The 72,089-nt window shown below is 35.9% G+C and overlaps 4 protein-coding genes across 6 annotated transcripts in view; 3 read left to right on the forward strand and 1 right to left on the reverse strand.

Moving 5' to 3' along the window:
* The first annotated feature begins 23,291 nt into the window (after window positions 1–23,291).
* Window positions 23,292–29,732, forward strand: LOC137739790 (ABC transporter C family member 8-like). The gene is made up of 11 exons (XM_068479500.1): window positions 23,292–23,807; window positions 24,102–26,065; window positions 26,147–26,467; window positions 26,568–26,654; window positions 26,740–27,360; window positions 27,450–27,909; window positions 27,995–28,209; window positions 28,298–28,603; window positions 28,727–28,790; window positions 28,911–29,150; window positions 29,347–29,732. The coding sequence occupies exons 1-11, from the start codon at window positions 23,783–23,785 to the stop codon at window positions 29,445–29,447; spliced, it is 4,404 nt and encodes a 1,467-aa protein (XP_068335601.1). The 5' UTR covers window positions 23,292–23,782; the 3' UTR covers window positions 29,448–29,732.
* A 15,883-nt stretch (window positions 29,733–45,615) lies between these two features.
* LOC137739873 (inorganic pyrophosphatase 1-like) lies at window positions 45,616–47,451 on the reverse strand. The gene is made up of 4 exons (XM_068479603.1): window positions 47,212–47,451; window positions 46,933–47,054; window positions 46,611–46,812; window positions 45,616–46,202 (listed from the first exon to the last, which is right to left on the reverse strand). Exons 1-4 carry the CDS (start codon window positions 47,347–47,349, stop codon window positions 45,855–45,857), a joined length of 810 nt encoding a protein of 269 aa, XP_068335704.1. The 5' UTR covers window positions 47,350–47,451; the 3' UTR covers window positions 45,616–45,854.
* A 15,111-nt stretch (window positions 47,452–62,562) lies between these two features.
* On the forward strand, window positions 62,563–70,545 carry LOC137739750 (serine/threonine protein phosphatase 2A 55 kDa regulatory subunit B beta isoform). 3 transcript variants are annotated; one of them, XM_068479445.1, is made up of 14 exons: window positions 62,563–62,980; window positions 64,527–64,630; window positions 64,738–64,836; window positions 64,949–65,068; window positions 65,711–65,920; window positions 66,290–66,381; window positions 66,761–66,879; window positions 67,233–67,356; window positions 68,345–68,468; window positions 69,038–69,106; window positions 69,199–69,290; window positions 69,378–69,455; window positions 69,550–69,620; window positions 69,759–70,545. In XM_068479445.1, exons 1-14 carry the CDS (start codon window positions 62,866–62,868, stop codon window positions 69,887–69,889), a joined length of 1,548 nt encoding a protein of 515 aa, XP_068335546.1. In that variant the 5' UTR covers window positions 62,563–62,865; the 3' UTR covers window positions 69,890–70,545. The 3 variants fall into 3 exon arrangements, with proteins under 3 accessions (XP_068335546.1, XP_068335544.1, XP_068335545.1); XM_068479443.1 differs by having other exon boundaries at window positions 62,566–62,980; window positions 69,753–70,544; XM_068479444.1 differs by having other exon boundaries at window positions 62,566–62,980; window positions 65,711–65,917; window positions 69,753–70,544.
* A 1,356-nt stretch (window positions 70,546–71,901) lies between these two features.
* The window catches only part of LOC137739751 (uncharacterized), a 1,036-nt gene continuing 848 nt past the window's right edge, over window positions 71,902–72,089 (forward strand). Inside the window, exon 1 of the mRNA XM_068479446.1 lies at window positions 71,902–72,080. Coding sequence (XP_068335547.1) covers window positions 71,908–72,080 — 173 coding nt within the window. The 5' untranslated portion in view covers window positions 71,902–71,907. The remainder of the gene's footprint in view (window positions 72,081–72,089) is intronic.

Raw genomic sequence — 72,089 nt, forward strand, 5'->3', positions numbered from 1 at the left:
AGATTTGTAGAGTGCCAATAACAATTCCCAAGTAAAAATACACATTAAATAACAAAAATAGAATATGAATTTTAATAAAACTTGAAAGTATAATTCAAAGAATTAAAATCAATATGTAATCTAACTTCAGGTTTTCTTTAAAATTTCAATATTTTTGAAAGACTAACGTTATATAATTACAAGAGTGACAATTTGGACCCTTTTTTTTTTTTTTTTTTTTTTGTTGGTAAAAGTGACAATTTGGACTTAGCGAAGTACTTGCACATTGTGGTATTGGCAACCAGAATTGCACAAAATGCAATGAATTTAACAAATGATCAATAAAAATTCCAGAAAGAGATCTTCAAATCCCTTCCTCCTAATCCACTAAATCAAGGAATCCGTGCCATTGAAATTTGATTCAACAGCTACAAACAGGGGGCCACTTTAAAAGTTATAATAATTTTAACCGTTGGATCAAATTTCAATAGCACGGATCCACTTATTTGGTGGATTAGGAGGAATGAATCCGAAGAGGATCCCTTTCCAAAAATTCCGTCATTATAGAAGGCGTGGATGAGGTAGTCAGTGCCACATGTCCCGATGCTTTTGTATTGGTCTTCACTCAACCAACGAGATATGTCATGGAGTACGTTGCTAGGTCAGTTGAACAAGTTATTCACCAGCTCTTCCTTCATGTTGGTTTTCACAACTAAAACCACCAAATCCGTCCTTGGTAAATTTGGTAATGGAAGTGCTAGAGGAACAATAAAACTAAACCAACTAAAGCAACAGAAGTGGAAACAATGACCTACAAGAGAACTACAAGGAAGGCCAAGCCCCCATGCCAAAGACGAGACGAAGAGAAGTTTGTCGGAACATTTAATATTACATATTCATCTATTGCTTGTTATTCAATTTAGGGGTTTTAGGTCTTGTAGTATATGCATATATATTGAAGTGATGGAGTCTGAAATTGAGCTTTCAAACTTTCACGGAAAGCTTGTTCATTCTTTTATGGAAATAGTCATATATAACTTATGTTAAAAGCTAATTTCATGCAAATTTTTAAAGCCGAGAAGTGAATTTTAGGCATATGAGTAAGGAAATTTTTTTGTCTTGTATTCAGAATTTTCTTTTGATTTTTACCTTTTAGGATTTAAATTGTCATTTCATTTAGAGCATAAGAATCATTTAATAGTCATTTCATTTAGAGCATATGAACCCATCATTTAATATTAAAGAAAAATATGAGGTGTCAATAAAATAACCTAATTAAATAAAGAAAAATAAGTTCATCGATGTTATGAATAGGCAAAAAATAATGCGAGAAAACATGTGTTGGAGATTGAAGAGGAACAAGATTATGTATCACTCTGTTTGTTTTCTTTCACTTGTGTCGGACAAAGAAAATGAAGAAGTGAGGGAAACTTGTATATTTTCTTTCAAATTTCATCTCTTTGTTGGTGTTAACAGTGATACAAATATACCTTTTATATAGAGGTTTTCATCCAACATCTCCCTTAATGCTTTTGGAGAATCCACACACCAAAATAGTAAAAACCTAACCAACACTATTTAAGCCATGTAGCATTTTGACTTTCATTCTAATGGGCATTCACATCACACCATTCACAACACTTTCCCTTAGATTCCCATATATTAATATCGCTTGCCTCGTTAAAACTTTACTAAAAAAAATTCACTGGAAAAAAAATCGCAGCAAAGGAAAAGAGTACAACAATGCTTGGATCATTGGTATAATGTTAAGTGTGCTTTTGTTGCCTCGTTAAAACATTGTCGGGAAAAACTAAGTGGGAAAAGTAGAACACACATGTATCTTGGATGCTCACCTTGATAAGTATATTCCTCTGATTTTGAATTCTTCAATATGATTGATTACTAAGTCGACTTTAATCCGATATCATGCACTAGCTTCTGGAATGTACACTTTGGTAGAGATTTGGTGAATAGGTCTGCCAGGTTACCATTGGAATGGATTTGTCCGACTTCAATAATTTTAGCCTTTTAAAGGTCACGTGTATTAAAAAAAAAACTTTAGAGATATGTGTTTAATCTTATCGCCTTTGATGAATCCTTCCTTCATTTGAGCAATACACGCTGCATTGTCTTCATGAATGATAGTTGAAGTGTTTGTTTTTGAATTTAGACTGCATGAGTTTCAGATCTAATGGATCATTGATATTAACAAAAAAAAATTCACGACTGGCTTTATAGAGAGCAAGTATTTCTGAGTGATTGGAAAATGTAGCAACTAATGTTTGCTTCATTGAGAGCCATAAGATTGTTGTATTTCCATTAGTGAACACATATCCAGTTTATGAGGAGGTTTTATGTGTATCAGAGAGAAAACCAGCATTTGCATATCCAATAAGAATCTTGTCATATGTGGGTTTCTCGGAATAAAGCAAGCCCATGTCTGTTGTCTCACGAAGATATTGTTTTGTCTTTGATTACCTTATAATGTTGAATTGTTGGATTAGAGTTATATCTTGCTAATAAATTGACTGAAAAAGCTATATCTAGTATAGTACATTGTACTAAGTAGTGAATACAATAAAGCATCTATCGTACTCATATATGGTACTTCTGACCAAGAACCATTCCATCATCTTCTTTTGGGCGAAATTGATATTTCTTAATATCAAGAGATCAAGTGACTATTTTCGTGCTAAGTGGATGAGTTTTATCCACACCAAATCAGTTTAAGATTTCTTCAACGTAAATTGATTGATGGACCAAAGTTCCACTAGCATAATGCTCGATCTGCATGCCACGACAATATTTTGTTTTCCCCAGCTCTTTCATTTCAAATTCGTTTGTCAAATATTTAGCAGTTTTGTTGAGCTCTTTAAGAGTCTCAACTAAGTTCATGTCATTGACATATATTGCCATTATTACAAATCCAGAGTTTGATTTCTTAATAATACACAAGGGCAAATGACATTATTGGTATATCATTTCTTGATTAAATACTCACTGAGATGAATATCATATTTGTCCAGATTATTTCGGCTTGTATAATGATCGCCTTAATTTGATTGAGAGCATACATCATGGTTTCTTAATTGCTTCAGGCAACTTAGGTCATTCTAGGAGTTTCATATAAATGTCAGTACCTATTTCTCCATATAGATATATGGTGATGACATTCAGAAGTCTTATATCAAGTTTTTATGAAGCCACCAACATTATCAAGCAACAAAACGTGATTGCATCCATTACAGGATAACATGTCTTGTCATAATTAATTCCAGGCTTTTGTGAAAAAACTTGCACAATGAGACATGTTTTATATCTTGCAATTTCATTTTCCTCATTGCTTTTTTTTTTTTTTTTTTTTTTTTTTTGTGAACACCCATTATAACAAACAGGGTTCACGCTAGCAAGGTTTGGACTATTGGTCCAAAAACACTTCGTTTTTTCAAGGAATTTAAATGTTTGGATTACATCTTTCCACATATGTCAATCTTGCCTCTATTTGCTTTCATCAACCGAGCGAGGCTTAATATCATCGCTTAATTTGATTTTAGTAGTTATTGTAATGAGAATATATCGTTGATGATCATTTCATTTCAATAATACATGCATAATTTATGGAGATTTCTTTACTTTTATGTACTTCTGTCTATTCAGAGACATGTCTTATCAAGGACATTTTTTTTTTCTTCTGGAAGTACAGAATCATGAATTGTAGATTCATCATTTATTTCTTTTTCATGAATGAACTCATTTGGATTCTTTCAAGAGGTTGGATCTTTTGAGTCTTAGGGTCTACTATGTTTCAGGTATGCAACAGATGAATCATTTACTGCAACATTATTCTGCCCAACAGGGACATCAATTCTTGTAGACATATTTGCAGTTGGTATATGTGATGTTGTCACTTTTGTTGCATCAATAAATGCATCAAGCATTTGATTATGAATGCTTTGAAGATGAACGATTATTCTAACTTCATTTTTACACTAAGTGCTTCCTGAATCAAAATGAGGCAAAGCAAGTACATCCTATGTCAATTTTCGCCGTCCTTCTAGGACGGTCTTTTCTCCCCCCTAACAACGAGAAAATTGTCCCATTGAAGTAACAATCCGCAAACCGGCCGATAGAAATATCACCTGTCAAGGTTCTAAGCATCGAATGATAAAGGGTTAATCAAAAGTCACAAAACTTTTCAATCTAGGTTGAGATCCCATTTTAGTATGTTGTGACGGTGCAATAGGCACATAAACAACACAACCAAAAACTTGTAAACGTAAAATGTTTGGTTGGTGCCCAAACACAAGTAATACTAAGGATTATTGATGGTTAGCAGCAATTCTCAATCGAGCTAATGATGCAACATGTAGAATGATACGTCCCTTGTAGAAATTGACAATTTTGTTTTCATGAATAGAGCGCGAGTGATTAATCAAAGTCGCTTGATAAATGCTTCTACTATACCATTTTGAGTATGGACATGATGAATAAGGTGTTCAACCTCAATGCCTAGTGTCATGTAATAATCATCAAAACTTTGAGATGTAAACTCACCAGCGTTATCAAGTTGAATTAACTTAATAGGATGATATGTGAACTATGCTCGTATTTAATTATCTAAGCAAGAAGTCTTGCAAAAATTACATTTCGAGTAGACAAGGGGTAAACATATGACCATCGAGTAGATGCATCAACCAAAACTATGAAATATCAAAATGGTTCATAAAGTGGTTGAATATGCTCACAAATATTCCCTTGAATTCTTTGAAAAAATGATAGGGATTCAACACCATATTTGATTGAGATGGTCTAATTGCCAACTTCCCTTGAGAATAAGGGTTATCATTTGATATAGTAATATGTCTGCTCAATAAAGGATGCCCATTAGAGTTGGCAATAATGCTATGCATCATGGTGGATCTTGGATGACCCAAAAGGTCATGCAAAGCATGTAAAATTTTGTATCAATGAACTTTAGCTTCACTAGATTATGTGCTTAGATTGTCTTTATGTATATATAACACAATCCACTTGATAAACCACACAACTTCTCCAATATACCATTCTAGGTATCATCAGAGGTAATGCATAGATATTTTACATTTTTTTCATTTTTTGTTTCAATATGGTAACCATTCAAATGTATATCTTTAAAGCTCAACAAATTTCTAGTAGAGTGAGTAGCGTAAAACCCATTTTGTATGCACAATATTGTTCCATTTGGTAAATGACATGGGCTTTTCCTGAGCCTTCAATTACATCTGATTGATCAGATATTGTTGTTACTTTTACCTTTGTAAGCATTAAGCTTAAGAAATTTTTTGATCTCAAAGTATCGTATGCATGGTTGCATAGTCCGCAAGACAAATATCTTTGCCATTGTTCTTGTTTTGAGAACAGCCATAATTTTTATCCATGCTTTCTGATGAGTAAAGTAATCAGAGTTAAAAATAATTTATTCATAATAAAAGAAAACGACAATGCAACTTTTTTATTGAATTGAAATTACAAGCTTCAAACAAGAAGTTTAGATGATGAAAATAAAAGTTCATTAAATGAAAATTGATTTAATCGGACCCATAAGCTTCATTCCCCATTTTCACAACAATGTTGGAAGTATCTAGATGGGTTGTGTTCAATTGACTTGATAAATTGAACACTGGATTATGTATACCCATTAAATTAGCTTGGTCGATGAAATTAGTCTCGACCTTCTTTTCTTTGTGGGAGGCTTGTTAATGACCTACAAGATGTTTGGGAGTACTACATATACACGCCCATTGCATATTGTCACCACACCTATTGCAGACGCATTCAATATTTATAGGACCATTATTCATATGAGTTTTCCTCTTATAATAGTTTACATTTTTAAAGCCTGGGTTTGGACTATGACTTTGACCCTGGTTGTAATTATAAACACCATGACTTTTACCCTTTCCATTCTTTCAGCCTCACTTATGGCCACGTTCCTTTTTGTAGTTACTACCACGAAAGGAAGTGATGTATGCTTCAAGGGAAGTAGCATTCACTTCTGGGAATGGTGTTGATCCAGTTGGTCCAGCTTGATGATTTTTCATTAAGAGCTCATTGTTCTGCTCAACCATAAGGAGTATTGATATCAACTGGTTGTACTCTATAAAATCGCAGTTTCTATATTGCTGTTTCATGAGCAAATTAGAGGCGTGAAAAATACTAAATGTCTTTTCTAGCATATCTGCTTTACTGACATCCTCCCCATAAAGTTTCATTTAGGAGCTAATTCTAAACATTGCAGAATTATCTCTCAAGGCATTCCAAATGGCCAATTGGTCCTCAACTGCCAAGTATTCACTTTTTAACTCTTCATGCATGTGGTGACGAATGAAGATCATGGCTTTTACCTGATCTTGGGGAGGATGTAGTGTTTCTTTCCTTGATGGTGTCCCCAAGATGGATCTTGGCATCCACAACTCAAGTAAAGTAGTTCTTTCAAGTGATGTCGGGTGACAAAATCAAGTTTTGCCAAGGTCATAATTTTCATTTTTCTAAAAGAATAATGAGATGCGTAAAAAGCTCGCAATAATATAGTTTCCAAGGGAATGTAATTTAGAATTTCTGGCTTTTACAAAATTTTCATTTTTGAACATCAGGCACAAATGATAAGCACTCGAAACTTTAGGCTCGAGATTAATTTAATTTATAGGTTAATTAGATAATTGTTAGAACTAATTATTCTAGGACTGGGCCAACGGGCCTGGACTTGCAGGCCAGGGCAGTTTAGGGTGGGTACAGGGCAGGGCCTTATATTTGATACACGAAATGGGGCGGGGTGGGGTGGATCCAAATAAATGGTGGGGCGGGACGAGTCCGATTTCTGATTACACGGGCCCCCGGCCTGGACCGTATGCACGTGCATTCAATTCTTCTCTCACACACATTGGGGTATCTCTGCAAATTCCTTTATTAGTTTCTCGGTTTTTCTTTAGATTATCTTCATCGAATCTTGATCGTCTTCGTTAAATCTCGATCATCTTCGTCAATTCTGAAACTCAGAGACTTTCCTCTCTCTCGATTCCTCTCTCCCAGATCGTTTTCATCGATTCTTAAACTCGGGGACTCACCTCCCTCTCGATCTCTCTTTCCCAGATTGTCTTCGTCAATTCTTAAACTCGAAAACTCTCCTCCGTCTTAATCCCTATCTACCAAACTGACTTTCCCTCTCCCAAATTGACTTAGTTCTTTTCAACTCAAACCACCACCTGACGACCCATCTTGAAATTTTCAGTGTGTAATACTTGCTGTTGTATAAAGCTCATTCATATCAAAATCGATTTTTTTTTTATTTAGGTTGAAGATTGCATTATTATATATGTAATTTTTGAGTTCTTGCTAATTTCGTAGCTAATTGGATATATGGGTTGGTGTTATTTGCAAGAAGTTGAGCTGAAACATGCAAGTAGGACGCTGGACATTGAAATTTCCTTAAGCTTCATAGCTTCATTTATTTGTTGTTTGTTGCAGGTCAAGAGAAGCACAGCAGACAGGAATGACTCGGGGACCTATAGGAACCTGCCCGTTTTAAACGGGTCAGGTTAGATTCGATTTCAACTTTCATTTTTCTATTCTCCGGCTTGACCCGCCACATTTTATTTTCCACGGAGTCTAGTCTGGTTCCTTAAATTTTAGGCCCGACCTATGCCCAACCCTAAATTATTCACTATACAGCACTAGCACTGGCACCAGTATTGAGTATTATTACCAGACAAAAAAAATAACCAAGAAGGTAATTGAACTGCACCATTCTCATTTGGATAATGTAGTGGATAATGAACAATTTATTCATGTGTAACTTTTGTTTTTCACATAATTTTATTAAATCAAAACGCCGGTAAACTTACTCTATCCTCTCTTATTTTTATTAAAGTTTATGGAAAGCATCTTTATGCAGACGGCTTATTGTCTCAATACTTTTGTCTTCCACCAAGAAAATGGAAAAAGTGACTAATTTTGGCACCTTCTTCTTCAATAATAGATTGAAGGCGTGTTTAAATTTAACTAAAGCTTGAATTGCCACCTTTTAATTATATTTTTCTTTTCTTTTAGATAATGGAATATGTTTTGATTACTAAAAGTCTAAAATGTAGGGCTAAAAATCATTCGTTGTTGTAATTCACAGGCCATTCATTGTAGATGGCCAAATATTCCACTACCAATTTACTGTTCATCCCAACACAACTTTGTCTAAAGCTTTGTCTATAAAATGGATGAGAAGAAGGAGAGCAAATATACACAGATAGACATACGGCTGGTAGAGGAAGAAAGAAGAGAGGAAGAAGAGAGGAGATAATAGAAAGAGTTATCTTTGAAATCTTATTATTCCAGATTATAATGAAAGCACCACTGCTGCCCCGAGGATGTACTCTAGTCACACTAACTGTAAAGGATCCTCGTAAATTTGTGTCTTGTTTATTTGTTCCACTGCGCACACCATCAGTTTTACAACACGTTATCAGCACGAAAAGCTCTCATGTCAGTGGAAAGCACAAATAAGAAAATATTTTCTTTTCATCATAAAATCTTTTCATTTCAAATTTTCAGAAAATCTCACAGATAAGAAAATCTTTTTATTTCATCATAAAATCTTTGTACTACTGATTTCCTTGAGCAAATATATATATGTTGTTGTATGACTGTATATCATCCTTTGAAGAAGTAAAAGAGTACAGACTCAAAATTCGTAAAGAATCTGACAGCCATGTAAACAGCCTCGGAACTCCAACTTGCAGACCTTGGATTGAAATATTTTCTTCTTCAAAGTTGTTCATCCGCCCAGTACCTACAACATAGCAAATTTTCAGAAAATTCCAAAGGTGTGATCATCGCAGATGCCTGAAATACCAAATCAGTTTCCAATTTCTGCAGAAAATTGGACTTGCACCTTATGAGTACGAAAACTCTATTTCAATAGCTCAGATCAAAATTGTTTCTTCACAAAAGTTGTTCGGTATCCTCTTATCCATATCATACTAAAATTTGAACTAAATATAACGGTTTGATCTTCTCATAAGTTACAGACACTCTTGACTCCAAAACTTATGGGAACCGTTTCAATTTTTTCGAAACTCACTTGAGGAGGAACACCAATTGGAAATTAGTGTTACTATTATTTCCTAGATAACTAAAATGACTTCTAACTGTGAAATAATAATAAAACTAAAAGGGATGAAATAAAAGAAAATGGCAGACCAAGAAAAAAGAAAAAAAGCAAAAGATAAGGACTTAATCATTGCATTTTCTGTTTTGGCATATTTATGTGCATGGTGTTGGTTTAAAACCCTATCACAAGTTCTATGTAAGATCCCACATCACCCAGGGGAGTGATCCTTATATGTATATTCCCATCCTTACCTAGCACGAGGCCTTTTGGGAGCTCACTGGCTTCAGGTTCCATGGGAACTCCGAAGTTAAGCGAGTAGCGCAAGAGAGCACTCCCATGATGGGTGACCCACTGGGAAGTTGCTCGTGAGTTCCCAAAAACAAAACCGTGAGGGAATGGTAAGCCCAAAGCGGACAATATCGTGCTACGATGGTGGAGCGGGCCCGGGAAGTGATCCGCCCCGGGTCGAGATGTGACATTCTATTTATTTATAGTGGGTAGAATTATTACCCTTTGCTTTAAAGCTTTGATATTTATGTGAATGGTGTTGAATCAAAGCCCTTGTCACAAGTTTTATTTACTTAAAAGCAATTTATTTACCATGGCTTGAGTTGCAGCCTATTGCTTTAATTTATTTATTGTACTTCTTTTTTTTGTTATGATGAGTGCATACTAGACCCGAAGTTCCTTGATTAGATTAGAACCTGAAGTTTCTTGATCCTCATCACATAAAATGATTAGACCCGAAGTTCCATCATGCAAAAAAACCAGGAATGAAGTCCCTAAATCCTCAAGATCAGACATGAAGTTCCTTGATGAGCGCCTTAAGTTTGAAGAGCCGAAGTGCCACAACTTAATTGTAATAAATGACATAAAAGTCTCAATCCACAGACTATTAAATAAGGACCAGAAGTTCGTTGATGTATGATACATTTTGCTGGAGAGTTTACATCTCGAAGTTTTGATGATTATTCAATGTCATTGGGAATTGATGTTGAACACCATGTTCTTTATGTTCATACCCAAAAATGATTTAACAGAAGCATTTATTAAGCGGATGAAATTGATTACCCACGCTCTGCTCATGAAAACGAGATTGCAAGTTGTTGATGCACAAAATCGGCGAAGACTTTGGTACAACAGAAAGTGTCAAGTTTGTGACCTTCGCTAGATTGCTCTGGTCATTAGTGTGGATAAGTATGTAAATGAATAGAGATAGGGAAGCAAACAACACAAGATGTACGTGGTTCATCCAGATTGGCTACATCCACGGAGTAGAGGAGTTCTCATTAGTTGTGAAGGGTTTACACGGTTCAAGCTCTCTTTTAATGAGTTCTAGTGAATAGTTTAGTACAAATAACATTAGGGATTATTGTGGGAGAATGATCTCCTTTTATAGAAGAGAGTTTCTAGCTTTGTTCTGACATTGACAGTGTCATGTTGTGATTGGCCTCTGATATCGACACGTGTTGTGCTGTGATTGGCCTCTGATACCAACATGTGTCGTGTTGTGATTGGCCTTCTAGTTGGAGGAAAAGTCTTGTGGGTCCTTGATGGTATACTGTTGACCGGTGCTTAGTAGTTTCAGGATTGGTTACAAACAGTGCTCCCCTAAGTTCCCAAGTGAGGGAAGCTCCTTGGTTGGGGACTTGCAAGATCCAAGCCATTGAGTAATCACGAAACTTCTAAGTACCGAAGTGTGGTGTCGCTTTCACTTGCCTTCTCTGTCCTGTAAATAGATGTGGCATATTCTCTTGGAAGTATTTTTCTTTCATCCAGGAGTGGTATCTTTAGTTGGCGTTGACGCACAAGATAATGTATCATTTTCATTTGAAGCTTACTTGTAGTTTCGGATTTGGTCAAGTGCGATACAAACCATATAGTAGGAGTCCCCCAAGTCTCTAAGCGAGGAGATCTGCCGAAGAAGGTGATAGACAAGGTAAGCAATCAGGGTTCCAAGCAATCAATCTCAGATTGGTAGGTTGATCTTGGGTTCCGGCTGATTGTACTCATTCTCCCTGTTTCTCATTCAACAATAAGGATAAAAAGAAGAAATAGGGAGAAGAGATGATATGAGGTACTCTTGTTTTTGGAGAAGACGGACAAATCAGCACGTGCTTTGTTGTACTTAACTTTCCACAAGTGTATTCTTGAACTGGGCTTGAGGGTTTTTTGGTTTCCTCCAAAGGAGCGAGCCGACTCCAGAATTTGAGGGTCAAAACAAGTCCGTCAGACCTGGAGTATGTTCGATCCTGATGATATAGGATACTTTTGTTGTTTAACAAAGTAGTAGATGTGGTATGGCGAAGCTTTGTTCTTCGACAACGGTGTTAGCAAATGGCTGTTGAGGCTTGTCGATCTCTTCAATTAGAGCAATGCTGCTGAGCTTAGATTTTTTATTTTGTTGAAGTTTGCATGTTGAAACTTCGTGGGTGGACCCTGTAGGTTGAAGTAGTGCTCCCTTAATTTCTTGAGTGAGGAAAACTTTTCGGTTGGGGACTTGAAAAATCCAAGGCACTGAGTAGTCGCGAAATTTCTGAGTACCAAGGTGTAGTGGTATATGGTAGGAGTCCCCCAAGTCTCCGATCGAGGGGGTGTCTTGCTAGTAGGCAATTTTTTAAACAAAACTTCACCATTTTCCTTTCAAAGTGGTTGCCCAAAACTCCTCTTTCATATATATTTGGTATGAAAGTTGTTTAGGCCCAAAGAAAGGAAACCTAGGCTCATTTCTTTCTTTCTTTCTTTCCTTTTCCTTTTTCTTTTTTTTTTTTTTTTTTTTTGAATTTTCGAATTTTCGAAAATGTTTTTTTTTTTTTTTTTTTTTTTTAGGGGTGAAGCTTTGATGTTGAAGTTTTGTATGTGAAGTTTTGGTGTTGAAGCTTTGTAGTTGAGAGTTGAACCTTTGTAGTTGAGAGTTGAACCTTTGTAGGTGAAGTTTTTGGTGTTAAAGCTTTGTTGGGCACCATAAATTGATTTTGCTTCACACTATCTTGATCAAGAGTGTGAAGCTTTTGAGAATTGTAGTTGCTCTCCATTGATGAAGCTTTGTTTGATGTTAAAACTTTGTAGGTGAAGCTTTTGTGTTGAAGCTTTGTAGTTGAGAGTTGAACCTTTGTAGGTGAAACTTTTGTATTGAAGCTTTGTAGGTGAAGCTCTTATGTTGAAGCCTTGTAGGTGAAGCTCTTGTGTTGAAACTTTTTAGGTGAAGCTTTTGTGTTGAAGCTTTGTTGGGCATCATAAATTGATTTTGCTTCACACTATCTTGATCAAGAGTGTGTGAAGCTTTTGAGAATTGTAGTTGCTCTCCATTGATAAAGCTTTGTTTGATGTTAAAGCTTTGTAGGTGAAGCTTTTGTGTTGAAGCTTTGTTGGGCACCATAAATTGATTTTGCTTCACACTATCTTGATCAAGAGTGTGTGAAGCTTTTGAGAATTGTTGTTGTCTTCCATTGATGAAGTTGCGTTCCATAAATTGATTTTGCTTCACACTATCTTAATCAAGAGTGTGTGAGGCTTTTGACATTTGTTGTTGCCCTTCATTTGTTGAAGCTTTTGTTGGCACCATAAATTGATTTTGCTTCACACTATCTTGATGAAGAGTGTGTGAAGCTTTTGAGAATTATTGTTGTCTTTCTTTTGTTGAAACTTTTGTTGGCACTATAAGTTGGTTTTGCTTCACACTATCTCACTATCTTGATCAAGAGTGTGTGAGGCTTTTGACATTTGTTGTTGCCCTTCACTTGTTGAAGCTTTTGTTGGCACCATAAGTTGGTTTTGCTTCACACTATCTTGATCAAGAGTGTGTGAGGTTTTTGACATTTGTTGTTGCCCTCCATTTGTTGAAGCTCTTGTGGTGAAACTTTGGTGTTGAAGATTTGTAGGTGAAGCTTTGAGGTTGAAGCTTTGTTGGGCACCATGAATTGATTTTGCTTCACACTATCTTGATCAAGAGTGTGTGAAGCTTTTGAGAATTGTAGTTACCCTCCATTTGTTGAAGTTGTTGAATTTCCCAATTTCCTCTTTTTTTTTTTTTTTTTTTTTGGAAAATTAGAAATTTGAAAATGTGGGAGAGACAACATATATAAATTTTGCTTCCACATTGTTGAGCAAGAGATTGTGATGTAAGCCACACCTTGTAGTAGTCGAAGGTTTGGATGAACCATATAAATTGAATTTGCTTCGAACAGTCTTGATCAAGAGTGTGTGAAGCTTTCTACGAGCTGTAGTGTTTGCATTGTTACAGAGGAGAAATGTCTGAAGTAGATGTAAGAGGGTTAAAGAGCTTAATCTTCATATACCATGCACTGAGGCCGTTGTTGGCTTGCAATAAGACTTTGTTGGTGATTATAACTTTTGTTAGGCATAAGTGCTCCCCTAGTTGAGTTGTAAAACTTGAGGGTTTTTGATTATTTGTGAATACTAGGAGTTCACATATACAAGTTGTACCACTCGTCTTCTGGTTGGTGGAATGAATGGTAGGTTGCTTTCATCACTTGGTTAGTGGTACGAATGTGAGTTCCTTTATCACCTTTCATCACATTTCATCACCTGGTTGGTGACACGAAGATGAGTTCCTTCTTCACCTGGTTGGTAGCATGAGTGGCAAGTTGCCAAATAATGTTAGAGTACGGGTTGTACATTTCATCACCTGGTTGGTGGCATGAAGATGAGTTCCTTCTTCACTTGGTTGGTGGCATGAGTGGCAAGTTTCCAAATGATATTATAGTACAGGTTGTACATTTTATCACCTAGTTGGTGGCATGAAGGAGAGTACAGGTTGTACTTTTCATCACCTCGTTGGTGGCGTGAAGATGAGTTCTTTCTTCACATATCATCACTTGGTTGGTGAGAATAAGGGCAAGGTGTCGAGGCACATTGTAGCAAGTGTCGAATGACACAAAGTATGTTGAATCCTTTCGAAGCACAGTTGGCTTATGTATGGATGTGTTGGAATATATGATGTTTATGTTGATTGACATGAGTGATGCTTATGAATGTTTTGCTATGCATGAAGGGATCCATGCTTTCGATATGTGAACCATGTTGGTTGTAACACTTAGTATCACATACTTTGTGTCAAAGTATGCATGTTGAAGCTCTGAGTTGGAGTATAGGGGTAGGTCAGCGTAGACTAAGTGTTCCAGTGCTAGGAATGCAAAAGACTCAGAAAAGTTGTCTGAATTCCCTCTTCTTTAAATATTTGCCGAATGGTTTGTGTGACAAAAGATCTCAAGTAGTTAAAAGTCAAAACATTTGTAATGTGTATGCCTTCTTATAATAGCATTTCCTTTAGTACCCAATCCATCACTTTGAAAAAGTGAGGCTTGGCCCCATAGTCATAACAGTCAACGGTACGTTCACCCCTGGTTGTCTTGATACGAACTTTTATCCCTCTTGTTGTAATAGGCTTGCTGAGAGTAAAAATTCTTCCTCTTACCAAGAAACAAATACGTTTGGTGATTTAACGAGTAGTTAAATGAGGCAGGAGATGATGTAATGGGTGTCTGAATGGCCAAGATTTCCTCACTTGGTATAACTTGACTTCCATTTCCCACTTGTTGATAGGGGTTAACCATAAGGGGTTCCCTTGGTATGTCCTTGCTTCGGCGGAGGCGTGGTTGTAAGCCTGTGCCATCACCCCAGAGTAAGTCTTCCAAGTGCTGGCATTGATCATGTACTTGAAGAAACAATCACGTAGGCCTGCCTTGAAGGCTTTGAGGGCGGTCTTGTCATTTGCCACAGCACAGCGAGAATACTTATGGCTGAAGCGGCCGGCATATTTTCGTAGTGGCTCGTCCGGCTTCTGGTGAATAGTGTACAAGTCATCTGCGGAATGCAAGCGATCTGTCTGGAAGATGTGTTGAGAGATAAATAGTTTCCTCAGTTCCTCAAATGAGTCTACTGTCTCAGGTGGAAAACGGTAATACCAATTTAGAGCTCTGCCATAGAAGGTAGAGGGGAAGATAAGACATCGTTCTTTGTCGGTGTGCATCCGATATGCCATGGTGAACTCAAAGAGATTAAGGTGTTCAATCGTGTCCTCATTTCCAGTGTAGAGTTGTAAGCCAAGCTTCTGCTTTATCTTTGCTTGGAGGGGGGTGTCGAGGATCCTCCTTATAAGAGGGCTAGGCCTAGGTTAGTTCCAGTCAGGTATTTCGGCCTAACGTTCGGCCTTCAACTTGTTTACTTCCTCAAGGAGTTGTAGGACAAGGGGGTCTTGAGTGGAGTTAGGTACTGCTGGATCCTTCTTCCGTAAGTCTCCATCTTCTCTTAGAAGTAGGAAAGCTTGATCAAGGGCATGAGATTTTTCTTTAATATGACATAAGGTTACTAATTGAAACCTAAAATTATGCTCTTATAAACAAGTTCATATGAATGGAGAATTATATACGAAAGGTTATGAGTCGCCCACATCATATCTCCATAAGTAAATCCCTCAAATATACATGGAAGCAAGTTGCTATGTATAAATTCCAAAGGAAAGTGTGTTATGAAATGTAGAAAATCCCTGAATGATTCAGATTACTTGAAGAAAACCTTAGAAGGGTAAAGCATCAAATATGTACTTAAATACCAATGGATGGTATAAATTGCCTTAGTGAATACTATCATTATGATATTGTTGTAACATACTAAAATATCTTTCAAGAGTCGATAATATTAGATTTAGACTCTTGAAGAGTCTAGAAAGTTTATAAAGTGTTGAGAGAGATATTATCTCGAACTGCAGAATCGAACAATATGCCAACACGAATCTTATCCATGATGTTTATAAAGAATCATATGGATTGAAGATTATGAGTTGAATACTCAAATTATTTAGACACCAAGAATGATCATTTATCTTCGTGAAAGTAAAGATAAATTGATATTTGGTCCAAAAGTACCACATCTTAGTGAAGTATATGCTTTATTGTATTTGGCACAATACATCGAATGAAATAAAGCTTATCTATTAATATCTCCGAGAAATTACATACACATGAGTTAAAACAAACAAATAGGAGGGAACCTTCACAAAGGTTGCTTATGTAAAGCCTCAGTACTCGGAAGTACCCTAGAAGGGGAAGGCACCGGAGGTTGATTATTTAGAGCCTCAGTACTTGGTGAAACTCCAGACGGCTGAGACAATGGGTGTCTTTGGAATAAAGACTCGAACCCCTGATTGTCATTTTGAGTCCGACCTTCGGATTCCAGTAGCTGGTCGAGCTTTCTTTTCATGTTCGTCGAGTAATTATTTGCAAGCATGTGTACTCTATTCTCGTGCTTAAGCCCTCTAATCTCTTGTTTAAGACTTGCCACCTCAACCATCAATGATTCAATTTGGTGAGTTCGAGCTAGTAGGCGTTGACCCATATTAGAAACAGGGCCCGCACACTGAATACTGAGAGCCAATGAGTTTGAACGGCCGACTTATCAGACCGGTTTGAAATGATTCTGTTATCTTTGGGAGTGAGAAGATTTCTAGATACCACTGTAGCAGTTAGGTCATTCTTCATCACAGAGTCCCCAACCGTAAGAGGACCATTAGAAGATAAGAAGGATGGGTGCCATATATTATCCTGGCGGGGCTCGTTTGTACCATTCTTAAGACTCAAATCTAAGCAAATGTTAGATAGGCAAGCCATTTTTCAGAAATGATGAAGGAAAAAAGAGGTCAGATAAAATCTCAAAAGTGCAAGAAAGGGAAAATTCTACATGTAGTAGTTTTTCGAGCATACATTTTGAGCACAATTGATGCTTCTATAAAAGAAGAAGCAATAGGGCCACTTGTTCAAAAATCGAAGAGACACCGCTCTTCGAATTTCAAAAGCCAGATTTTCAGGATAAAGTTTGTCAACATTTCTCAGACACAATCTCAGTTTTTGGATATCACATGCAACTTTGTCAAAGATCTCTGATAAAGTTGAAAACACGTGAATCTTAGTGTTCTAATTACACCACAGTTGCTGACAAGAATAAAGGCACAACACCATTACCTGTTATTAGGAAATCCCTATATATGTCGATCTCTATCTTCCAGAACAAGGTAGACCTACAAAAATATCTAAGTCTTCTTCCTCTCTGAGAATGCATCTTCAACAAAGCTTCTTGAAATACTCTATTTTCTTTCTCTTCGAGAATACCTCTTCAAATAAGTCACACCAGAGCAAGAATATCTCATATCATTAGGGACGAGAGCAAAATTATCTCATATCATGCAATCTCCCTGTCCTTTTTCTTTGTCCTTATTCTTACCTATAGGACTAAGGAGAAAGAAAGCAATTAGTCGGAACTTGAAATAAAATTTCTAGTTAGGAACCGACTGCCTGGAAACTTTCCTGATTACTTACCTAGCATTACTCTCGAGTACTCATTTTCAAACTGATGATATGATGATTAGAGCTACCAAGCATGATGAGTCACTGAGAAGTGATGTTCTGAAGAACCTTTCAAATGCAAGGTTTGCATTCCATTCCTGCATTAGATGACAAATACTGCAAGAGAAGATGCCAAACCTGTATAGGGAAAATACCACTTTTGCAAGGGGAACAGATAAGGCAAGCAAAAATAATACATTGAAGCATGTGGAGACAAGCACAACAAAACACGAACTGATTCATCCCCGACAGAGCCGAAAATCACTTGTCATGTGGAGCTGCTCGTGGTTCCATTTCATTCAAGGACAAGTCCAATGATCTTGAAGAAATCACAAGTCCAATTCAAGGTCAAGTGTCCACCACCCTTGAATCAAATTCCACTCCAGATAAAAGGAGTAAATTCAAACCTTTGGTGCAAGTCTAGTAGAAAGTCCTACAGCCCAGTTCAAGAAAAAGCCTATGGAAAGTTAACAACAAGTAAAGCACTTCATTCGGCAACTCTCCCCGCTAAGAGACTAAAGCAGAAGGATCAATGATCAACCTAAAGAATTTGAAATCAAAGGGAGATACTCATTAGGGGGAGCATCCAAAACAGATCAAGATTTTAACAAGTCAATTGAAGACTTGTGGCCATCCAAGAGGGAGTGTTGTAATTTACAGGCCATTCATTGTGGATGACCACCTATCCCACTACCAATCCACTGTTCATCCCACCACCAATCCACTATTCATCCCACCACAACTTTGTCTAAAGCTTTGTCTATAAAATGGATGTGAAGAAGGAAAGCAAATATACACATATAGACAAACGGCTAGTAGAGGAAGAAAGAAGAGAGGAAGAAGAGAGGAGATAATAGAAAGAGTTATCTTTGTAATCTTATTATTCCAGATTATAATGAAAGCACAACTGTTGTCCCGATGACGTACTCCAATCACACTGATTGTAGAGGAACTTAGTAAATTTTGTGTCTTGTTTATTTATTCCACTGCACATACCATCAGTTTTACAACATCCGTTACAATGTCTATGGAATGTTGTCTACATAAGAATCCAGAATGTTTGGACACGTGGAGTATATTTAGGTTTTTCGAACATATTTGGGACCATTTAGTGGCTGAACCCTTAAGATTTACTAATTAAGAAGTAGAGATTGGCATGCATTCTTAAAAGTGAGGTATGAGATGCGTCATGCATGCATGTGTTTTTCAATGATAAATATGAATAAGAAGGGTGCAGAAAATATATCCTCATATAGAGTGGAAGCATATCATCGTAAGGTGACAAGTTTACACATGGTTGACTGGTGGATATGCAAATTAAGGAATCATTGATAGAACACGCCTAGGAAACAATCATGGTAACAATGAAAATGATTTTTTTTATTTTTATCTTTTATTAAAAGTGATACGCTAGGTTAAAGTAAGATGAAAGAATATTTGAGGTCAAAGCGTAATGAGTTAAATAAAAATATTCTTGATAATAAAATATTTAAGGTCAAAGCGTAATGAGGTAAATAGAAATATTCTTGACATAAAAGTAGCAGGTATGTATTTTTATTTGAACTAACATTCCAAAAGACAAGAACTTTATTTGAACTAACATTCCGAAAGCCAAGAACCAGACATTTTCGTAGGACCGGAATAGCAGAAGCACTATGAAATTGCTTCTTCGTATACTTACCTAAACTCTGCTTGCTGACTAATTGGAGCCTTACATTGTCAGGATAGAGTCTTCAATAATTGAAAGTTTGGGTTCATGCGAAGTGGGTAGCTGGCATAAATGGGTTCCTTATCCTTAAAGCACTTTAGTCTCACTTTATTTCAACTCAATTCTAAGGCCATCTTCAACTGATCCCGTCAGAGGGTTATAGGGTCGAAAATAGCCCTAAATGACACGAAAACCATCTCCAACCGAAAACTAGGCCAAAAGGCTCGTGGGCCCCACTGGGCCACAAAATGAAAATCGGGCCAACTGGCTAGCCCAACCCAACCAGCCCCAGCTGGTCCAACAATGTGAATCCCAATGGCTACTTGCTGACATCAGCTAGCCGTTACATTTGAATTTTTTTTACAAAATATTTTAATTTTTTTTTACAAACTCTAACTACCTAAGCCATTAAACAACATTAAACATTAAGTAACATTACAAGATCATGTTGTAGGTACTTGTTTGTGGCACATGAAATCTGAGACGTTACTCACAGATTGACAGTGGCATTCGAAATCCAAGACGTAAAATTATTAAGATTCCTTATCGACAAGAAATCTGCAAAGTTACTCACAGATCAACACGTGGCACTCAAAATCTGAGACGTAAAATTATTGAGATTCCAACTCGAAAAATTCTTGACATTCCATCTTGTAAAATTATTGAGGTAGTTCAATTTAAGTAGCCATATTAATTCAATTAAAATAATAAATTATGTTTGGCCTTATGGCCCTTTGACCTATTCAGTTGGAGATGATTTTTTGTTACAAGGTTATGTTTGGCTTATGGCCTTCTGGCCCCTCAGTTGGAGATGGTAAAAAATATGACCTGACACTATTCATTAAAATATTAATTTCTTGGAGGGCTATGGGGTTAAAATGAGTCCTCTGGCCCTCCTTCGGTTAGAGATGGCCTGAGGTTCAATAAAGTATGGGCGGAAGACACACTACTCTATTCCAAAGTCAAGACATACCACAAGCTTCTTTGAGGGTTTACAAAAGAGGTCTTAGCACCTTTTAAAGATTTTTTACATCACCCACTAAGAGAGATTGCCAGTAGTGAAACTCAAACCTAAACCTTGGTGTAGCAAAGAGAACGATCTTTACCAATTCAATCAACTTTCGTTGGCATTTCAACTTAATTTTTGAAAGGGCTACGAAATGCCTACCATGTATATAACTTTGCATATATTAAAAATTTATGAATATAGATTCACTCCAGCCAATACGGCTATGCCTACATCATCTATTATATTCCAGTTGCGTTATATTTAATGGGATGAGTAGATGAATGAACAAACTTCTTTGATTAAAGTGACATTATATTTGTTGAGAATGAAGCACACTATTGGGAAAAAGAGGATTTGCATGGGCTTATAAGGAGTTGGGCTATCCTTATACTGCCAATTGGTTTTGTGGTGGAACCTCAACTTTCTTGGTATCAGGGTAGGTTGTCCCATTTGTAAAGTTCAACAGTCACACGTGCTCCACATCATACTATTTGTGTTGTCCATCGGTGTGCAAATAAGGTAACACTCTGCTTACAGGTTCAACGAACTTGGATGCTAGGGTTGAATCCTCAATTTTCTATAAATAGTCAAGACCAGCCACTTTATTCTAGTAAACAAAAGCTCTCACCACACTCTAATTATTTCCTATAGTCTTTCTGACTTACGCATCAGAGACCCTTTGGTGAACATTACACAGTAGTAGTCTAATTCCATGTGTCTCTTTTCTTTATGTGTGTAGATTGTCGTCAATTCGATCCATGATAGAAATTTGCTCCTGCAAATTTCACATTGATGGGAAGAGGACCTTGCTTGGGCATATACGTAATATGCCAAATGATTTTATTATGAAACTTAAACTTTATTCAATATTTTGTCTAATTTCTTCAATTTATTCCAATCCTTTAACTTCGCCAATACTGTTTGATTGTTGAATTGGGGATGAATTGTTAATTCATTGTTAGTAATAGATCCACGATATGATTTATTTCTCGATTTTTCTTCTGGACTTGTAAGGAGCTGCCAATTTTGCCTCTGAACTTTAATTTTAGCCAATTACCCTCTGAACCTTTATAATTGGCCAAATTCTCCCTTGAATTTTAGTTTATTTGATCACCCCCTAAACTTTTATAATTGGTCAATTTCCTCTTGGGGTTGGATTTTGGAAATTTTCATTCAATTTTGCATTCATCTTGGTCACATGCACGACACATGACAATTGTTTGAGAGCAAGGTAATTTTATCCCTAATGTGGGCAACACACTTTTTTTTTCTTCTTCTTCTCTTCTAATAGTTCACGTCGTACAATTTTTGTTTGAATTTTATCCCTAATGCAGACAACTATGAATCTTCTCCAAGGTCTTGCTTTTTCAGCAATATCTTGGGTTGTGATGCCATTCCATTAGCCTTCTTTATGACATGATTCACATTATCGTCTCGGTTCACCTATTCCAATTCAAGACCCAAATTCAAATAAGAAAAGTAATAACTCTCAACAAATTCGTTACTAGAAACTGGGCAATTATGGAGGTAACTGGCTAAATTTAAAATTTCCCGCCCCCAAGTTCAGGAGGAAATTGGTATCTCTTACAAATTCGGTGGAAAATCGGCGAATACCTCTTTAATCAATACTACTATGATGACGTGGAAAAACTAATATCAGTTATATTAGTCTAATAATTTTTTTTAAATGCGGATAAATGCACTGATGCTAAATGTCAAGACTCAGGATAATAGAGTCGTCTAAAAAAATACATATGATATTATTTACACTACACTATAGGTGTGGGAGAGTGGGTCTATCATAATAATTTGGTTCGAATTCGCTTTCGGTGAGAATCGAACATAAAAACTCTTATTTATAAATGAATAAAAATATTACTATACCATAGTATTAAGTGACAAAATAAAAAGAACGTTAGCAAGATCTTAAAATTGGGATTAGCCCGTAACCGACAAAACCAAACTACCCAACGATAGTCAAGTTTGGTTTACTTTCACCCATTACCTTAGTTAAAATCAGAACAAACTGATGTTATATAATAATTGGTTTGGGTGTGAAACCAAAATGGTTATCAAAATTTTGGCCTCGCCTTATTTTTGTGCGTTTATAAAGTTTGGCTTTTGGTTTTTAGTTTCCAATAATAGTTATCAAATAAATTTTTATTTTCTATTAAAATTATTGTCAAACGGGCTCAAGACATTTTATCAGTTATTAAAAAAAAAAAAAATTCATGAATCTTGAATCTCTCCATATAAATATGTATATTTTTCACATTTTACTATATGTAGACTATTGTAATATTTAACGACTTAAGACATGACATGCCAGTTATATCCCAAGTGTCATGACTCCCATGATTGACGATTTTTGGCCGCAACAATCACTACCTATTCCAACGTCTCCAAAGTGATATTGATACGTACGTATCTGTTTTCTTGTCGATCTATTCTTTTCATCTATTTGATATTAATGGGAATCATTCACCACTTTCCAATACAAATCACGGTCGCCTTCAACCGATTTAATATGGTCTGGACAGGACAAGAGCACATGATAAAAAGAGCGATGGCTAAAACTCAAAGCCCACAAAACCAAATTGCCAAGTGAGTCCCTCCTGCTCCGCCTCTTGATTATTATTGTCGGTGATGATAATATGATTAAACAATGGATTATTACTAATTAGAGTTGGTAAAATAAAGGGTTATTCAAAGTTTTGAAATTTGCTTTCTGCAAATGTTTTTCACGAGTTTAATGATTAGTGAAAAAAAAAAAAGAATAGAGATACAAAGGTGTCCTCCTGTCATTGTTTTTACATTGTAGGTGTACGTAAACAATATAAGACCGAAAAAAATGTAGAAAGTAAAAACTGAAAGTCTGTGAAATTTGTTTTTCTGCGAATGTTTTTTACCAGATCAATGATGATTAGCAAGAAAAGGAAAAAAGAGAGAAAAAGGTGGAACATTGTTCTGGTTCATACATTCGGGTGTGGCTACAATGTTCCGTGACCTTAGTGCACTGGAATACGTAATGAAGATATATGATCTGTTTTTGTTTTTTTAAATTTGACCCGTTCTTGTACGTAAACATATGAAACTGCAAAAAAATATACACCAAAGACAAATTAAAAGAAAAATTAAAAACCTGGGGTTTGTGCAGTCAAGTTGGACTAAATAAAGAATGAATGTTTGGCTGAATTGTGTAAACATGTTTGCTAAGTAGCTTGTTTTTATATAATAAATAGAAATGCGAGAAGCAAAATTGTAGACGTGAAGTGTATAATAACAAGGAAATGCCTGATGCCTCCATAATAAATAAGTAGTCTATTAGTTTGCCGATAATACAGACTGTCCATGCAATCAAACAAACAAATGAAACAAGATGCTGATGTGAGATCTACCATTTCTGCAGATTCACTGTTTTATTACTTTCTCTTTTCTGACAAGACGTTATACTACTTTATTTGTCTGGAGAAGGTGCAAGGGGCAGAAGTTAAGTGGGGTACTTCTTTCTATGAAGATGTATATTGATATTTGAGCTCATCTCTCATACATAGTTTGGAGTGCTGCCGCAAAGACGTTGCACAAGTATGGCTTCCTTCAGGAGCTCAATTGGTAAGTACACAATATAATTTTCTCTATGAACATGGTATGTTTTTCAGTGAATTCGATTGATAAATTTGCTGCTGTTGTAGTGAAGTAGAATTCAATAGTGTGGTATTCAATGATCTTCATTAGTATAGCTTTTTACGTCTTCAACTCTTCGCCTTCTTTCTGTTTGATCATTTCTCTATGTGAATGTATAATTGCACTCCATGCACTTTTTCATTTTACTTGTGTTTTCCAACTTTTTCCAGTGCTTAACATGCAGTTTTTGTGATGATTTGTGATTGGTTTTCGGTTATCCAGGGAATAGTTTTTCATGGATTTGTGGTGGTGAACTGGAACTGGGTTCTTACTGCACTCAAAGAACTATTATCAATGGCGTAAATCTACTCTTCCTCTGTGTTTTTCTCTTATTTACCCTTATAAGCACCATACGGAAGCATTATATTACTGTTCCAGCCAGAAGGGACCAGTTCTCTCTAGCTATTTCAATTTGCTGTGCTCTTACTAGCATTGCATATTTTGCTGCTGGTTTATGGGATCTAATATCCGAAAGTGATGATCAATCGGAACATTTTGTCCGGTTGGATTACTTTGCCAGAGGACTAATTTGGATTTCTTTCACTGCTTCATTGCTAGTGCAAAGTTCCAAATGGATCAAAATCTTGAACTCTGTTTGGTGGTTCTCCTCCTTTTCATTGGCCTCGGCTCTAAACATCGAAATACTTGTAAGAACTCATAGCATTCAGATGTTTGATGCAATGACATGGCCAATGAGCTTCTTACTTCTCTTGTGTGCTGTTCGAAACCTCAGTCACTGTGTTCATCAGCATGCCCAAGATAATAACCTATCTGAACCTCTATTGAGCAAAAAATCGACAGGAAAGAGCCAGAAATCAGAATTAGACCGGGCTAGCTTCCTGAGCAAACTGACATTTGCTTGGATTAACCCTTTACTCAACTTGGGTTCCTCGAAAACATTAGCTCTCGAAGACATCCCTTCTCTTGTTTCTGAAGATGAAGCAAATTTAGCGTACCTAAAGTTTGCCAATGCATGGGATTCACTCTTAAGGGAGAAGAGCTCAAGCAGCACCAGGAACCTGGTTCTGCAGACGGTTGTGAAAGTTTACATGAAAGAAAATATATGGATAGCATTTTGTGCATTTATCAGGACAATTGCAATTGTAATTTCTCCTCTTATACTGTATGCTTTTGTAAATTACTCAAATAATGAAAATGCAACTCTCTCTGAAGGCTTCACTATAGTAGGGTGTCTAGTTCTTTCCAAAGTGGTTGAATCTTTGAGCCAAAGACATTGGTTTTTCGACGCAAGGAGGTCTGGAATGAGGATGAGGTCAGCCTTGATGGTGGCAGTTTATAAAAAGCAGCTCAAGCTTTCTAGCTTGGGAAGGAGAAGGCACTCAGCTGGTGAGATTGTAAATTATATAGCAGTTGATGCCTATCGAATGGGCGAGTTCCCATGGTGGCTACATTCGACATGGACCTACGCGTTGCAATTATTCCTTGCCATTGGAGTTCTTTTTTGGGTGGTGGGTCTTGGTGCTCTTCCTGGTTTGCTTCCTCTCGTCATTTGTGGTCTCCTGAATGTGCCATTTGCAAAGACACTTCAAAAGTGTCAGTCCCAATTCATGATCGCTCAAGATGAGCGACTCAGAGCCACTTCTGAGATCCTGAACAGTATGAAAATCATCAAGTTACAGTCTTGGGAAGAGAAATTTAAAAACATTGTCGATTCCCTTCGTGAACGTGAATTCAAATGGTTGTCTGACTCGCAATTTAGAAGGGCTTATGGCACTTTGCTGTATTGGATGTCACCCACCATCATCTCTTCAGTTGTCTTTCTCGGATGTATCATTTTCAAAAGTGTCCCTCTTAATGCAAGTACCATATTCACGGTTCTAGCTTCACTAAGGAGCATGGGGGAACCTGTAAGAATGATACCAGAGGCTCTTTCAGTGCTGATCCAAGTCAAGGTTTCATTTGACAGGCTCAATGTGTTTTTGCTTGATGACGAGCTGAAAGATGACGAAGTAAGGAAGTTGCTCTCAATGAATTCCGGTAAGAGCTTAAGAATAAAAAGAGGTAATTTCAGCTGGTATCCTGATCAATCAATAGATCCAACTCTCAAAGATGTGAATTTAGAAGTGCAAAGGGAGCAGAAAGTTGCAGTTTGTGGACCAGTTGGAGCAGGAAAATCATCACTACTATACGCTATACTTGGAGAGATGCCGAAAATTTCAGGAACTGTGAGTTGAAAACAAATGAAAACTTCAATATACTCGATGCACTAAATTTTTTATTCTAACTTTATTAATGCTTGCAAGCAGGTTGATGTATTTGGAACCATAGCCTATGTTTCTCAGACTTCTTGGATACAAAGTGGGACAGTCCGCGATAACATACTCTACGGCAGGCCAATGGACAAGAACAAATATGAGAATGCCATAAAAGCTTGTGCTTTGGATAAGGACATCGATAGTTTTGACCATGGTGATCTTACTGAAATAGGCCAGAGGGGGATTAACATGAGTGGAGGGCAGAAGCAGCGGATTCAGCTGGCCCGAGCTGTCTATAGTGAAGCTGATATCTATCTCCTTGATGATCCCTTCAGTGCAGTGGATGCCCATACTGGTGCAACTCTATTTCATGTAAGAAAGACAAAGATCAAGCGTTTAAAGAAGCATGAAAATCACATTTAGTGTCGTAATCTCATAGAAACAGTTTACTCAATTTGAATGACTTGTGCAGGAATGCGTCATGGCCACTCTAGCAAAGAAAATTGTAATTCTGGTGACTCACCAAGTTGAATTCCTCTCAGAAGTTGATAAAATTCTAGTACGTTGTTGTTAACTCATTTTTGCAGTTTATTTGCAATAAATATTCAAATTGGTTTGCTCATGAAACCTTATTTCATTTGCAGGTAATGGAGGGTGGACAAGTTACTCAATCCGGAAGCTATGAGGATCTCTTAACGGCAGGAACAGCATTTGAGCAACTTGTAAATGCTCATAGAGATACGGTAACAACATTGGGTCATTCGAATAATCAAAGCCAAGAAGAATCTGAAAAGGGAGATATAGTTATGCCAGAGGAACTTCAAACAGCTTACCTCACTACAAATAACAGTGAAGGGGATATTTCTATGAAGGGTGTGCCTAGCGTGCAACTAACAGAAGAAGAAGAGAGAGGGATTGGTGATGTTGGACTGAAACCCATCCAGGATTATTTTCTTGTGTCCAAAGGAACTCTTCTTCTAATCTTCGGCATAATGACACAATCTGGTTTTGTTGGTCTTCAGGCTGTTTCAACTTATTGGCTAGCTCTAGGCATTCAAATGCCTAACGTAACCAATGGCATGCTCATCGGCGTTTATACAGCAATTTCAACACTTAGTGCTGTCTTTGTATATCTAAGGTCATTTTCAGCAGCTTATATGGGATTGAAAGCTTCTAAAGCCTTTTTCTCTGGTTTCACCGACACTATTTTTAAGGCTCCCATGCTCTTCTTTGACTCAACCCCTGTTGGCCGGATTTTGATACGAGTAAGTAGACAAAATGCTACTTTATGCACTCTGGTAACTGTATTCCAATCACTTGTTATCAAAACCATTTGATATTTATACTCTTGCAGGCCTCATCTGATTTAAGTATTTTGGATTTTGATGTACCTTTCTCCATCATCTTCATAATGTCTGCTGGCCTTGAACTCCTGGCAACGATTGGAATTATGGCTTCTGTCACATGGCAAGTTCTCATTGTAGGCATTCTCGCCATGGTTGCCGCAAAATATGTTCAGGGGTATTATCTAGCCACTGCAAGGGAACTAATAAGAATCAATGGAACAACCAAAGCTCCGGTTATGAACTATGCATCGGAGACAGCACTTGGAGTGGTTACTATAAGAGCTTTTAAAATGGTTGACAGTTTCTTCCACAACTACTTGCAGCTAGTTGACAAAGATGCCCGACTGTTCTTTCATTCTAACGCAACCATGGAGTGGTTAATTTTAAGGACAGAAGTACTTCAGAATTTGACCCTTTTCGTGGCTGCTTTCTTACTTATCTTACTTCCCAAGGGTTACGTTGCTCCAGGTACTTATTAAGAGCAATCCATGTGTTGAATTTCAGGTGTTTATAGGTGTTTAACTTGAAAAGAAAATTTTCTTGATGTCTGCAGGGCTTATTGGCCTTTCACTGTCATATGCTTTAACGTTAACGGGGACACAAATTTTTGTGACACGATGGTATTGCAACTTATCCAACTACATTATCTCAGTTGAAAGGATAAAACAATTCATGATGATTCCGCCAGAGCCTCCTGCAATTGTGGAGGACAAGAGGCCGCCATGTTCATGGCCTAACACGGGTAGAATAGAGCTCTATTCTCTGAAGGTAATATACTATTGTTGTTCTTTAACTACCTTATCATTTGATCAGGTTGAAATTCTAATAATTGATTATTTCTTTTGGTTGATTACAGATAAAGTATCGTTCAAATGCTCCTCTAGTTCTAAAGGGAATTACATGCACATTCAAAGAAGGCACTAGAGTAGGAGTTGTGGGAAGGACAGGAAGCGGAAAAACTACACTCATAAGCGCTTTGTTTCGCTTAGTAGAGCCGGCAAGTGGTAAAATTCTTATAGATGGACTTGACATATGTTCGATGGGCCTAAAAGATTTGAGAATGAAGCTAAGCATCATCCCCCAAGAACCAACTCTTTTCAGAGGTAGCATCCGAACCAACTTGGATCCTCTAGGTCTTTACTCTGATGATGAGATATGGAGGGTGAGCTAACTGACTCCGGTTAAATGATGAAAAAGGCTTTCCCTGCATAATTTTACTTTAGGCATTACATACAATGCGTTCTGTTTCGTACTAGTACGATTTTAAGGACATTTTCATCTGCAGGCTCTAGAGAAGTGCCAGCTCAAGGCGACAGTCAGCAACCTACCAAATCTACTTGACTCCTCTGGTGAGTTTATGATCTTTCCTATGACTGAATGAGAAACATAATGATGAACATCTTACTTAATCCCCGGTTCCAACTACAATCATATTGTACTGTAAATTATAACTATAATGACTTCAACAGTGAGTGATGAAGGGGAAAATTGGAGTGTCGGGCAACGCCAGCTCTTTTGCCTCGGAAGAGTCCTTCTCAAGAGGAACAGAATTTTAGTTCTCGATGAGGCTACTGCCTCCATTGATTCTTCAACAGATGCCATTCTGCAGAGAATCATAAGGCAGGAATTCGCAGAATGCACTGTTATAACTGTAGCTCACAGAGTTCCAACCGTCATAGACAGTGACATGGTCATGGTTCTCTCCTATGGTATGCTTTTCTTTCCAATCATCTCTTAATCGCATTTCAATATAATTTGAGACAGAAAAAATTCGAACACGTCTAATTCAATTAGAATTTTTAAAATTTTTGATAAACCAGTCTTACCAGGGGGATATGATGTTTTCTGTAATTGGTTATTAAATCCTAATGCTAACATGTAGTGTGATTTTGTTTGAAAAAATAGGGAAGTTGGTGGAGTATGAACAACCTTCAAAGCTGTTGGCTACCAACTCCTACTTCTCCAAGCTTGTTGCTGAATATTGGTCAAGCTGCAAGAAAAACTGATGCCACCAATTAAAATGTCAGCACCACAAATCACCTAGTTCGCAATATAAATTCCCTGCTCCTAGAAAATTAGTATTCATGGCTGAAATCATCGATGGAACGTAATGCTTATTGTGGAAGAAAAAATGCAGATGTAATTATCATTTGTAACTTACAAATCAACGTAATGCTGTTAAGATTGTCTTCGTGTTATGAGAAGCTTGAGATCACTATAAAAATGGAATAATAGACCTTCAAATCTTCATGTTGGAATAACACTCGTTGTAGAAACAGATGTTTTGCTCCTTTCCTTTCGTCCCTTATCTTTCTCCTTTTTGTTTTTTTTGTTTTTGGGTATATTCAAATTTCCAAGGCCATCCCTTTACTTCTACAGAATCAAATTGATGGTGGTTTCGTAGTGAAGTTGATGCTAAGGTTTGGAATGGATTGGTAATTAGATTTGCAGCAAAGTTTCTTGATGTCTAACATTTACAGGTTTAATACTAGTGGATAAAAAAACAAAACTGAATATAATACAAGCACTAGTGTTCAAACACTAATCAATTAATTGGTTTTTATGTCCTTAACTACTAGTTTTGTTTGAGTTCACTCCACAGTTTCATATTGGAGTAAAATTATGCAGAAATTATTGGTTAATGATCTACAAAATGAACTATTCAGATCATGGAGAACGAAATTATTTTGTAAAAAAGCCATAAAATTAGATGTTGCGCAAGAAAAAGAAGGTCAAGGTGCTTCTCCTAAAGTTTACTTGCCATATTATCATGCATAGTTTGACGTACCCTACTACTTTTAGGAGTTCCATTAGATGATATATCATATATGCTTTGAATATTTTAGACATTAAACGTAGTGTGTGACACTTTCTAATTAAAGAATACAAATCATTTCACTAGCTCATGACGTTTCTTAATAATTTTTGTCTATTAGAGCTAAAAGGCACATATAATTATTCAATCATTTGCAGGGAAACACAGTAGGTTAGAATTGAAAAAAAAAATATTGCTAGACAGTGGAATCATAGTGGAGGAATCAAATATTGTCTCTTTAAAGGAAAATGGATCCAAAATCTAGTGTGGATTAAAGAGTAAGCATTAGCTTTGAGCTGTCATTAGCTAGCCCTTAGTTGTGTGAAAGAGAAATTGAAATCCTTAGTTTATGTGAGGTGGGGCAGCTGAATGAGTTAATGAAGACTGTCAAATTTAGTCCAATTTATCTAATCATTGTGCTCTTAAAAGTGAGATATGGAGTGAATCTATTTCCCTTTTTAGGGAAATGGGAGCTTATTGGATTATTTTCTATTGGAAGTATTGGCGGTTGCCCTACCTACACGCTTGTATCCCTTAATTTAGGGTGATTTGATCTTGTTACTTGTAATTAGAGTTTTCCTATAATTAGGGATAACTTCATAGATGTTAAGGTTGTGATGTGTTGGCCAACGGGCACTTAGGCTGGCCAATGGTTCTTAACCTGGCCAGCGGTCATTAGCCTTCCCGTGTTTCATGTATATATACCTTTGTAATCTTGTAGAGAAATATAATGAGAAAAAAGCATTCTCTTCCATATTTTCCACATGGTATCAGAGTAGGAACCTTAACCGGCCTGTCTCTATTGTTGTCCCTTCTCTTCTTTTGCACATTTTTTTCTATAATGGCAGAAGATAATCTTTTTGGCTCTGAAGCTGAAAGCTTCACAGCTCCTTGCCCTAGTTTTCCAGAAGCTGAAGTCAACCCAAACCAACACTTGTGTTCTGTGTTGTTAAATGAGTTTAACTATTTTCCATGGTCTAGATCAATATCTCTTGCCCTTGGAGGAAGATCTAAACTTGGATTCGTCAATGGAAGTATTGAAGCACCTGACGTCTCATCGCCGGAGTATGAAGCATGGCTGTGCAAAGACCAGCTGGTCATGTCGTGGCTCCTCAACTTCATGGCTCCTCAACTCCATGGATCCTAAGCTGTTTGAAATTTTCAGTTTTTCAGAATCCTCCAGTTCTCTTTGGAAGGCAGTCAAAGACATGTATGGAAATCAAAACAATGTTGCTCGAGTGTTCCAGCTTAAGAGGAATCTTGCAAGTCTTCAACAAGGTGATAAATCCTTTGTTCATCATCTCGGTTGCATGAAAAATATGTGGAACGAACTAGATATGTATTAACCACACACTATCGATGCTGTCGTACTGTTAAAAAGGTCCGAAGAAGACAAAATCTTTCATTTGCTTGCAAGTTTGGGTTCGGAATATGAAGATCTTAGAAGCCATATTCTAATGAATCTCGAACTTCCATCATTTGTAAGTGTTTGCACTACTATCCAGCGAGAAGAAGTACGCAGAAAAGTCATGAATGTTGACGTAAAATCTAGTGTGTCTAAGGCTAGAGCTTTTGTGACAAATCACAAGTCATTTGGAGATAAAGTATACAGGGGGAAAAGGCCAGATCTAAAGTGTCTACACTGTAATAATGTTGGACATCTAATAGATCGATGCTGGATATTGCACCCTGAGTTGAAGCCAAGGTTTGAAAACAAGCCTTCAAGAGATCATAAGGGCTCACAAACTAGACCACATACAAACAAGTACCACGTTACTGCTACATCTATCGGTGGGTCGATGAACTTCACAGCCAATCCGGCTGACTTGCTGAATGAGTTCTCAACCTACCTTCAAACCAAAAAATGAAGCACAGGTGAAATATCGACTGGGGGAAGTCAAACTGCTCTCCTTGGACAGTTTGCAGGATTCTTAGCTGAGTCTGGTCATGTACCTCAAAGAAACATTCCAGGTATCATGTGTGCTCTTTCAACTGCTCTAAATGTTAGTCACTCTCATGATTTTTGGATTATAGACTCAGGTGCCACAGATCACATGACAAATCAATATTCAAAGCTATACGATTTTGAAAGCTACACTAAACCATCACTAGTTTCTATAGCAAATGGTAGAGGTGTGCCAATTCTAGGTAGAGGGAAAGTTAAACTGATCTCAGAAACTATTGAGTCCACAGCTTTATATGTTCCATCCTTTCCTTTTCAATTATTGTCCGTAGGAAGGATTACAAATTCTCTAAACTGTCGTGCAATTTTTCTCCCCCACAATGTTGTTTTTCAGGATCTAGCCACCAAGAAGCTGATTGGTGAAGCTCACTACCTAAATGGGTTGTACTATTTTTCAAATGACCTTAATGTTCCAAAGGGGTTCCAAGTCAGCTCAAACCTAGAACATCGGTTGTGGCACCAATGCCTAGCACATCCCTCAGAATTTGTGTTGTCTACGTTGTTCCCTAGTTTATGCAAATCCTCACTTGTATGTGAAATTTGTCATTTGTCAAAATTTACTAGACTCCCATTCAATTCTTCCATGTCTAGGACTAGCAAGCTTTTTGAGATGGTGCACTCCGAAGTTTGGGGACATGCACCTCTAGAGTCTTTTGATGGTTATAGGTACTACGTTACTTTTGTTGATGATTTCTCAAGAGCCACTTGGTTGTACCTCCTAAAATTCAAAAGTGAAGTCATGGATGCTTTCAAGAATTTTCACAATCTTGTCATGAACCATTTTTCGTCTCAAATTCACATACTAAGGTCTGATAATGGCACTGAATATACATCCAAAAATATGACTAACTATTTGAGCACACATGGAATTATACATCAAACAAGTTGTGTAGGTACTCCTCAGCAAAATGGAATTGCCGAAAGGAAGAATAGGGACCTACTTGAAAAAACTAGGGCTCTAATGTTGCAAATGAATGTGCTTAAGAGGTTTTGGTCTCAAGGAGTTCTTGCAGCCACCTACCTTATCAACAGACTGCCTAGTTGTGTTCTGGATACAAAATCACCATCTGAGGTTATGTAAAACAAAAAAATTAACCTTTCCCATCTGAGAATCTTTGGATGTACCTGTTATGTTCATATTCAATCCCATCACCGAGACAAGTTCGATCCCAAAGCAGTCAAGTGTGTTTTCATGGGATGCTCCTCCACCCAAAAAGGTTACAAATGCTATAATCAGTGCTTCAGGAAGATGTTTGTCTCAAGAGATGTACGATTTGATGAGAACCAACCGTATTTCAATAAATCATCTGATCAAAATCGTCAGGGGGAGCACTTCCTAGATCTCTTCCCATTACCAAATCCAGTCGAACCAAGTGACTGTGTCCATTCACTACCCCACAACCGTGACTCTCATGCAACCCGTAATGACAAGATGCTTATTAGAGATGACACTGAAGCCTCAAAAGCACAAGTAGTTCCTCATGACCATAACACAACATCTATACAAGAGAGTGGAGCTGAACCTATTGTGATCCCAGCTCAACCTCACAGGAATCCAACTCGAGATAGACATCCACCATCAAGGCTGCAAGACTATGAAACTTACAATGCAAGGTACCCTATTCACAAGTTTGTAAATTACTCCAAAGTCTCTCATTCTCATGCAGCCTTCCTCAGTAAACTGTCCTATGAAAGTGAACCAAGGAACTTTCAAGAAGCCAATCGTCAAGTTGTGTAGAGGCTAGCCATGGAAGAAGAACTCAAGGCCTTGAATGAAAATAAAACCTGGAGTGTAGTTCAACTTCCCAAAGGCAAGAAGGTGGTAGGCAATCGGTGGATCTATAAAATCAAGTTTAATTTTGATGGTTCAATTGAACGACACAAGGCAAGATTGGTGGCTCGCGGTTTTACCCAAACATTTGGAGTGGACTAAAGGAGACATTTGCTCCCGTGGCTAAGATGAGCACAGTGAGGGTTTTGTTATCTGTTGCAGTTGACCATGCATGGCCGTTGTACCAAATGGATGTAAAAAATGCCTTTTTACATAAAGACCTTGAAAAGGAAGTTTACATGCAATTACCCCCGGGTTATCCACAAGCACAGAATTCAGGTATAGCTTGCAAGCTTCATAAGTCAATCTATGGCTTGAAACAATCTCCTCATGCCTGATATGCCAAATTGAGCTCCGTACTTGAAAAATTTGGGTTCAAGAGAAGTCATGCTGATTCCTCCTTGTTTGTTCGAACAAGATCAGTTGGCAAATTAGTTGTACTAATCTATGTTGATGATATCATCATCACAGGTGATAACATTGATGAGATTCACACTCTTAAGCATTCTCTTCATCAACAATTTGCCATTAAAGACTTAAGAGTTTTAAAATACTTCCTTGGGATTGAACTGGCTACTTCCCCCAAGGGACTTTTTTTAAGTCAAAGGAAATATGTGATTGACTTACTTCAAGAAGTGAAGATGATGGATTGCAAACCAACCCGTACTCCTCTTGATAGCAAATTGAAGTTGGACTTGAAAGGATAACCTCTTAGTGATATCAGTTACTACCAACGACTGGTGGGTAAGTTTATATATCTCACCATTACTAGACCGGATATAACTTACGCCATCAGTCTTGTAAGCCAATTCATGCATGCACCCACTGAAGCTCATTTAAACGTTGTTAAAAGAATTCTCAGATACCTCAAGGGCTCCATTGGTCGGGGAATCGTCATGAAAAACAATGGTCATACTCAAATCATCGCATACACTGATGCTGACTAGGCAGGGAATGCTATTGATAGAAAATCCACTACTGGCTACTGCACGTTTGTTGGAGGAAACATTGTGACATGGAAGAGCAAAAAACAAAATGTAATTGCTCACTCAAGTGTCGAAGCTGAGTATAGAGCCATGGGTTCCACTGCATGTGAACTCATTTGGCTCAAGGGCCTTATCTCGGACTTGGGGTTCTCAATCAACACACTTATGTCTCTTTTTTGTGACAACCAAGCAGCTATGCATATTACCTCCAATCCTGTGTTCCATGAACGCACCAAACACATTGAAGTTGATTGTCACTACGTTCGAGAACAAGTCCAGTCCAAGGTAATTCAAACCACATTCACTCGAAGCCAAGATCAACTTGCTAATATTTTCACGAAGCCTCTTGCTTCTCCTCAGTTTCAATGTCTGCTCTCCAAGCTTAGATCAATTAACCTCCTTGATCCAGCTTGAGGAGGAGTATTGGAAGTATTGGCGGTTGCCCTACCTACACGCTTGTATCCCTTAATTTAGGGTGATTTGATCTTGTTACTTGTAATTAGAGTTTTCCTATAATTAGGGATAACTTCACAGATGTTAAGGTTGTGGTGTGCTGGCCATCGGGCACTTAGGCTGGCCAATGGTTCTTAACCTGGCCAGCGGTCATTAGCCTTCCCGTGTTTCATGTATATATACCTTTGTAATCTTGTAGAGAAATATAATGAGAAAAAAGCATTCTCTTCCATATTTTCCACATTTGCATTATTTTCTATGTTGCAAAAGCAAAAAGTAGAAATAAATAGAACATAAAATTTCTTCATTATTATTAGGGAAATTTATTTAAACTCATGTAACATCTTTCTACACCAACTTAAAATTTAAATGTGAGTTGTCTTTTTAATCCTATTGCATAATTACCATCAAATGCAAGACAAAATTAACAAAAAAAAATAGAAGTTATTGATGAGTCCATATTATACTATATATTTTACCCTAATCTTAGTATTAATTTATTGGTTATTTTGGTAGAATTTTGATACTTTGGATTATATTTTCAATGTAGGACATTCGACTTCCTCTGAAGCAAAAAGTGATCAAACGGAAGAATTTTGGAGTAATTCCAATTGGAGGATGTTCATGTGCCTTTCAAGATGATTGTATCAAAATTTCAGATTTTTCTACCAAGCCGTTTGACCATGACAATGAAATTAAAGCCCAGCACATAGCTTTCTCATATTGATGTTTCTAGACGTTTTGGGTATTTTGGAGGTCAATATGGCGTATTTTGAGGAAGATTCCTTCTGAGAATTTGTAGGGGATGTCTTCAGCTTTAAAAAAAAAAAAAAAAAAAAAAAAAAAAAAAAAAAAACAAGAAGACCTTTTGGGACCAAATCGGAGTTGATTTGGTCAGTCAAAAGTGTGATTTTTTGAGAAGTCCGAATTTTAGTTTAAATAGGAAACCTTTTATTTTCTGTTTTATTATTTTATTACGTTTCCTAGTTTTATTCTAAGACCTTTAATAGGAAGGATTTTATTTTGTAGTAGTATAAATAAGGCTTTTAGCCATTGGGTTAGGGGGGAGAACGTAATACTTTGGCTTTGGAGAGCTTTTAACGATTCAAGTTTATTTTCAAGGTGTTTTCGATCCATATTCTTAATAATATTTAGTTTTATGGTTGTTAGTAACTAGTTTCGCTTGCTAGGGCGATGCCTTGAGCCTTAGCATGAATATGTAGTTTTTATTTAATTGCTTATGATATTATACATGCATACTTTGAATTATTAATCAATGTGCTTTAAACTGTCTCTATATCTTAATGCTTAGCTACCATTAGGATGTTTAGATAAGTAATTGGATGCAATTTTGGCTGAGGGCTGTCCCTAAAATTTATTAAGGCTTCTTGTGGTTAACATGTGTAACTACTTAGGATGGACGACACGTCTTAGGAGTTTTATGGTTTTTCAAAAGGTTTCACAAAATTTAATTAGTCTTGCATGTTCACATTTGATCTGGATGCCACGGATGGGTTGCAAGTTAGATATATGTTCTATGTTGGGGGTTCCAAGTAGGGCATACTTTAGGAAAACCTAACCTTCAAAATATGCATGTGTAATTCATTAGGAATTAAAAGAACTACGTAAGATTGTTAAAGGGACGGCGGAACCCTAGTCTTTTACAATTTGGTTTTCAAAACGTTTTCTTTTGTTTCCTTTACTTTGCTAATTTCTTTAACCTTTTTAATTAAATTCATTTTTATTATTTTTAAATTCAAAACCAACCTATTCCAATCTTTGTTTCAAATAATTAATTAAGATTTGATATTTACATAAATTATTCATTCAATCCCTGCGGAAAACGACCTTGCTTGAGCCGTTTATACTATAACTACATTGTTCTCTTGCAAGTATTTTTAAGTGTTTTTATCCCTACTTTTGCAGGTGGTAAAATCCCTATCAAGAAATTGACGCCGTTGCTGAGGATTGTTTTAAATAATTTGTGTTTATCAACTCTTAGTTAATTATTTTTGTATATATCTTTTTATTTACTTGGTTTTATTTTATTTTTTTAGGTAACAATTTGTTGGTTCTAAGAGTATTGCAGCAATGGATTGGTTTGGAGCCTCACAAGAAGTACCTATAGTTTGTGCTTTTTGCAATTTGAATACGCATGATATTACATATTGTCCTCAACGACAGTTTTTTCCAGAGTTTGTGCAACACCATATCAATATGAAGAACAATTTTTAGAGGCCTAGGTGCACTTCCTACTCAAATTTTTACAATCCATCATGCCCAGTGCATCAAAATTCTACGTGGGTAAGCAATCAACAGACTTTTGGGCAGCTTAGTGGGTCACAAAAACCTTCTTGGGAGGACCAAATCACTAAATTGGAGGAGTCCACTAGGTTGTATACAGAGAGCAGCACCCAAAAGACGTAGAATATAATAAATTCAATCGACAATCTAGCGCACAAAAATGGGCAGCTCACATATCAATTGGCAGAACAAGAAAACGATTCCAATTCCAATGTCCATAATCAAACAATTGCAAACCTGCAGGGTTCAAAGGAGTGCTCGGCATATGAAACATTGAGTTAGGAAAACACCAACGATAATTGGATGGAAGAATATGAAATAGAAGAGCCATCAGCAAGTGACACATGCCCAACAAAGGAAATAGCGCCAGCTGACCCTGAACTTTCCCCTGAATCTGTTATTACCCAAGTTATTGAGCCACCTATGCCTTTTTCCCAAAGGCTGCAACAGACCACAATAGATCAGCACACTCGAGATTCTCTGCAGACACATGCAAAAGTGTACATTAATCTGCCACTAGGGGATGCAACTAAGAAAGCTCCAAAGCAATCACTAAATTTCAATTTATCTAAGGCTCCAAGTCAACCCACTAAACAACAAGAATGCATGAATATTCAAACATATTTGGATACAGGTCAGACGGGTGGTAAGGAGAAAATTTTAGATGCTGTAACAATCTATGCGCTTGCACAGCCCATCACACTTAAGGAAATTCATGTGGAGTCCTACGAGAAAGCTAGAATTTACAAGGAAAATAAGATAAAGCTTCGTGACAGCCAAATTCTTCGTTAAGAAATTTGGCCAGTACAGAAATTATGGGTATTAAATACAAGATTTAAGTCAGTTCAAGGAAGGAACAAGCCTTACTGGAAGGGACCTTATTTGCCTTCAAAGACTAATTCACAAAAATGGGTGGACAAGAAAGATTCAACCAATGAATTCAAATGCACAGTTCAAGTCAATCTTTGCCTACCATTGCCCTATGATGCTGCAAAAGATTGGTTAACTCTACAAGAACAAGTGACATGACCACCAATTTCTTTCAAATCCGTCTAGCTATAGACATTAACTAAAGCGCTTATTGGGAGGCAACCCAAATTTGCGAACTTTTTCTTTACTTCCTGTCTCTTTTATTTCATTATTTTCAATCTAGATGCATTTGAATTCCTAGGCTATCATTTAGTGTCAATTGTAATGTAAAAAAAAAAAAAGAAAAAATCGAAAAAAAAAAAATATATATTTACTTGTTTTATTTTAGTTTACAGATAGTATTTTCTACATCCTATCTCTGATTTCAACACTTGGATTTTTGCAGACAGCAAACAAGACAAACAAGAACATCAACATCAACCACATCTGTGATTCACATAGTAGGGATGGGAAGTTATATCTTTTTGTTTTGCTACCCGGCCAATCTTCAGTTGAGAATGGATCCAACTAGCACAATCAACTAAAGAAATGGAGCTTAGCAAATGACATCAGAATCGAAGTTTGGGGTTGCCTGTGTTTTACTTACAGAATGGAGGAGTCTTGGATGATCGGCATTGGATTTACAAATTTTGGGGTTGTGTACAGATGATGATTTCCATGAACGGGACCCGAGAGCAATAGAGGAAATGGCGAAGAGGCTCAAGGATGGCGGCTAGGTTGTGTGAGGTTTAGAGAGTTATGGGGATATTTTCTCCTTTGTAAAGAAACGAGAATGAGAGATAGGGATGAAATCACTGAAAAGCCTTTTTCAGTTTCTAGAGAGAGGGTTAAGAGAAATGAGTGATTTCTTTCAGTTTCTCGAGAAATGAGAGAAACCTAGGGTATACAAAGCACTCAGAATGGTGATAGTGATCTGGTCGTTCATTTGGAATCCTAAGGAACAAAATGTACTGATGTTTGCCACGTGTCCAAGGCTGGTGTTTCCCATGTTTGTTCCTAAATGAGCGTTTTGAATTAAAGAGAGGGAGAGCCGTTCGGCTCTAGGCTTGAGGCTGGCAATGAGGAATCCAATGTTTTTCTCCATACTGGTGCTAGGGTTTTGATGCACATGGATTCGCGTGGGTCATCCGTGTGGTGTCTCTACTTTTCTTGGGCATTTGTTTTGCGGGTTGGGTTTTACAACCCAATTGATCTTCCATTGGCCCGAGTGTGTTGTTCTTCCAGGCCTCACGTTTGTCTTCCAAATGGAGTCCAATTCCAACCCAGGTGTGTCCATTTCTTATTTTCATTTTTGGTTTGTTTTGAGTTTTCTTTCATTTTATATTTGTTTTCTTCTATTTTGTCATTTTTTTTAAGAATCAGTTAGCTTTAGGTTTTTTTTTTTTTTTTCCACACCTTGAGGACAATGTGTGATTTAAGTTTGGGGGTGAGAAATAAGAAATTTTTAATTTTTGAGTCAAATAAAAATTTTCAAATTTTAAGTTAATATTCATAGATAATTTTAACGTTAGAACAAATGGACATGGTGAAAGTTAATCCCATAATAGAGTCTTTTCTATTTATCGTTGCTTAGACATTAATTCATGAGTTATACTTTGAAATTTGCACATTCATATTAACATGGTTTGTGGGGAGTGAGATTGAAACACTTACTTTTAGTCTAAGTTTAATTTTAATTTTTGTTTCAAGTAAAGTTAGTTATTGTTATCAATAAAGTAATAATTGTTTTACCCAAGACTTTGCTTAGTAACCAGGCCAGTCTTGCCTGATCAGCAGTGATTCTCGCGTCAAACAGTAAAGTGTTGGCATGGGGCAAGGTAGTTAATTGGTATCATAGCCTTTTTAGCTCGAGTTAATAAGTCCTGAGACCTAGTGTCCTAAAGCCTTTGTGGTTTGGGAGTCATTGACCTAAAGCTTGCTACATAGGTTGGATCGAAAGCTTAAGGGAACTGACATTGCAAGACCACCACTGTTACTAGAAAAAAAAAAAAAAAAAAAAAAAAAAGGAATATATATATATATATATATATATATATATATATATACATATATATCAAGTTATTATGTGTGTGAAGTGTTAAATAAAGAGGACGAAAGGTAGGGGTTTTAGTCGAGTCTCCTTAGCTATATTGGTTCACTTTACACCAAAGGAAGTTCATGAATTCTTTTCTAATTGATTCTAAATGGCTTAGACTCTCTAGTGGGATTCATTGGAACTTTTAGAAAGATGTTTTAATTTTTAATGTTTTCTATGGATTGCAACTTGAAGATGAAAATTTTGTCTTAGTTGAGTTTTAATAAAGTTTTTAAGTTTGCTAGTTTTTATCTTTGTTTTTGAGTTTTGTTTTGCTTGAGGACAAGAAAAAAAGCTAATTTTGGGGTTATTTGATGAGTCCATATTATACTATATATTTTACCCTAATCTTAGTATTAATTTATTGGTTATTTTGTTGAATTTTGATACTTTGGATTATATTTTCAATGGAGGACATTCGACTTCCTCTGAAGCAAAAAGTGATCAAACGCATGAATTTTGGAGTGATTCCAATTGAAGGATGTTCGTGTGCCTTTCAAGATGATTGAATCAAAATTCCAGATTTTTCAACCAAGCCGTTTGACTGTGACAATAAAATTAAAGCCCAGCGCACAGCTTTCCCAGATTGATGTTTCTGGACATTTTGGGTATTTTAAAGATCAAGATGGCGTATTTTGAAGAAGATTCCTTCTAAGAATTTGTAGGGAACATCTTCAACTTTAAAAAAAAAAAAGACCTTTTGGGACCAAATCAGAGTTGATTTGGTCAGTCAAAATTGTGATTTTCTAAGAAGTCCGATTTTTAGTTTAAATAGGAAACTTTTTATTTTATGTTTTATTATTTTATTATGTTTCCTAGTTTTATTCTAAGACCTTTTCTAGCAAGGATTTTATTTTGTAGTAGTATAAATAAGGTTTTTTAGCCATTGGGTTAGGGGGGAGAACGCAATACTTTGGCTTTGGAGAGTTTTTAACGATTCAAGTTAATTTTTAAGGTGTTTTCTATCCATATTCTTAATAATATTTTGTTTTATGGTTGTTAGTAACTAGTTTCATTTGCTGGGGTGACGCCTTGGGCCTTAGCATGAATATGTAGTTTTCATTTAATTGCTTATGATATTATACATGCATACTTTGAATTATTAATCATTGTGCTCTAAACTGTCTCTATATCTTAATGTTTAGCTACCATTAGGATGTTTAGATAAGTAATTGGATGCAATTTTGGCGGAGGGTTGTCCCTAAAATTGACTAAGGCTTCTTGTGGTTAATATGTGTAACTACTTAGGATGGACGACATGTCTTAGGAGTTACATGGTTTTTCAAAAGGTTTTCACAAAATTTAATGAGTCTTGCATGTTCATATTCGATATGGACGCCACGGACGGGTTTCATGTTAGATATACGTTCTATGTTGGGGGTTCCAAGTAGGGCATACTTTAGGAACACCTAACCTTCAAAATATGCATGTGTAATTCATAAGGAATTAGAAGAACTATGTAGGATTGTTAACGGGACGGCGGAACCCTACTTTTACAATTTGGTTTTCAAAACGTTTTCTTTTGTTTTCTTTACTTTGCTAATTTCTTTAACCTTTTTAATTAAATTCGTTTTTATTATTTTTAAATTCAAAAACAACCTCTTCCAATCTTTGTTTCAAATAATTAATTAAGATTTGATATTTACATAAATTATTCATTCAATCCCTGCGGAAAACGACCTTACTTGAGCCGTTTATACTACAACTACCTTGTTCTCTTGCAAGTATTTTTAAGTGTTTTTATTCCTACTTTTGCAGGTGGTAAAATCCCTATCAAAGTTATCAACAAACCCACACTCAATATCTAAGAGCTAAAAACAAGCTTTTTATTGACGGATAATGATTTTGAAGTTTTAAATCTTCCAACTAAGGTATGAATCGATTTATGCAAAAATAATTTTGTTTGATTTCAATTTTTTGGGTTTGCTATGCTTTGTGCATGGTCATTACCTTTAAGAGTCTAATTGCTTATGATTTGATAGAGTAAAAATTAAGGAAAAAGTAGTAAAAAGAGAAAAGATGACGATTGTGTAGCTCTCTGCGATCATAACAGTAACACTTACGAAAGTAAATGAGCATATTGTTGGTTGATTATAGCGATTAGTGTTGCAGGATTTATCCCAAACTTTGTAATCTGCTACTGTTTTTTTTTTCTTTTCTGGATCTCTATTAATACAAACTCATGTCGCTGCTTTAAAAAAGAAAATGAAAAAAGAATGGCACAACTACTGAAAATTGGTTCATTAGGAAGGCAAAAGTGATGAGGACTGTTGTTAGATTAGAATGTTTAGCCCACTTTTTGTTATTTTAATTTGTGGTGGTCTCACAAGATTCATAAACAAGTAGAAAATTCACCAAATTATTTGACTTGTCCACACAAATCGAACTCTAGAAAGCTTTCATTCCCTTAAACAAGTTGAAACTTCACCAAACTATTCAATTTGGAATTTTATTTTCTAAATGGGTGTAAAGATAAATTTACATTTTGAGTTGAGTTTGTATAGGTAGTTTAGGTAGTAAGTTTGGGCTTAAACAGATATTAATTCTTTAATTAAAAATAATATAGGTATAGAGAGTAAGTTGAATGTAGAAAAAGATTATATAGGTTCAAATAAAATTATTATTATTATTATTATTATTATTATTATTATTATTATTATCCCAAATTCATAAAAGGTACCAATTGCTTAGAAAAAAACAAATAAAGTGCACAAATTACACAACTTTGTTAACATTTGCAATAGCTAGCTAGGCTATTAGTGAAAAAAAAAAAAAAAACCAGTGTAATAACGAGTAGGTTTTGGCGAAAGTATTGCCAAATGTATATATACCAGAGTGTACGATGAACTTACTAGTTGAATAACTCCGTCTCGACACAACAAGCAAACCTAAATTGTCACTTCTAAAATCTGAAACACTGCATGCTTCAATAATTTCCCATCAAAAGACAAGGGTTCACCATCTTTTTTTATTAGGAACGTGCATGTACACGTACGTGCCATCACCATGACAACGTCCAGTGGATTGTCGAGGGTAAGTGACATCAATAATATAATCGGCTTGCCCCAAGATAAAGATAAAGTTATCTCCAACCGAAATGGTTAAATATAATTCTGTTCAGAATTATAGCTTTTGTAAAAAGTTATTTTTAAATGAACAGTGTTAGGTCATACGCCTATACCATCTCCGACTCCAACCAAAATGGCTAAAGATAGCCCTCTCAATAGTTTTTTAGTTTTAAGTTTATACTTTAAACTTATTAGTTAATTTAATTAAACTACAGTTAGATGTTTTCAAATCCAACCGTTGAATTTGAATCAATTATTGCAACTGAGGCACTAAACACATGAAAGGGGGTAAGAGGTGGGCTACATTCGGCCAACTTGGTGCTTCTTTGGCCAAATAATGGTCTGGTGAACTCCATAAAATCAGCCAGTCATAAGTTGGAGATGAATTTTTGGACAAATCAGACTACTTTTTGACTTTTGGACCTTTAACCATCTCTATTGAAAATGACCCATCGAGCTAGCTTCCCTTATGCAAAATTATCAGCTTTTTGCAAATTAAACTGCTGTAAAAGCCTCTAGTGACAATGCGAGACATCTAGCAATCACTCAGACACATATTGTAGATATATTTACGTCTTTCTCCTAGCTTATGAGATTGTACATTGTTAATTTGTAATCATGATATGGATACCAACGCTCTTTATTTTGCGTTCGACAATATAAGCATCTTATATATTTTGTCCGATAAAGTTGATTTCACTATCCCCTTTTTTTTCTACAGATTTCACCATCTTCTGAAGTATCTGTACATGTGATGATTTCAAATATAAAGCAATGAATGCATGGTACATGAACCATGATCGTAATAAGAGCCAACATCTTTTCCTCGTTTGAGTGGTTTCTTTTTATGTGTGAGTCTCTGTCGAGTCTGTCCACGTTTCAGCCTTGGAAAGTTGCCTTTCATAAGAAGGAGAGGATCAAAATCCCATTTTGTAATGCATGCATCATAGAAAAAAGTTAAAACACCTTGAAAGCCTCCCCAGTTAATTAAGTTGAATGGTCTTTTGTTTTCTTCTGTTTCAGCTTTTTATGGTTATTTTAAGAGAATTTTAATGAAAATCTCTCATTCATTTTAATGAAAAATTATATTTTTATATTAAAAAATCAATCATGATACTATTTATTTTACTGTTTATTTTGTTCTTATTGTTTAAATTCAAAATTTTCAAGTATTTTTCATTAGTTTTTCTTTATTTTAAACCTTCACCATCCCTATTAATGTTTTATTAGTAAATTAGAAAAAGAGAGATGACTTGTTTGTTAAGACAGAAACAAATTGAAGGTGATGCGATCCCACCCTAGCTACTCCATGGCAGGCACAACAATGTCACAACCCATATAAAAAAAGGGATAATCCTATTTACACATTTATATTTACTTCTTATACATCTATTTATTCGATCCAACGGCCACAAATTTAAAAAACATGTGAGAAGTAAAAATAAACATGTGAATAACACTATCCTAAAAAGAATTGGAAAGCACATAAATGCAGAAAATAAAGTTTTTAATCTTTAATAATCAACTGCTAGATCTTGTATATAAGAATCTAATAAATCTTTGCAAAAGTTTGATGTTACATAAAACTTGTACCACTAAATTGAACACAACATTGTGGCCGGACAAATGAGGTAGGTGATAGTCTACCATAAATATATAAGTGACATGTATATGATCATTAATTTTATTTACTTGGTTTTGTGAATTTCCAAATGTAGCTAGTGTTATACTTAGGTTAACATTTTAGTACTTTTGTTTATTTTCTCAAGGAAACACTGTATATTGATCGAATTTTCTTTATCAATACGAAATTACAAACTTACAAATCTTTGTTTCCAACCCTAGAAAACAAAGTTAGGGTAAAACTAATGGTTTTCCTGGATTTGCTTGGCGCTATCACATTAATTTGGCCAAGTATTACATCAATTAGGTCAACCAACAACAGACACTTGTACATTACACACACAGTAAGTATTTGACTAATTTTTACTACTGCTGGACAGGGAGAGCTTGAGGAAGGGCCTCAACAGAAATAGTCTGCAACTTGCAATCAGCTGAAAGAAACTGAGCATGTTCTTCAATGGAAATTGAGTTGATTAGGTTTAGCAGAATCTGCTCAAGCTCCTCTCCATCAGTCCACTCATGGATCTCAGCCTTGATGAGTAATGGGTTTTTGCAGATTAGGTCATAAAGTGGGAAGTTCTTCCTTGGCATCACAAAGTCTCCTTCTTTGAGCTTCAAGCTTGGGCAATAATCTCCACTTCCATCACCAAGATAGATTAACCTTTTCTTCCCATCAGTTGAGACAGAAGCCTGGATTCTTTCAATGATCACACTCTGTAAATTAATCAAAGTAAAACCAAATTAAGTTCTTGATGAAAATTTTGTAATAATATCAAGTTTAAACACATTATTTTGCCAACTTAGCTAAGCCGATGTCAGCGATAAATATTTTTTATTATTTATAAAATCATTATCATGTATGATAAAAATATTGACCTCATGTCGTCAAAATCCTTGTTGATTATGACATGTTCAAGATTTGTTTTGTGTTGGGGGGTGAGGGGGTCACAAATAGAACAGGTAGAAGGATATGTCCAGAAAATAAAAACAAAATAGTGAAGAACTTTCCAAGCCTTTTGGGCCCAATTGTTCCAAATCTTTTATCGTCTTGAAAAATATATATTTTATTTGTTTCTTTCTTAAAATTATGAATTTTTTTTTTTTTTTTAAATGAAATAATACCTTGCACATGTTGGGAGGGCAGCGGCTGCAGCCATGAGGAGATTGGGTGAAATCGCAGTAAGGTGAAATCCTAAGCCTTCCTTCTTCATCAACATAACTTGGGTTCGTGTTTATCTCTGAGAAATATTCCTCTAGCCCAAGATGCTTCAAAATTGTCTCAATAAAAAACAGATTTGCATCACTCAAAATCCTCAAATCACACCTGCAAACCCCACAAAAACAACAAAATTAATCTCCTATTTTCATATAAATAATATAAAAATTAAAAATTAAGGAGAGTTGTTAAAGAAAAGAAAAGTTTGGAGGGCTTAAACGAAGATACCCTAAAGCGTGAGCTGCTTTAATGGCTGGCACAACTCTTGGGTGAATTGGAGTCCTTTTCAGAACCTCCACAATGTCTTCAGTGGTTTTTCCTTGTGAATGAAGCTCCTTCATCATCCTATCCTGCAAATATTTTGCCGATAAATAATCACATCAATTAAAAAGATTATGAAATTAAACAAGAAAATCCATAAAAACAACACGTGTGCAACATAAAATTCAATGAAATTATTAGAAACGATTGGAGGATCCGAAATTTTCCGCTACAACAGAAACATACCATGAGAGAGTTCCAAGGCATGGTGGGGAGGAGTTCGTTGAACAGATCAGTGGCACCCAATTCATCCACCACCCAATTGTCACTGTCACACTCAATGATTGTCTTGTCAAAGTCAAAAACCACCACAATTCCTGCCATTGTTCGTGAAAATTTTTGCACCAAGAAAAAAAAACACACAAAGAAGCAGAAGAAAAAGAACAAGGAGTATTTCTTGGTTGTTATAATTTCTCCTGAGAAACACACAAAGAAGAGAAGGGTATTTATAGCAATGCAAGTGTGTGATTCAGTAGCCTAGCTATTGGGATTTAAATTCCAATGGAATATTACGTGCATAAAGATTTGTCTGGAATCGAATGCCCTCTTGGCCAGTATTTGTTGGGTGCGTGATGGGATTAGGGCCGTTAGATTGGATGACTTTGGGATGGTTGGAGGATCGGATGGAGAGGGTAGGGATAGGATGGGATAAAGCGCGGGAATGAGGGGAATATTCGAAGGGAATTAAGTTCACCCACGGGGCTGGCCAACTTAGAAACGCACTTACAACTAACCATGGGGAATATGCCGAGCAAGGTTCGGTTGGTGTTGCTATTACCTTTTTATGTGGCTGCTAAGTGCTACAGCTTTTAGGCTGCGTCACACTCCACCACTACCTTAGGAGGGAGCCGTTTTGGATTTGGTTCTCTATTTTAATCCAAATCCTTAATAATTCCACAAACTTCTTTATTCCTAGAATATTAATTAAAAAAAATATAATTTTAGTACGTAGTATATTAATTAAAAAAATATAGCAGTATTATTTAAACACACAAAACTAACATATTGTTGCAATCCTAATTATGTTAAGAATGCGATTGTCTAAACCTTAAGAAATCCTTATAAGATTCTATCATATATTTTAGATAGCTTAAGTTGTCATCTTAAAGGAATATGATTGCATAAATTTTAGGAGATCCTTAAGGAATTTATCTTCTCTACTACTGCAAATTAAAGCACAATGAGTATGATAAATTATACTAAGAATTCACCAAATTCTCTCTATGCTTGATGCATCCTCTCTCTCAATCTCCTTATAATTCTCCAGTAAATAGGCCCTACAATTGTTGAATAATGTGTATACAAGAAGATGCTATACCCAAAAAAAAAAAAATCAATCTTTTTAATAATATATACGTAACCAATTGATCTTTATACCGAAAAATTAATTACATGAACTTATTTGGATTGCCAAACAATGTCATTGTAAAAGTCACATATGGAAAGAATACATATACCACGGTGAGAATCAAGACAATTGTTTGGTTTTAAATCACTTTCAAATTAAAATGCAAACTGTTTACCGTTTTTCACGCATTCACATGTAAAGAGTGCAAGAGGACCCCTAAACTAAAACAGTATTTGGAGAATACAAAAGTAATCGGCCGATCCCTGGGAAAAGTTGATTGGTTGGAAAACATGTTAGGATTGAGTGGCAATCTTATAAATATATTGAATTATAATAATATTTATAGGATTGTTTTAAGTTGACTTGTCCATTGATACTTAAACTTAAATACGGTATTTTGGCTAAAAATTTTTGTTAAAATTGGTATTAAACTAAAAAAACCCCCAAATTAAAATTCATGGACTTTTAATTATTGTTGAAGTTGATAGAGAATTTGGGTTCTCTTAGAAGTTATTATAGATGGTTTTATGTCCAGAATTTAGAGCTGCAAAGACCTAAATTCAAATGACTCCCTAATTTATATAGGATGATCTTAAATTAAATTAATAATAATTAAATATATTTAATACAATCACCATATAGTAGTGAAATATAATTCTTCTAGATATATATAAATTAGAAAATTATATTTGTCCATTGAGATGGTACTTATATTAAAACATATAAGTATTGTAAACACATCCAACATTTGTTATTGTTTTGTGTGTGTGTGACCCTATATTTATTTGCTTATGCATAAAACACTTTCCTCAAAATCATTTACCGAGAGGAGGGGCGAAATTCATATGATATTAATTTGCTTATGAATAAACAAATTAAACTAAGGTTGTTTAGTGAATTTATTATAGTAAATACATAGACGGTTCGTAATGTTTTTACTAATACTGTCCATTTGTTTTTAAACAGTTTAATGACTAAACAATCTTAGTTTTAATTGATTTTTTTTACAGATGCGATCTTTATATGATGATTTATAATATGAACGGTTTCGATTATAAATACGAAATTCTATAAATTAACAACGAATAATTTTGAAAATTTTTAATTAAGAATTCTTACTCATCTTTAAAATTCACTTTTATGATCTCAAAGAACTATTTTAACTTTTTTCTTCTGCCAAACACAATAAAAACTACTTTTTGATTGTCTAAAAGCGCTCCAATCATTACAAATAGACCCTTAAATAATTACGTAGTAGGCTTTGCCTTCTAAATTAATCCACCTCGTGTTCGTGCATGAATTTTGCTCAGCTTCTGCCCATTCTTTACTTGGTGTCGTGCAACACACTGAATGGAGAGCTTGTATAAGTTGTTTTTAATTTCTATACAGGTTGTATTATTTGTGACCTTATCACTAAAGTAACTGTCAGCATGCTGCCTACTGCCAGTATAGCATGCCTCGCTGCTCTTCCAATACTCCGGAGTTTGCGGTCATGTTGATCAGTCTCATAATTAATTTTGGGAGATAATTTGTAGCAAAAACACTCGAAATATCGGTGACTACTCAGGAGGAGAACTCCTAATCTCTTTTTTTTTTTTTTCTTTTTCTTATACGTGAAAGATGATGATTAAATCATATCAATATTTTATATTAATTTTTATAAAAACAAAAAAATAAAAAGTTAATATGTGAGAAGAGAGATTAAAAGAGAACGAAAATAAAAAGGAAGAGAATATACTCCGACTATTAAGCATAGCCTAATCTTGCAACCTAAAAATTGACACGTAGTCATTCCACTTTGGTATTGATTGACACATCATTTTCCCGTTGTTTTATTCTTTAATTCAAACACCAAAATGAATTAACAAGTCCAATGATCTAGTTGTGTTCCTATCATTAGGGGATAAAGTGGAACTTTACACTCTTTAAATAATGCAAATAGGGCTACCCTTAAGCATCATATATGCAGTTTAGGAGAATTAAGATGAGAGGAGAATTAAGGTGAGGATAGATGGATTGGTTGATAAGCAATTCAAAGAATTGTTTTCCTTATTTATTTGTTCTATTTAAAAGAAAATTATTAGTTAGTAGTGACTTGAGCATGATATGACTGTCATGACGCATATGAGCGTCATCGTGACAGCAAAAGAATGAGGAGCAAAAGGAAATGGCTCCGGAGAGACATCAAAACTGATTTCTTTTATAGCGTCCAAATTATTTCATTCAACAAAACAGAAACAGTTTAAGAGTAGCACAAAATGTTGAAATGAGACTAGCAGTAATGCAAAAGGATGATTAATGTAAACCCTTAATCCTACTTAATACATACAATCGGCAATGACTAATTGCGTGCTCTCGACGTTTATCTCGAAAGTACTCAATTCAATATATAATGTCTGAGTAGATACCCAACATGGTCACACACAGCTACAAACATACTCAACATATATATTTCTAATAAAATTAATAAAACATATCTCTAGTTACTGTAATGTTGTTTAAACTCTCATAATTGACACACTCTCTAATTAGAGTAATGTGCAAACAAGCGTGTAAATTTTATACGTCCAAGTAGACGCAAAGTTGTTGATATTCTCCCCAATGTAGGTATAAATATAACAATGGTGCCAGTTTTGGGTGTTTAAACCAAATTAATAATAATGTATATATGATAAACATAGAAATAGAATAGGCATATAAAAATATTCCCCCAATATGATGCATGCAATTTGTAAGTGAGGAAAAAAAGAAGAATTGGGTACTCCACCACTACACTACATCTCATCACAGTTTTCGGCCAACTTATTATCACATTAGTTACGTGAAATGTTTGTATGCCCCATGTCAGATGGCAATTTAAAACAAATTAACAAGAATTTATGGAGAAGAAGCAAACGTACAATTGTAGGGTTTATTGTGGTGGGAAAAAAAGAAGACTGAAAGATGCCATCCATTTTCTTGTTGCTTTGCAATATACACGGTGCATGCCTAGCCCTAAAGTCTAGTTAAATTCGGGCCGAAGGAAAAAAGCTTCAGAGAAACAACAAAACAAATGGAAAGGTGCTGAGTGATTGAAAATATGTGTCGTGCATATATGATGCCTAACGTGACACGGCAGTGCAGCTTAGCATGCTTTCTCCAAAATAAACTACGTACAACCGAACTCACGTGAAAATTTGATCCCATTTTGTGCACTTTAGTTTGTTTTATCTGTTTACCTTTTGTGCTAGGAAAAGAAAACTCAATCTTGCAACTAAACCGATCGATGGAATATTTGAGCGATTAATTACCTCAGTTGATAATTATTTGGTTTTTGGTTTTTGGTTTTTATTTCATATTTGTGTTAGATGTAGGAGAGATAGGAGTTTTAACGAAACACTCCCAGTACTGTTCACTTTTAACGAAAAACTATATTTTTACCTTTTACTGGTACAATTCACTACACCTTTATTTGTCATTTTTATTAAAACTAAAGTTTTTTTTTATTTTTCGTTAGTTTTCCTAAAACAGAATGGTGAAGAATGAAGGACAGTGTTAGATGCAATTTAATTTTATTATTTTATTACAAAATTAAAACCATAACAAAAATATATATATATTTTAAAAAAATTATTTTTTATTTTTTGCACGACGAATACCTTCGTCTTACATAATTTTTTTGCGAACTAATTCGTTTTCATTGCGCAAGAATAACATGTCATCGCACAAAGTTCTTAGAGATGAAGATTAGTCATCCCATGTATGTATCCTGACGACAGCTACTCGTATCCTAGCATTTTGTACGACGAAGATTTTCGTTCCTAAAAATTTGGTGCAACGAAGGCAAAACCGTTGCACATTCTTCTCCGCAACCAATGTGTTTATTTGTCACACAAAATCTTTCTTCACGATCTTTACACGACGAATTTTGCATGATGAAGTTTTCGTCGCTTTGACGTTTGTGCAATAAGTTTTGCGTGACCAATTTGTGTTCGTCATTTTAAATGTTAAACGTAGTAGTGAATTAATTACCTAATTACACCACAATAACAATATTCTTTGTAACCACAACTCTACAAGTAATTGCACAATAGCAGCATAACGGTAAAACCTCCTAACCACCCTTAATTAGCATTAGTTCCTTTTGTATGGGAGGACTCTTCTCTAACAATGATTTTCACTAACACTCATCTATAGAATTTTGGATCTCAGAATTGACTTAGCCAAGTTAAACACTAACTTTGACTATTTAAAAGAGATCGATGACGTGAGAGGGAAATTCGGCTTCAAAACTTGTTCAAGTCATCACTTAACACTGATGACTTAACAAATGTTCAATTTTTTAAAACGTTGGATAGTTATTTGAAATGTATTAAAAAATTAGGAACAATTTAGAATTACTCCAAAAAACTGAGTAGTTATTTGTACTTAATCTAATAATTAATTGTACAAATATGGAACAAATGCTTTGGTTCTTTTAAAGAACCTCGATTGTTCGAGGGGGAACAAACGCTTTGGTTAAAGAAGGTATAAGTACGAATCCAAAAACAAAATTGGATCAGGAATTTAGCATATGAGGGTGAGGCGCTTAATATAGAAACACTAAACGAATAAGGAACATCATGGCCAACAACACTCGTGGATTAAAAAAAAAAAAAAAAAACGTTTAACCGTATCAGGTACTCATACCTGAGAATTATTTTGATTTTTTATTTTATTAACATAGAGACGTCATAAGTTCTTAGCAAGGCATGTTAGGTATATATTCTTGTCTCATCATACACTACATGATGAGAATAATTTTTTTTTTTTTTTAACAAACGATATTATTTACACTAAGAAAGAGAGGGTGTGCTTAGCCTCACAATAGGTCAACAAAAATGTGGTTAAAGTTCGTTTTTGACGAGAATCGAACCTAAGACCTCTCACTTACAAGTGAAAATGAATACCACTAGACTGCTGTACCAAGTGACTTGATGAGAATAAACTTAGAGCGAAGAATAAAATGGAAATTATTAATTATGGCCTTAATGAATGAGTTATCGACTGAAAGAGAGGATTAACCATGAGATTAGGGACTTAATGTAGGAGGACCAAGTTAGCTGGGGCAAGGTTAAGAGATTAGGGCTAAGCCATGTTTTCCAGAATAAACCCAGATGGGGATATATATGGGTTTGTTAGTGTACCATCAATTCCTTATTACAACCCAAACTTCAATTAAACTTGGCTAGGGCTGCATGATTTGGCAAAGAAGAGCAGTGTTTCTAGGTCTACACCTTCGGATAAAGTTTGCACACAATATTTGGCCCTACTTTAATAGCTGTCCTACTTTGCTTGTGTGTATTTGGAAATGTTTTTAAAATAACTAAAAACGTTTTAAATGAAAGTGTTTTTGCAACCAAATCTTAATAAAAAAATGCAAATGAGTCCTCAAAAAGCACTTAAAGGGAGTGCTTTCTTCCAAAATGTACTTCAAGTGCTTTTGAAACCTTAATACTTTCATCAAAAATATTTTAGTCATTTTAAAAGCACTCCTAACCGAACTCTTAGTAAAAAACTAGGGAGGGCGTCAATCCGGTTAAACTGGTTGACCTAAACTGTAATAGTCAGTATAGTATAGTATGTCTACACCTTCGGATAAAGTTTGCACACAATATTTGGCCCTACTTTAATAGTTGTCCTACTTTGCTTGTGTGTATTTGAAAATGTTTTTAAAATAACTAAAAACGTTTTAAATGAAAGTGTTTTTGCAACCAAATCTTAGTAAAAAAATGCAAATAAGTCCTCAAAAAGCACTTGAAGGGAGTGCTTTCTGCCAAAATGCACTTCAATTAAACTTGGCTAGGGCTGCATGATTTGGCAAAGAAGAGCAGTGTTTCCAGGTCTACACCTTCGGATAAAGTTTGCACACAATATTTGGCCCTACTTTACTAGTTGTCCTACTTTGCTTGTGTGTATTTGAAAATGTTTTTAAAATAACTAAAAACGTTTTAAATGAAAGTGTTTTTGCAACCAAATCTTAGTAAAAAATGCAAATGAGTCCTCAAAAAGCACTTGAAGGAAGTGCTTTCTTCCAAAATGCATTTCAAGTGCTTTTGAAACCTTAATAATTTCATCAAAAACATTTTAATCATTTTAAAAGCACTTCTAATCGAACTCTTGGTAAAAAAACTAGGGAGGGCATCAATCCGGTTAAACTGGTTGACCTAAACTGTAACAGTCAGTATAGTATGGTCTTACAAAATTAAAGTCGGACACTAAAATTGAAGCGAACCATAAAGAATTGGTTTGGTTATGGTTTTCAGTTCTTGTAAACCGACATAAACTCAATCTCGGACCGTCCACTTGTATATTAGTATTTATATTATTTTATTTTACACAAGTAGCATTTTCACAAGCAAAAAAGCCTGCGAGTTTACAACTGTGGTTACACGTAATTGTTTTCCTTTGCCCAGACATTGGAAAATCCAATTTTGAAGCCATTTTCTCACACTAAATAGCAAAAAAATTAAATTAAATTAAATTAAAAATTAGATAAATGAGTGCATTTAAACTAAAAGGAGTTGACAAAGGCATAATTGGAGAAAGAAAAGGTCTTTATATCAATAAAAATCCAAAGATGCTTCATAATTGGATTTGACAGAGGCATTCTCGGCAGGTTAAAAAACAGAGGTATTCCCAAACATAAGATACAATATACAGTAAAAGGAAAATAACAACTAAGGAGGAAAAATAAAAACCAAAAAATAAAAAAATTGTAAACCTCAGTAGCAACATGGAATGCATACGAATCAAGCATTTCTTTTTTTTTTTTTCAGGGTTTGAGGGCTTGAGTTTGTTTTCTAATTTGAAGCAAAGAATACTTGAATGAAATGCCAAATAAAAACCCCAAATTCCTACCTGATCACAAATCGGTGAGAGCGCTTTTGGAAAAAAGGGGTCAGAAAGGATTTGGAGGTGGAATTTGCAAAGCCAAGACGATGTTGCAGTCCGGGTGTCGGCCGACGATCAAAATTTCTTCTTGGGTTTTCCAATGGACGGCGAAGACGGGTTTGTAGTGCGGTGGCGGTGGGGATTTGTCGATTTGTCTACAAAAGCTTCTACCTCAAGCGTATGAAAATTACCCAAACCCATACACCCTTCCACAATCTTAGCAATCGATATAAATTTGAAAATAAAAATGGGGGAAATTAATAGATAATCAAATTTACTTGAGGAGATGAAGAGGGCAATTTTCGCTTACCTTCAATCGACAGGAATCTGTAAAACGTGGTGATGTATGAAATGGTGGTAGCGGCTGTGTGGTAAAAAATTGATTCGGACTGAAGCAAGAACTAACCGGTGGAGGAGGAAAGCTTAACTGCAGCAAAAAGGTATGGATGTGTCTGTTTCGGACTAAAGCAAGAACTAACCGGTGGAGGATAAACGAAACGACGAGAAAAGAAGAGGTGTGTGTGGAAGCATCCAGACTTGGGAACAGTAAAGCGTGTGGACGAAAGGAAAAGCACCCTAACGTGTGGATGAAGAGGCAGGGGTATTAACGGAATTTTATTGTGCTGTCAAATTAAGTGGACAATAAGGGCTGCTGCAAAAGGGGGCATTTACGTCTTTACACTGTGTTTAGGAACAGTGCTTAGGAACTGTGCTAATAGCTAGGTAAGGATGTTTAATTTTGAAAGTTAAAGTTAATGATCTTGTAGAATTTTCAAGAGAGACGGGTCGATAGATCACTTTCAACATTGATATTATCCATAATTTGGTAATTACCACCTGCACAATTCGTCAAGTGTGGGGTTTTATCACAAAAAGTTTCGGTATTAGTTAGAATGGAGGTTTAGAAAGTGACTCTTTTATAATCGAAAAAAATTTAATTAAACTTTGATTTGTTTTATTAATTCTTTCTTGATTTGCTTCATTACTGTTAATGTTTTTATTAATAATTTTTTTTTGTTGATTCAAGAAAAAGTTGTCTCTGGGATACGATCGATGTAGGATGTTTCAACGGGCCACCTCACGTGGGACCCAATTAGTCACAGGTGAGAGATCCGTACACCAAGAACTATGTAGAGCCAAGGGGACTCACCCTACACGGGGGCCAAGAGACCCACCATGATCGTGCAGGGCCAAGGGGACCCACCCATCATGTGGCAGTACGAGTCTGCTCTTTGGCTCTGTTATCAAGTAGAACTATTAGAGAAATGGGCAAAATACCCACTTCCAACAACACTGATATTGTCCCCAAAAATTGAGTTTGCCTAACAATATAAAGTAGATTAGGTTCCCAAATCTTGTAGAATAAGAATGGTTTATCTCAGCAAAGTTGACGGACTTCGCACGTCAATTCTGGAATAGGATGATCGTGGCGTCACTAATCAGTTTAGTCAACTCCGCTATGGAGGCTGTTGAGTCCATGATCAGACTTCTGAGGTAGGCGTACTTTAATCTGTCTTACTCGAACCTTGAAAAATCATGGTCCCATAGTGAGTTTTCTTTTAATGTTTCTTCTACAATCTCCCACTATCCTTCCTTCTTCACTATTCTTTTTTTTTTCTTTTTTCCATCATTTCTCTCCTACATCAAACACAAAAATAAAAACAAAAAATCAAAAGCCAAATAATTATCAAATGAGTTAATTTATCGCTCATATATTCCATCGATTGGTTTAGTTGTTGGATTGAATTTTCTTTTCCTAGCCTAAAAGGTAGACAGATAAAACAAACTAAAATGCCCAAAATCGTCGATTGAAATTTAACGTGAATTCGGTTGTACGTAGTTTCTAGTTTGTAGAAAGCATGCTAAGCTGCAATGTTGTGTCACGTTAGGCATCATATATATGCAACCTTTTTATTTTGTTTTTTGGTTTCTCCGAAGCTTTTTCCTTCGGCCGGAATGCCACTAGACTTTAGGGCCAGGCGTGCACCAATGATCTTGCAAGGCAACAAGAAAATGGATGGCATCTTTTGGACTTCCCCTTTCCCACCACAAGAAAACCTAAAATTGCACCTCTGCTTCTTTTTCTGCATAAATTCTTGTTAATTTGGTTTAAACAGCCATCTGACACAATGCATACAAAGATGTCACGTAACTGATGGGATAACAAGTTGGCCAAAAAAATGTGATAAATATTGTGTAGTGGTGGAGTACCCAATTTTTCTGTTTTCCTCACCAACAAACTGCATGCATCATATGTGCCCTTTCTATTCTATGCTTATCATATATCCATTATTATTAATTTGGTTTAAACTCCCGAAGCTGGCGCCATTGTTAACATTATGTGGGATACCTATCTATATTGGGGAGAGTATTGTGTCTAAATAAAATAATAATTATACCAAATTTTATTTGGACACATAAAATTAACGCACTTGCTTAGACATTCTTTAATGGAGGTGGATGTTATTATTGTATATAAAAATCACATGTGTTAAGAGCGTGTTTAAGCAACATTACCCTAATTAGAGATTTTTATTTAATAATTTTATACGAAATATATATGTTGAGTATGTTTGTAGCTGTGTGTGATTAAGATTGGATTGTCCGAAATATATTTGTTGAGTATGTTGGTGGATCTGTGTAAGATGTATATTTGACTACGTACGTTGGGTATCTACTCAGATATTTTCTAAGGATTTGAGTACTTTTGAGATAAGGGCAACGCCAAACTAAATTTATAGATTTGATTTTTTAATCTAAGTGATATGGAAATTGACGATTAAATTATTACTTATGTATTGATTAACGTGCTTATTTTTTTAGGGTAATGCTAAGGACACTAAATTAGTAGACAAAATTTTGAAAAACTAAATGACATGGAAGTTGATGATTGGTTTATTACTTAAGTATTGATAGATGTGCTCATTTCTATTTGTGACACATAATTTAGTTTGTAAATTTTTTCTCCAAATTTAATCTCCCTAACATTACACTAATAAAAAAAGGGTAATGCTAGTGAGACAAAATTTGTAGACAAAATTTTAGAAACGAAAGGACATGAAAGTTGGTGATTAATTTATTACTTAAGCATTGACAGACGTACTGTCACATCCCGGCTCGGGCCCCCACCACATCTCGGATCCGACTCCATCGTAGCACGATATTGTCCGCTTTGGGCCCCGACCACGCCCTCACAGTTTTGTTTCTGGGAACTCACACGAGAACTTCCCAGTGGGTCACCCATCCTGGGATTGCTCTCGTGCAAACTCACTTAACTTCGGAGTTCCAATGGAACCCGAAGCCAGTGAGCTCCCAAAAGACCTCGTGCTAGGTAGGGATGAGAATATACATATAAGGATCACTCCCCTAGACGATGTGGGATGTCACAATCCACCCCCTTTAGGGGCCCGACATCCTCGTCGACACACCACGGCCAAGGTTAGGCTCCCACCACATCCCGGCCCCGACTCCACCGTAACACGATATTGTTCGCTTTGGGCCCTGACCACGCCCTCACGGTTTTGTTTCTGGGAATTCACACGAGAACTTCCCGGTGAGTCACCCATCCAAGGATTGCTCTCTCGCAAACTCGTTTAACTTCGAAGTTCCAATGGAACCCGAAGCCAGTGAGCTTCCAAAAGACCTCGTGCTAGGTAGGGATGAAAATATACATATAAGGATCACTCCCCTGGGCGATGTGGGATATCACACGTGCTCATTTCTATTAGTGACACATCATTTAGCTTGTAAATTTTATCTCCTTAACGTTACCCTTTTTATTAATAAAATTATTAGTTTGCAATTTAGTAAGAGTTGACAGCATTTTACCTAATCATCCTTTTGAAATGCTAGTCTCATTTTAATAATTTCTACTACTATTAAACTATTTGATTAGGATTTGTATTTACTTCCTATTAGGATTCTTATTGTAACCTAAGTCCTATGCACTATAAATAGGACCTTAGGGTTAGTGTATTTTGTGTGGCTCTTTAGTGTGGTAATTTGGTGAAAGTCAATTTGTGGGATTTGGGTTGTGAGAGTTTAAACACTCTTTTGTAATCTTTGTTTGTTTAGTGAAATTCCTTGACATTGATATTGGTACTCTGTCAAAATTCGCTTCCATTTGCGCATAAAAGTACAACAAGTGGTATCAGAGCTCAGGTTTTGGTTTGGGCTTTGCTTGGTAGTCACTATGAAGCCTTCTGTGTTTTCGGTGAAAGTTGATATTGAAAAGTTCGACAGCAATGACTTTGGTATTTGGCAATTGAAGATGCGTGCTTTGTTAGTTCAACAAGGGCTTTTAAAAACACTAAACGGTGTGAAGGCTTTGCCGAATTCATGGACTGATGAAGAAAAAGAAGATGTTATGGAGTGGGCACTTGGAGCAATCATGTTGACTTTATCGAATGAAGTCTTGCGTGAAGTTGGTAGCATCAAATCTGCACCGGAATTGTGGCTAAAATTGGAGAGCTTGTATATGACAAAATCCCTTGCTAAACAGTTGTATTTGAAGAAAAGTTTGCATACTCTTCGTATGGATGAAGGTAAGTCAATCCATAAGCATGTTGATGAATTCAATAAACTTATGATGGATTTGAAAAGTGTGGATGACCAAATTAGTGATGAGGATTATGCGATAACTTTGTTGTGTTCTTTGTCTCCTTCGTATGAACACTTTGTCAATACCATGCTAGCTATTTGGTAGACAAAGTCTTAGTTTGGAAGATGTTAAAGTCCCTTTGAATTCTAAAGAGCCAAAGAATAAAGTGTCTGACACACAAGATGGAGCTTTGGTAGTTCAAGGAAGAAATAAGGAAATGAGCAAACTTGGAAAAAACACTTGTAGTTATTGTTATAAGGAAGGTCATTGGAAAGTAGATTGCCCTAAAGTCAAGGGCAAAAAGAAGTCGTTTGATAAGTCTTTTGCTTGTGTTGATGTAAACATTGCATAAGATAGTTGTTCTGAACTCCTCTAAAGGTTATGTGAGGAGGTGGAGCTTGGTACTCAAGCTCTTTGGGTGGAGTGCAATTCGTATTTTTTGTTCGTATGTTCAAGCTTTTGCTTGGATTTTGTTTCATATTTGTTAATTTTCGTAATGGAATTTGTTGGAGAAGGCGTTGGAGGACATTTTAAGTTTGAAGACTTTTGGTTTTTTGATTCTAGGTGGAGATCATTTTCGAAAGAATTTGGTGCACATTTGCGTTTGTATTTTGGTATCCCAAATTTGAAGTTTGTATTTGATTTGGAAGTTTGCTATTTTCTCGTCGAGGTGGAGATTGTTGGGTTTTATGGCTCAAAATTAGGATAATGCAAAAAATTAGGTTTGTGTTACCTATTTGGTTTTGGTGTCTTATTTGGGTTTGGATTTGGACTTCTTAGTTGGTTTCCTTGGTGGAAAGATTTTGTTAATTACCTATTTGATTAGGATTTGCATTTACTTCCTATTAGGATTTTTACTGTAACCTAAGTCCTATGCACTATAAATAGGACCTTAGGGTTATTGTATTTTGTGTGGCTCTTTAGTGTGACAATTTGGTAAGAGTCAATTTGTGGGATTTGGGTTGTGAGAGTTTAAACACTCTTTTGTAATCTCCTTTTGTTTAGTGAAATTCCTTGATGTTGATATTGATACTTTGTTAGAATTCATTTCCGTTTGCACATAAAAGTACAACAAGCCCGTTAAATAATGGACAAATTTTGAATATAATATAATATAAGGTGTGATATTTGTAAAAAAATTGTAGGAAAGTCTGAAAAATATATCAGAAATTGCTTCAGACTCGTTGCAGGTGCTCATCGTTTTGATGCCAAGAAACTCAGAAAAAAAGTTGTATCCAACGAATCACAAGGTGCCACGTGGCACATATCATACAAATATATATATATATATATATATATATATATATATATATATAATTTGAAAATTTCATAGGAGAAAAATCGAAAAATATATTCCGAAAGTTTCCATAAACTCCTTGAACCTTTTTCATCGAGAAATTAGCTAAAAAAAACCTCGATTACGATTGAAATCAAATAGGAAAAATTTCACAAATGTTACATTGAGTGCTTGGTGTTTGTTCCGTGAAACAGTTGTACAAGTTTCATAATTTGTTGCATAATTGTACTCCTTGGCCCATACCCTACAGGCCCACTTGGAAACATAAACTAAGCCCAATATGCATCCAAACCCTATAGGACCAAAACGATAATTACATCCAACCCTAAGTGGAGCTGTACATGACGAACCCAAGTAGATGTTTGTGGTGTGATCCATGTAAAAGTAGACTTCTGCTTCTCACGTGAGGGATAAGAAAACTTACTTCTTCATGATGTGCTTATAAACCATTACATAGTGAACTCATGCCCTAATCTTCTTATTAGCCTGCCCAATAATTTCTTTTTTACTCATTTCCTAAATATTGTGGAGCTATGCTTTGTGTCTTTATAAAACAAATAACACCAACAAATGACATAAACATACATTTGATTCAGATATACATTCTAATTTTAACTGAGCAAGACTTTTCAACTCAGACTAAACGATAAGATATTATAATACGACTTCCTTGAAGTTAAAGTCTAGGATAGAAGTATGTGGAAACGAAATCATTAGATAGGATGGTTAAGAAGATCAATCCATCACCCATCAATATGTTTGAAGATTGAGGGCATGTTAATGAGACTTTATGCATCCAAAGACATTTGCCTCTCTACATCCCATGATAATGATCTCATGCATTCAATCACATAAAAAAAAAAAAAAAAATCCAAATTTTCACAAAATAACCCAAAAAAGTATTTTACTATTGCTAAGAAATTATTTATATGAAAAAAAAATAATAATCAAAATTCCAAAAATTGAGAAGGCAAGGACATGCATGTCATTTCAGAAAATCTCATCTCACCTTCTCTTCCCACAATCACCTTTTATCCTTTTCAACACATCCTCAAAAAATTAAATTTTCTCAAATTCTTTTTCACATTTTCCCCCAAATCCCTTATTTAATCTTAACCTCACCTGCTTAAAACACTGCACCTCCTCACCAACCAATCAAATCACACCACTCTCACTATCCTTGTGCTCCTTAGGTCGCACAACCCAACCAAGCTCTCTCAACCGTCCATCTGTCACCTTACCAGGTCTTATCACAAATAGAGAAGCCCAAAATTGAGAGAGGACTTAGAAACAGAGAAAAAAAGAAGGTGTGTTTTTTTTTTTTTGTCTCGGAAGCCAAAAGAAGGATTTGTCATATTTAATCTCTTCCAAAAATTAATTTTAAATCCCAATTTTCTCCTTCTAGAGAGAGAGAGAGAAGAGAGAGCGAGAGAGGGAGCTTGTGTACTGGGGACATAGAAAGAGAGAGGCTTTTTGTTGTTATTGTGTTGAAATGGTTGAATTGGAAAATACCCAGAAAGCATTGTGATTGTTTATTTCGTTTTTCGGATGTGGATTTTGCACTACTGTCTGTGATCTTGTAAACCGGGAAAGCGATCTTCGATACGCTGATTGGATTGCTGGAAATTTTGGGGTTTGGGTAATTTGGGCCGTTGTTGATTCGATTCTGCTTGTGTTTGAGAAATGAACGTTGGCGATGAGGTCGTCGCTGCAGCTCCAGGGGGTCCTCCACCGCCTCTGGAGTGGAAATTCTCTCAGGTCTTCGGCGAGCGTACAGCCGGTGAAGAAGTTCAGGAAGGTATTTTGTTCGAAACTTTCACGACTCTTTTGGATCCAATCGATATTTTTGTTCAAGTGTTGCATTCATGGCTAGTTTTTGAGTTTTTGATCTGTTACGGATCATGGTCGTTGAGTAATTAGTGTTTCGGGATCTGGGTCGTTGAGTCATTAGTGTTTGATTGTGGGTTTTTGCTCTGATTTGGGGAAAAGAGTGAACTTTGAGTCTGAAACTGGTGGAGAGATGTGCATGTGAGTTTAGGTTGCATTTTTTATGTTATGGATTGATGAACAAACAGTGTGGAACTGAGCTTAGTCAAGTGAGTGGTGGTTTCGCTTTGCGATTTTAGTTAACTTTTCACTTGTTTGGTCGTGTAAATGGTTCTTTTAAATTGTTAACATGCCGATTTTTGCCATATAGTTTTGCATTATTGTTGTTGTCCATTCATTGTTTTGATTGTGGACTGTTCTGTGCCTGCTGGATGCTGTAGGACTTAAATCAAACGCCAGTGGTTAGCTGTCTTTCCTATATCGGTTAAATAGTTGTATATGTCTGTCATGAATCTATATGTTATTAAGGAGAAAAATGTAACCACATTATAGTAATTTGTGTATTTATTGAATGTGCTCTAGATTTTTGTGTAGTTACTTACACATTGGTTACTTATGTGGTAAGAAGGTCAGTTACTCAGGTTGAGCTGCCACTAATTGGCTGGATTAGGTATTGGAAGAATTTGATTAGTGATGCAGTTGGAAATGAACGATTTGGGAGTATTTTCATATCCAACAGTAATACTCATCGATCATAAGAAGAATTTGACATAGGCATTGGTTTATTGGCATGTTATACTAGTATGCCATGTCCCTACTCTAATTGTTGCAGTCAATACATGAACCCTCACCATTTATTTTGCTAAACATGTGCCAATCAAATTCTGGATTGTTATATGTTAAAACCATTATTGTTGGAGAACACTGGAAAAACTTAATATGTTTACTAACTATGAACAAGAGTTTGAAGAAGTGCTTGTAAATGAGTATAGTGTTGTGATCAAAATGGATGATTGGATCCAAACTATGACCCTATAATACTTTATTTTTAAAACGGCTGAATAGATGCATTATGAATGTTGTAGCTGTAGTGGGATGAAAAGAAAAATGGCAAACAGACCCTAAGGGTTTGGTTTTAATTGAGCTGAAGGATCAATGAAAAAAGAGTTATATGGGAAGACTAATACGGTTGAGATGGTTAACAATAAATGAATTGTACGTAGGCAATACAAGACAGATGGTAAGGGTAAGAATCGATTCATATAGCAGAGCCTAATTAGTTGAGGTTCATGGCTGGCACACAACATTGACATGGTAGGAATGGATTCTTGTGTCTATTTAGAAGGAGAATTGGCCTGTAAAGGTTTATAAGTGAGAGGAACTATGATAAGTGTAATTCTAGTGTTTGGCTTGTTCCCAGTTACATTACATATTAATCTTTATTGTTTCTTTTTTTTAATAGCAGGAGGACGACAATAAGATTTCTTACTTAATCGTTTTTTTTTATTTGTTTGCAGTTGACATTATTTCTGCTATTGAATTTGATAAAAGTGGCGACCATCTTGCTACTGGTGACCGTGGGGGCCGGGTGGTTCTCTTTGAGAGAACAGATTTGAAAGATGTGTGTTTCTTAACTTGCAAGCCTTTTCTGTTATTTCAATGTTTATATGCCATACTTTTTTCTTTTTTCTGCAATTTGAACTTGTATTTGAATGCTGTAATGTGTAGCATGGTGGCTCCAGAAGGGATTTGGAGAGGATGGATTATCCAACTAGTAGGCATCCTGAGTTCCGTTACAAAACAGAGTTTCAGAGCCATGAACCTGAGGTATTCTTTTCTTTTCGGTTAGAAATGCATCACCACACCATCATATTTAATTTACCTTTGGTCGATGTACTGAAATTGGTTGTATTTACACTGAGCATATCCTTTTTGTCAGTTCGACTATCTGAAGAGTTTGGAAATAGAGGAGAAAATAAACAAAATCAGATGGTGCCAAACAGCCAATGGTGCCTTGTTTCTTCTATCTACTAATGATAAAACAATTAAGTTTTGGAAGGTATGAAAGCAACACTCTTGTAGCAGTTTAATTATTATTATTATTATTATTATTATTATTATTATTTTTATAATTGTGGGTGACAGCATGAGAGAAACGGTGCCCAATTTGTCATTTGAACTACCTAGCCCTGTGTGTCTGCTTACACGTTTATGGTATAATATGTCATAATCTGAACGAGAATACATGCAGCTCTTTTACTTGGGGTCTGTTTTGAGGACCTTGAACATTTGGACTGCCAGCTTATAGCTCTATGTATTGTACATGCAATTGTCTGGACTTTGAATAGATGCATGGTGCTAGGTAGCTTATGTACTATAGGTGTAGGTTTCTTACTCTTTGACTTGCTGAGAAAATTGAAACACTCGATTACTGAACAGTCTGTGCATGTAAGAGGAGGTCATATTCACCTTAGCTGTAGAGATAGTCACTTTGCAATGTAATGCTTTCAAAAGTGTATATAATTTGTTGATGTACTTCATATAACTGTGATCTGGTACATGTATATTAGATTTTTCGGAGCTTGAAAATAAATTATGACAAATAACACATTTTATCCAAATATCTTCTCTACATTATTATTATTGTGCGCATCATACATGCGTTGATTTCTTTTGCTGTATTTGGTTGGGTGTTGAACAGGTCCAAGAAAAGAAGGTGAAGAAAATTTCAGAAATGAATGTGGATCCTTCAAAAGCTGTAGGAAATGGCAGTCTTGCTAGTTCAAGTAATTTGAGTAGCCCTAAAACGTTTCTTGCAAACGGAGGATGCCCAGACAGATCATTCAGTTGTCTGAGCAATGATATTTCATTTCCACCAGGAGGCATTCCCTTGTTACGATTGCCTCAGGTGGTAGTACTCAACCCAATCATTTTCTTCTTGTCTCTTATGTTAGCAATTTAGCACATTGTGTTAAGCTGTTTCATTTGATCATTTAGTGTTATGTCTGATATATAATAATACATACGCTATACGCTTTTATGTGCATGTATGTATTAGTGAGTGTTGATTTTATTAAATGAGGTCAGAAGACTCAAATTGTTCACATTAAGCTTATTATCCTTGTACTCAGCTAGTTGGGATGTTTAAAACCTTCTACTCGTGGCACTTCAATGCACACTGTGGCTTTTTTTACACCTTTCTCCCCTTCTTTGGGTTCTTTAACATTTGGTTGTTTTCTGAGTTTCATCTCGAACTAACTTTTAAAACTTGATTGTGTAGGTAACTAGCCATGAGACTAGCCTAGTCGCTAGATGTCGAAGAGTGTATGCCCATGCTCATGATTATCATATCAATTCAATTTCAAACAACAGGTGGCTCTATTTCTTTGTTGAAATTGTATCTTCAGTTTACGTCTGTGACATCCATTAGTAGTACATATAGCTTTCTATTTGACTTTGGGGTTTATCAGGGCCTTACGACTCTTATGAAACGTTTTAATCCTTATGCTTGTTTTAAACTTGCTAAAATTTATAGCCAGTTCGTATTTTTTAGTTCACCATGCACAACATTATCCAATTCCTGCAGCTGGAAAACTTGTTTGTAATTGTCAATAGTTTTTAATTGAACTGTAAAAATTGATTAGAACCATAATCATTGGCTTTTCGCATATCATAATTAAGATACTTTGTTTGCCTACTTTTGGAATCCTGCGATGAATGTTTGCCAACTCTCTCTTACATTTTTTCCTAGTGATGGTGAAACTTTTATTTCGGCTGATGATCTGCGAATAAATCTTTGGAACTTGGAAATTAGCAATCAAAGTTTCAATATTGTTGATGTGAAGCCTGCAAACATGGAAGATTTAACCGGTAAGCTTCATTATATATTCATATTCCCAGTCGTAGTCAAATATTCTTCTTCTGCTTTACATTTTAAGTTGTTAAAAGTTTCAGTCATTTAAAAAGTACTTTTCTGGTGCTTGGAGTTGGGTTGAAGTTCATAATATTCAAAATGTGTGTCCACCTGTGCATCTTTGTGCATCTAGCTGAGGGATTTTCGAAGATTCAAATTTTCAGTTAGCCAGGAATAATTGCAATTTGGACTCTGTATAATATAAAGGACGGTTTTAATTTCTTCTGGTGTTACTGTTGTGGCCCTGATTATTGGCTAGATGTTCAAAAATACTCGCATGACTCTGAGTGCCCATTTTGTATTATTGCAGAGGTGATAACATCAGCAGAATTCCACCCTACCCATTGTAATACGTTAGCCTACAGCAGTTCCAAGGGCTCCATTCGACTCATTGATTTGCGCCAATCCGCCTTGTGTGATTCTCATGCTAAATTGTAAGCATTTTCCTTTCTATTTTATTGTTGTCATCTTGTATTCCGCCCACCATAGGGGGACACAAGACTAAAGGTGTTAAGTGCAAACTGGAGAGATGAATAATATGTTTTGATCACCTATTTCTTGCAGTTTATTATTAAAAAAGAGTGGGAAATTCTATTCTCTTCAGTACTGAGTTTGTTGTTAGGGATGGCAATTTTAACCGTTAAATCCTCTAACTATGAATAACAGTTCGAATGGATTGGATTTGGGTATGAAAATTCGGGTATATTTTGGGTATAGGGAAAAACCGTAAATATTGTTCGGTTATGGTTTTGGATATGGTTATAAGGTCTCCAATCCATATTCGTACCTGTACCCAAACTGAATAATATATAATATAATATTAAAATATTATATAATATGTGTGTGTGTAAAATACGTGTGTGTATATATATATATGTATGTATGTATGTATATTTATTATTGACTGAATCTCACTTTGAGAATACAAAAGTTGCATCGTGTGAGTTGCATTTTGTGGCAAAGTTCAAAAGTTTTGATATGAATCAAAATCTATGAGAATTCAATACTTATGGGAGATATCAAAGATCAACCAACGTTATCAATGTTTAGCTTTAATTTTTATGCTCCACAAGATCCATTAATTAAATCATTTTATACATCAAATATTTAATGACAAAATTAATATTTACTAAATTATCATGCGTCAATTGGGTGAATATATTTTTTGTATTGACAAAGATGGATATAACCGTTAACCGATGGGGAATTTGTTATCCGGTGGGTATGGTTATGGATAATACCCGATGGTTAATTTTCGTGGTTATGGGGATAGATATAGCATTTCTGTTCCCAAACCGATCCATTGCCAATCCTATTTGTTGTCAATACGTTGGTTAAAGTAGCATCACTTATGATACATAATTTTTTGTTGTTTCTCTTTGTAAAATACATTATTTCTTACTAAAATTATCTTGTGTGCAGATTTGAGGAACCGGAGGCGCCTGGTGCTAGATCATTTTTCACAGAGATTATTGCTTCAATATCGGATATTAAGTTCGGAAAGGAAGGAAGATATATACTTAGCCGAGATTACATGACTCTTAAGGTTTGTTATTTTTTGGTTGGTTTTTCACTTGGCTCATCTCATCATAAAAACTCTGTAATGCTATTATGTTTGGATATTAAACGTCCTGAATGCAACATAGTGTGGCAAAATGATGTATTTTATATAGACATTAGGTGCTGTAAAGCTACATAAGGTCTTAGCCTTCCATTTCCTTGACAAGTGTATGGAACTCTCTTGATTTATGAGACTATGATTGAATTATTTCCCTGTAGATGCTATTGGATGTTGAAATCTTGGCCATGACGGTCTGGAAGATTTTGTTATTTGTTTTCCTACCTTCTTTCGCAAAAACAAATGATGATTTTAAAGGGAAATTAAACGTCCAAAGCATGTCTTAAACTGGGGTTCCTTAATTATTTGAGGAGAGTAGCGCTTTTAGATAGTTTCAATAACTACTTCAGCATTATATCTGATGATGAAGTTGCATGGAGATTTCTGTCAAATTGTAGCTGCTTAAACTAAAAAGTCTCGCTCTCCCATATTGTGATGTGAGGTTGAGATCTTTTTCTCCCTGCTTTCTTATCTGAACTGGTTCACATGTTTTTCAGTTATGGGACATCAATATGGATTCAGGTCCAGTCCAAACCTTCCAGGTTCATGAATATTTAAGACCTAAGGTGAGATTCTTGTCATCAGACGAAAGGTGAACATGTAATTTGTGCCTAGTTTAATGGGCTTAAGCCTGATTATCTTGTTTAAATGTATCCAGCTGTGTGATTTATATGAGAACGATTCTATCTTCGATAAATTTGAGTGTTGTCTGAGTGGTGATGGATTGCGGGTGGCAACTGGCTCTTACAGGTCTGTTTTGGTGCCTTGTATCTGTTTCCTGTCATTTTTATAAAAATTATTTGGGCTTGTGTTAATATGTTATTAATGTGATCTCAGCAATCTATTCCGTGTATTTGGTTCTGCCACTGGTAGTACTGAGGCAACAACCTTGGAAGCCAGCAAAAATCCAATGAGGTATGTTTAACTCGAAACACATCAGGAAGCATGACTGGGAGTTTATTTTATGGATAAGGTTGATGATTATATAATGTATTTTCTGCTGTTTTAGGCGACAAGTTCAGACTCCTTCTAGGCCTTCCAGGTCCCTGAGCAGTAGTATAACACGAGTTGTCAGGCGTGGTAAGTGCTTTCTCTTTGCCATTTTACCATGGACTTAATGTGCTCAACATTCTTTGGCTTGTTGGCCTTTCTGTTTTTGGTATATTTACTTGAAAGAATATTATTTGTCTACCTCGACAAAATCTACCACAGGAGCAGAAAGCCCCGGGGTTGATGCAAATGGAAATTGTTATGATTTCACAACAAAGTTGCTGCACTTGGCATGGCATCCGAACGAGAACTCAATAGCCTGTGCCGCCGCTAACAGCTTGTACATGTACTATGCATAAACACGGTCCAAGAAGAAACGTACTTTCTTGGCTAGCTTTTTTGGGTTGCTGCTGGAGAAGGTTTCCATCGCTTTCCCACCAACCAGTCAATTGGAGGCCACATTAATTCTGACACTTCAAGGTGCTTCTTGAACCTGTTGCATATGGTTTCATTCTCAAGGTCCGGAAGTGGCTGTCACAGAATTCACAAGGAAGAACCAACTTGATTTTGTTCCTCCGGTGAGCAGCATCTCCGTTTGTTCCCCCTCCCAACCCCGTTTTCCTTTTTTTTTTTTCCATTTCTTATCTTTTTCTCCTGCATTTTCTTTAAAAGAGAAGATGTGTGGGGGGTTATGTCTGGAAATTTGTGTTGGGTTGAAGTGGGAAGAAAATGAGATTGTAGCAGCTCTCCGACAACAAATCTAAAAAGGATGTTCAATATTTGCCATTAGGTTTTAATTCTTACTGAAACAATCATGGTGGGATTAGAGGTGTTGAAACTTGTAGTTCATTTTTTTATTGATTCTTTGTCATGCTTGAAATTTCATTAAGAATGTTTATTGTTTTTGTTGTAGCTTTCCAACTTTCTGTAAACTAAAGCAAAGCAAATAATTGCTGTAGCCTTCTCTTTGGAAATGCATGAGCCTCGTTCCCCTTTTTTAAAATTTTTTTTTTTTATTAAATTTATTTCCGTTGTACGTTATTCAGCTCTAAACCTTTGCTCCGTTGGATTCCGCTGGAAGTGATTTCTTCGTATTCACGTCGTGCTTGAAGTGAAATTTAACTAGCTTCCCTTCCATTAGAGACAAGGCCTCAAACTCTTCAGTTTTGATATACGAAGCAAATGAGCTCGTTACCATGCGTCGTTCTATTTGTTTTTCTTGAATGACAAGCCTCCTGTGTACGGCAAGTGGTATCGAAGCTAAGTAGAGTGCGTGTAACCGAGGGGGAAGAGTGTCACTGACTTTGATCGTTTCACATCGAATAAAAATAACTTGTAATAACCTCATAAACGTTTCTTTCTATTTCTCTTGTTACGTGACTAATCATGCCGTGCTTAGAGGTTAGTTTCTGAGTTGGGTGCATAACTCAACCCACTTGTCAAGTTATAATTAATAATTAAAGAAAAGGGAAAAGGATGGGATAAGTTCACCACTCCCTTTTTTATTTTTTTTTGTCGAAATCCACTCTCCTCCTATTGACTGAGTAAAAAGTTTACATTTTAATTCCAAAGAAAATTAGAAAAAGTTTCTTTTCTTTTTGCCACGTGTTCCTTTGCCCAGAGAGTAAAGAAAATAATATCCAATTACACTACAGTATAAATTTCGGAATAGTAGCCAAGTGATCAGCTTCTTCTCTGGCGTTTAGGGCTTCTGTTTCACTCCAAATCCCAAAGACATTTCAAGGTGTTTTAACAGTTTTCTCTCTCAATATATTCACGTTAATTTTCCTATTAGTAATTCTAATTTGAATTAACTTAAATTTTCTACGTTGGATGTTCAATGCGGACTGTGTTGTTTTCTTGTTGTGTAAAAATCTAGGTTCAATTCCTGTGCTTTAACAATATTTATATTTATATAATTAAACATACTATTTTTTTTTAATTAATTTAGCTGAGCTCTGACTGCTGAACTGGGTTTTTACTCACTGTTGATATGGTGTTATTGACTAATTTTATTATATTAGATATGTTGAGATCACTAATGCTGATGATCATTCAACCATGTATCGTTTCGCTTAAAATCTTAACAAAGTAATCGTAATGATCGATCCTTCAATTTGATTTGAAACTTGGAGCACAAGATTGAGTACTTGTAGAAGTTTGTCTGATTGATGCAGAAGCTGTCCAGATTTGATTGTCCTAGTTCAAGTATTTTTGTTTGGTGTGGGTGGGTGATCATGATCAAAGGATTTGGATATTTTTGGACTGCAATATTGATCAAAGTTTCTCCTTTTTGTCTTGCATCGTCAGGATGTTGTTGAGTACATTTTTCTGTTGTTTGAATTAATGCGCCGTTTTTAGTTTCAGGTTCGTATCCATGGCATCAAAGTTTCCACCAAAGCTGGTTCAGGCGTCGAACTTTTTAGTCAAGAATGGAGGAACGTATTACAAGCAGATGGTAGAGCAGAACAAGCACCATGTCCAGGAGCCCCCCACCATTGAGAAATGCCAAACATTAGCAAAACAACTGTTTTATACTCGTCTTGCCAGGTTCTGCCC

Source organism: Pyrus communis, chromosome 7 (genome assembly GCF_963583255.1).
Source record: "Pyrus communis chromosome 7, drPyrComm1.1, whole genome shotgun sequence".
NCBI classification, from domain to species: Eukaryota; Viridiplantae; Streptophyta; class Magnoliopsida; order Rosales; family Rosaceae; genus Pyrus; species Pyrus communis.

Excerpts from the sequence above, each read along its gene's own strand:
- LOC137739790 (XM_068479500.1), top strand. The coding sequence starts at position 23,783 with ATGGCTTCCTTCAGGAGCTCAATTG. Across the intron at positions 26,066-26,146 it reads TGCCGAAAATTTCAGGAACT|GTTGATGTATTTGGAACCAT; the intron begins GTGAGTTGAAAA and ends GCTTGCAAGCAG. Across the intron at positions 28,791-28,910 it reads AAATCTACTTGACTCCTCTG|TGAGTGATGAAGGGGAAAAT; the intron begins GTGAGTTTATGA and ends TGACTTCAACAG.
- LOC137739873 (XM_068479603.1), bottom strand. The coding sequence starts at position 47,349 with ATGGCAGGAATTGTGGTGGTTTTTGACTTTGACAAGACAATCATTGAG. Across the intron at positions 47,055-47,211 it reads TGCCTTGGAACTCTCTCATG|GATAGGATGATGAAGGAGCT; the intron begins GTATGTTTCTGT and ends AAATATTTGCAG. Across the intron at positions 46,813-46,932 it reads AAAGCAGCTCACGCTTTAGG|GTGTGATTTGAGGATTTTGA; the intron begins GTATCTTCGTTT and ends TGGGGTTTGCAG.
- LOC137739750 (XM_068479443.1), top strand. The coding sequence starts at position 62,866 with ATGAACGTTGGCGATGAGGTCGTCGCTGCAGCTCCAGGGGGTCCTCCA. Across the intron at positions 67,357-68,344 it reads TGTGATTCTCATGCTAAATT|ATTTGAGGAACCGGAGGCGC; the intron begins GTAAGCATTTTC and ends TCTTGTGTGCAG. Across the intron at positions 69,107-69,198 it reads ATGAATATTTAAGACCTAAG|CTGTGTGATTTATATGAGAA; the intron begins GTGAGATTCTTG and ends AAATGTATCCAG.